Here is a 71,524-nt window from a genome sequence, read left to right on the forward strand (position 1 = left end):
AAAACGGTTCTTCTCAGCCAGTTTTGTTCTTGGAAGTCAGGCCAGCTGCCAGTGGTGTGAATGTATGCGTGAGCCTGCCTAATTCTAAATTTAAAAAAAAAAATATTTAAACATTTTTTAACAAAGTGAAACTTTATTTTTATATTTAAGCTAAATTGCCTTTAAATTCCTTCAAGCTTGGTTCATAGAGGTGTGAAAGTACAAAGTTGTTCATTAGCAATTTGCCTGTGCTGTTACGAGACAACAGGGCTTATAGGGAAGTGGGGGGAACATCTGCTTTCTTGCCACCACCCCCTCAGGCTTCACAGGTCAGTGTTTCATGTGTTTGTTGAATAATGTGAGTGTGGCTCGGTCTGTTCCATAATGCTTGAGAGCTCTTGCACGTTTAAGTCGGGCTGGGAAAGTGAATCTGAGTCGGTGCTTGTCACTTGGAGGGAAGGCAGATGTGTGGCTTGTAAAAGAACGGCCATTTTAGTGATAGCTTGGGACAGAGACTAACTTTGTTGGGGAAAAGGGCCATCTTCAAGAATCCCATCCATTATTTAATATATTAGTTAATATTGACCAGTTAACTAATATTCTTAATAACAGCTCATATTTCATCTCTCCACATATGGCAGTGGAAGGGGTGGGTGGTTAGTCCTCTGCCAGCAACGTGGGGAGGTGTTTCCTTAGTGCCCTGAGTCTGCAATGAACCGGTCATTTCTCCAGCTGGGAAGCAGCTGTCCCCACCCACCCCTATAAAGGTAGAGCACCTTTTTGTTACCAAGATATTGCTGTGTGTGAATGAAATGAATTACGTAAAAATAAAAAGAATGGGCTGGCTTTTTTAAAAGTTGCAATGGAGACTTGGATCATTCCTGTCAAGGGTTTTAGTGTGACTGTGCAATTTCTTTTCCTTGCTTATGTTGATTTAAAATAAAACTGCTTGAGCCAGAATGTTTTTTACTCTGTTTTTTTGGCCAAATAGCCTCCTGGAGTGGCTTGACAGATCAATAAAAGATGCTAGTCTCTGTTCCAGTGGTTTTCACTTTCCTTTCACACTTGTTTCCTACAAACATTGAAAAGGGTCCTCTTCCCACAGGATAGGGATGAACTTTCCAGCTCAGTTTCTCTCAAGACATCCATAGAGGTGGTCTTCCACAGATACACCCACCCTCCCCCCAAAGATAATTACAGCCTGGTCCCAAGTTCTGGTGGCTGCCCCAAGCCCCAGGGTCATGACTGCATTTTGGGCGCTCAGTAGCTGCCCCACATTTATGGGCATTGCAGTATCCTGTGGTCACATGACCTTGGTTTACAATGTTTTTTTGCCAAAACCCAGTATTCTGCAAGTTCCCATTTCAGTATGTCCACACTGACAGACTAAAAAGTTGACTTTTATTTCCATCCAAGCTCTTTCTCTTGCAAACGCCACTGATAAAAGACCAGTAAGCTGCTGAAGAATTTCACTTATTTGGAAAAGCCGTTTGTTTCTTCTTTTTTCGTTTCCTGGTTGCTGGGTTGGGATTTGTTTCTAATTTACTGCCAGCGTCTGAAAGCAGCACTGCAGCACTATGAGCAAAACCACAAAGAACAGAAAGCTATTTCCTACATATCAAAATGCAATCATGACATAAATATCTGAAACATATGTTAAGACTTAATTCAAAGTGTGCAAAACCATCAAGCAAAATAATAAAAACTCTGGAGATAAAAGTTAGGCGTAGAGTAGAAGTAATAACATGAAGGGAGTCTGTGGCCATGCAAATTGAACTTTTATCTAGTGCAGAGATAATGTGAAATTACACCAAGGACTCTCCCATGATTGGGAAGACAAGCAGATGGATTTTGGCTCCCTATTTCTAGAAGTAAAATCTGTTTCCAGCCTGTAACATTTGACAGTCTTGTATTATATGGAAATTACTGTTTCTTCCTAACAAGATGCACTTTTGACAGAATCACCTCTGCACCTGAAAAAAACTCAGTTTCTATGTATGCTGTGCCTATTGTCTGATTCAAGACTGATCCATTCAAGATTGGCACAAGGCTGTAGTTCGAGCCTGTAGTACAGTGGACTAAAGCACTGTTATTAACATCTGCTGCCTGCAATTACTGCAAGTTCAAATCTCACCAGGCTCAAGGTTGACTCAGCCTTCCATCCTTTCAAAGGTAGGTGAAATGAGGACCCAGATTGTGGGGGCAATGAGCTGACTTTGTATAAATATACAAAAGTATGAAGGCTATTGCTTAATGCATTGTAAGCCGCCCTGAGTCTCCGGAGAAGGGCGGCATATAAATTAAAGCAAAAGGGGGAAAAAAGGCTTATTGGGCCCCACAATGCAAGTTTGTAAACAGATAAATTGAAGCTTATCTCAATTGTGAAAAGTAGGATCCCGGTGCCAGGGTTGAGGGCAGGGAGCCACAAATTTCATAGGTTTGGCTTCCAGAATCATTTAAGACTTTCTGAAAGGTGGGAATCATGCCTTTTTGTTAATAACACAGAAATATAGAGCACAGAGAACATATATAGCCGTGATGGCGAACCTATGGCACTCGTGTCAGAGATGACACGCAGAGCCCTCTGTGTGGGCACGTGTGCCATTGCCAGCTGCTCTGGTTTCCAGCGCGCACATGGCCAGCTGGTCTTCGTGGGCGCCGGAAAACCACTCAAAAATGGCCAAAATCCAGGCTGTTTTCAGGCCGTTTTTTGGGCCAAAACAGGCATGCACACACCAGCCAGCTGGTGTTCAGATTTCCAGCACACACATGCACCCGGCCAGCTGGTCTTGCACGCACATACACACACATTCCAGTTTGGGCACTTGGTGCTGAAAAGGTTCACCATCACTGATAAAAAAAAATATTTATGCTATACAGCACACAGGTAATCCTTAATGTACAACCACAATTGAGCCCAACATTTCTGTTGCTAAGCAAGACAGTTGGTAAGTGAGTTGTGCCTGATTTTGCGACTTTTGCCACAGTTGTAAAACAAATGACAACAATTATTAAGTGAATCATGCAGTTGCTAAGTGAATCTGGCTCCCCCCGCATTGACTCTGCTTGTTGGAAGCCAGCTGAGTAGATTACAAATGGTGACCCCCCCCAGGACAGTGCAACTGTCATAAATACATGCCAGTTGCCAAGCACCCAAATTTTGATCACATGACCATGGGGATGCTGCAATAGAGTTGTTAAGTGTGAAAACTGATCCTAAATCGCTTTTTTTCCATGCTGTTGTTAACTTCTAATGGTCACTAAACCAATAGTTGTAAGTCAAGGACTACCTGTATAGGACACACACAGAGAACATTCTTTCACCTTGCTGCACACGCTTTGTGCTTCCTTTCCAACACTGCTACAAAGAATCCATTAGTCAGTGTTTCTTCTGGCGATGCTCGGAGAAAGCACTTGGCTTCAGGAAAAACAGGTAAGCCACGAGGGGTCCAGGATGGCAGGACTTCTACCAATCTCCAAGGAAGAAAAGCAGAGAAGTGCTTTCAGAAATCAGTGCTCCCCGGTTCTTTCTACACTGCTGCCTTACTATCTTGCAGTCAAACTCGAGCTGCAAACTTCCATCTTTCAAAATCGTCTAATCAGCAGCATCTAACACCCCGGCTGATCTCCAAAAGCTAAGCAGGGTCAGACTTTGTTATTACCAGGAAATACCAGGTAGCCTCTAGACTGGGAAATCAAACGTCCTAGAAAATGGCCATAGCAAACCACTGTTATGCTGCTGCCAAGGAATCGACATGGAATATCCCCGAAGTTGCCAAGAATTGTGTTTAACTAAGAAGCTTTAGTTCTTAAATCGCTATGAAACTAAAAAAACGTTCCTGTCCCCAATGGCTCCAACCGTAAAATAGAAGATAAAGAGATTGCTGCTTTCAAATATATTTGTCATGAACTGCCAACAAGATGAAAGCATTGGAGAGATCCAGTTATTTTGATTATGTTTGGGAGCCTGAGAGAACTGTAGATCTACACTCCAGGAAGGCATCAAGTATGAAGAGGATGAGCTATATTGATTTCCAAGAGACTTGTGGCTTTATACAATCCTTTCCATCAGCAATCCTTAAATAGCAAGGAAGACGTCTATGGAGATTCTCGGTCATCCAGGTCATGGTTGTCCCAAAGGAGCTTTTTTCAAGAGGCAACTGGACTTTCTGGTTTTCCTTTGAAGACGTTTCGTTTCTCATCCAAGAAGCAGAGCTAAAGAAGCTTCTTGGATGAGAAGCGAAACGTCTTCAAAGAAAAACAAGGAAGTCCACTTGCCTCTTGAAAAAGCACCTTTGGGACTAGGGAGGAAGAACCGTCCCACTTTGCAGCCCAAACTCTACCAGCTGCAGGAAGGCAGACCCTGATTTATCCACCTTCTTATACCTGAAGGTGCTTCCCTCCTGCTCCAACACATCCTGCACCACATCTTCATTCTCTTCTTTGTGCACCGAGCATGTGGAATAAACCAGCCGTTCAAGGGCAGGGAACTGCAATGCGTGTGCCAGCATTTTTCGCTGGAACCCAGCAAGTGCCTGTAGTCGCATAGGCGGGGAGGTGCTTTCCTCCTCTGCCAGGCGGTTGACCATACCTGCAACAGAAACAGACATCACACGCATCATTAGCTGTTGAAACCTGGCTGCCAGGGAGGCAGCACACTGGCATATATTGGGCTCTTAGTCTTGATACATACCTAAAGGCACCTGTCTTTACTTAGCTGGAGAGAGAGAAATTTGGCTCTGGAACCCTAGCATTCTATTTTTAAATTTTACTATGTATACAAACCCAAATCAGCTCTGTTCTATCACACTTAATCTGGAAAAATCACCATTATATCTGAGAGACAAATGACAAATGGCCCTCTTCCTAAAAACCATTTCCAACTGTTCTAATTAGCTGTCAACTTCCTATCTTGAATAAAAAGGCACAATGCATAGCTTTCAGGATACTCTTGACTGTTCCAATTCCAGGCTGCAGAGAAAATATACCTTGATGGTCTCTCATCCATTTTCCCAATAAACTTGTATTTAATGTTAAATCCAAGCTGGAAATCCACCTCCACCCTTTATTCACCTGAGCCGCTGCATGAAGGATCCAGGAGAATGTATCTCACTTTGCTGTACTTGGAGTCAGTGGGATCTGTTGCTAAGAAGTCTTGGTGTGCCAGCTGATGGCAGGTGACCCCTGCCCGTACCAACATAGTGCTCATGGTGGCCAGCCGCTTGGCATCGAGATCAAAGGCAAAGATCTGCCTGCATTTCAAGAGACAGAAAGGAAGTTTTGAGTGGCCATGGACACATCAGATACCTCCACGGTGAAAAACAATAACTTCGCCACAAGCAGCTCTTCCTCTCCAAGGTTTATCCAAAGCTTAGTCATCTGCAGGATCTATTTTCTCTAACTTGGCTTCTTGGAATTTTTGCTTTCTAATTGGAAGAATCAAATGAGATCTATCTCATCCTGAGATCTACAAAGACTGGAAGCTTATTACTTCAAAGTTCATCCCTCTGTCTGGAGGGTGTCCAGGGGTTATATTACAAAAGGTAATAGTAGTTTTGCAGCTAATAGTTACTTTTGTCATTAAACTGCTGAAAATACTCAACTGGGTTCACACAGAGTATTAATCCACAATATGCAACGACCGCATTCGTGCAACATACTAAGCCAATTAAAAACAAAATTCATATTACATTTTAGAATGATTTGCGTGAATCCAACTATAGTCACGTTCCTCTTGAATACAAAAGTAAACTTTCTAGAAATGTTGAGGCCATGGTAAAAAAAATTGAAGATGTTAAATTTAAACAACAGAAACTTTCTTAGCAAATCCAGACTTGACTTAATGCTCTTAATGTGTCATTTATAAACAAGTAAAATGTTATGTGTTATTTGGTACATTTTTAAAACCTCTAGCAAAATCCAGTGATTTTCTCAAGATGAGCACAAATGTATGAATATTACAAAACAAGCGTTTCATCAAGTACGAGGTAGGTAAAACAGATGATTTTTTTTGTTTAAGAATTTCTTGGGGGGAGACTGTTTTGCATAACTATGATTATTTACATGAATTAAACTGTGATCATAGTCTATACTAAGCAAACAACTGCAAATTGTGGAGCGACTTATTTAGTCAAGCACAGTTATCTCAGGGTTTCTCACCAAAATCCCAAAAAATAAATTGCAAATGGAAATTGCAAATTTGGGAGTAAACAAAAAATACTGTAATATTTATGACAGCGTGCCATACATTCTAAAAAAATCACTAGCATATTTAGGTAATAATTTAAATTTCAACATAACTGAAAATAGTTGAATATTATTCAGAGAATATAGAGAACTACTATTTTTCCAATAGTTGAAATTACTTTATCTTAAATGTAAACATCTAAATGATATATTTGGAGTAAATTAAACTTTGCCTTGGAAAATTCCCATTATTCCAAAAGAAAGCATGGAAGGAAAAAGGTTGCAGAACCGAGAGCTGCTGGAAGAAGAAAGCAGATCCTAAGCAGCTAAGAAATGTAGAAAAGAGCTTTGAAATTGTCCTTTCTCATACCAGTCAACCACAAGTGTTTCTTTTGTAAAAAAAAAAAGTCAACCTGCAACTGGGATGAAATTTAAGTAACTATAGCAAGGAGATCTGCAAAAGGAATATATTGTCAGGGGTGGGAGGTGGGGTGGGGGTGTTATTTGAAGCTGCAAAAATTCTTCACCTCTGCTTCCGGAAAGAGGAAATGAAGGAGACTGCCTGGAGGAAAAGAATTGTAAGGAAGATGGAGAGACAGATACATAATGTTAAGCAGTACCAGAGGGAGTAACCTTCAATTCACCAATCAGATTTGCGACATTGACCAGATGAGAGGTGAAAATTGGAGGGGGGGGGCTTGCTAATACCATGCAAACCTAGAGAACAGATGCTCCCAAAATCTATTCCAGATCTTTCTGGGAGCCTAATGCAAATGCTACTTTGGCTACATTATCCTTATCACCCAGATCTTTGTAGAAATTACTGTTGTGCTGTGAATTGCCACAGAGGATTCTGTAGCCTAAAACATTTCCATAAATAAATGGTATTGTCCTTCCATTTCCCTTACCCTTTGTTCTTCATGATGGCAGCCAGCTGGCTGGTTTTGTTGCCAGGAGCAGCACAGGCATCAATCACCTGGGACCCTGGAGTGGGGTTCAGGACAAAGGCGGGGAGGCAGCTGGCCTAGGGTTAAAATACACGCACCTGAGATAAATGCACACTAATCCACATATGGCAGGCCCATCATCCACTTTCCATATTCCCCAGCCTCAATAGCGGCTTCTCAAACATATTGTCAAGAAACATTTAATGCCCACAGCATTCATGCCTATAGATTCTTTTTTTAAAAAATCTCTGTCTCTCTTTTTGGCAAGTAAACAGCCAAAGTATTAAAGCTAAGGTGACATTTCTGTATTTCACCTGGAGAATTTATCACAAAAGGAAAAGTGGTAAGTTATCGCAAGACAGCAATAGCACTTAGACCTATATACCGCTCAACAGGGCTTTTACAGCCCTCTCTAAGCGGTTTACAGAGTCAGCCTATTGCCCCCAACAATCTGGGTCCTCATTTTATCCAATTCGGAAGGATGGAAGGCTGAGTCAACCTTGAGCCTGGTGAGATTCGAACTGCCAAGGTGAAATAGGAACCACTTCAAAACTGTAGTATAAAGCCTGAAACCAGCCAGAAGCTGCACTTGGAAAGAAGAGGGAGCCCATCAAAGAGTCTGACTGTGTTGGACAACGTCATCAGGGCAGGTCAGCTGCAGTGGTGAAATCCAAATTTTTTTACTACCGGTTCTGTGGGCATGGTTTGGTGGGCGTGGCAGGGGAAGGATACTGCAAAATCCCCATTCCCTCCCCACTCTGGGACCAGCCAGAGGTGGTATTTGCCGGTTCTCCGAACTGCTCAAAATTTCCGCTACCGGTTCTCCAGAACCTGTCAGAACCTGCTGGATTTCACCCCTGATCAGCTAAGCAGATCCACCAGCCCTTCCCTCTGGTCCAGGTGGAGAAGTCCTCGGGCCACTATCCCAGCCTACCCCAGCCTCACTCACCTTGTCCTGGAGAATGATGTGCCCAGCTTGATAGAGCTGATTCTCATGAAGGTCTGTCTGAGGAGGGAAGATCAGCAGGTCAGGAAGATGGAGGTCCAGCAGGAATTTCTTCCTGGATAAGATCGCTTCCTCCATGCTGAAAATGATAATAATAAAGATGGAAAGCTGTTGCTTCTTCCCCAAGCTAAAAAAAAACTCCAAACCTGACTCTGCACCAGATATGCAGAGCCAGAAAGCAGAGCTCTCTGAATGCAAGCAGCATGACACAAGTAAGCCTGTCCATCAATGAAGAAAGTGTCTATCAGGTATGTGTGGATGTCAGGGTTCCAAGTAACACCCCCAACTAAAGAAGACTCCGAGGCTTGCAGTTCCTCAAAGTTCCATTTTATTAGAGATGTCATATTGGCACATCTGGGAAAACCCGAATCTGAAAGCTTCCAGTTTTTCCCCACCCAAAGTAAAGTCCAAGTCCCTGCCCCAGCACCCACGTGTCCATCACATGGTCCAATCAAAGCACCGTCCCAACTGGAGATGCCTCCTAGCCACACCCCTCCAGGTGCAGGGCAAGCTGTCCTTGACTCTCTGAGAAAGGAATGTTATTATGACTATATATCCTCCCTGCTCCATACAATCCCCCCTCCCAGTTTCCCACAGCAGTAAATGTGGTAGGCCTGAAGGCCCAATATAAAAGAGGGCTTCCAGGCCTGACAGTGGAGAGATTTCAAGGGTGTTAAGGATATTGTTGTTGTGTTACCAACCAGCAGAGTGTAGAGCACAGAGAAACGTTGCCAGTTAAATCAGTCCAGTGATACAAAAATCTTCTTACCATACAAACAGTAGTTGGTTAGAATAACAAACTCACTCTGGTTCACAAACCACGATGGTAGCAGATCCATCCAACGATGATAGCACAATGGTAGCATATCATCAACTGAATACTTTACAGTACCTTTCTTAAATACGTTTACAACTAGTGATTATCTAATTACAGCATGACTGAGCATTGCAATGAATCAGCAATAAAACTTTAAAGTCACACAATACATATCCATATTAAAGTCACAGAACACATATATTGCCTGGACAACTTGTTAGGCTCAAACCACATCCTAACAAAGGGCCTCTTGCTCTGCAGCAGGTAAGCAGGATTAGAAATAAAAGAGCCAGCAAAAATTGTTTCAAGAAACGGCTTATGGGAGGGGGCAGAGAGACTTGGACAAACTGATGCAGAATTACAAGCACAAATGTGCCTGGTCTACTTTTGTACTATGAGGATGAAACTATCTCCCCCCACCCCAGACCCCAAATCTTTCTTCCTCTTTCAATCTGAGAGTAAGGGTGCCAACTGCAGCATCTTATGTTACCCTTACTGAGGTAAACTCAGCTTAACTATAGCTAGTGATCACAAGCTACTTTTAAAACAAACATAAGTCTCCTTGTCCCAAAGGTGCTTTTTCAAGAGACCACTGGACTTTCTTGTTTTTCTTTGAAGACGTTTCGCTACTCATTCAAGAAGCTTCTTCAGCTCTTGGATGTTTCGCTTCTGATCCGGCCCTTGAAGAAAAAGCACCTTTGGGACAACTATGACCTGATGACTGACAATCTGCATAGACAGTAAGTCTCCTTCAAGCCAGGTTTGCCTCAGTTACTACACAGGCATGTCTATGTTGTCTCCTTGCCAATGGTCTGACGGTGATGTGCTACTGCCTACTTTTGGGTTGTTTCTCAAAATCCCTCTAGTCGAGGGGTGTCAAACTGGATTTCTTCCGAGGGCCAGATCAGCATTGTAGTTCTCCTCTGCGGGCCGACTGGGGAGGTGGGGAGATGGGACAGACACCTCCTGCAGCACCTTGGCAGCCAAAATGGGGCCCGGGTGACACACGCCCTCCCCCACATCCCATTTTGGCCGACAGAGTGCTGCAGGAGGCCGTCCAGGCCAAAAAACAAGGCGTAGGGGAGCCACATGCAGCTCTCCACGCCAGAGGTGGGTTTCAGCAGGTTCTGACCAGTTCTGGAGAACCGGTAGTGGAAATTTTGAGTAGTTCGGAGAACCGGTACTAAAAATTCTGACTGGCCCCACCCCCATCTATTCTCTGCCTCCCAAGTCCCAGCTGATTGGGAAGAAATGGGGATTTTGCAGTATCCTTCCCCTGGAGTGGGGTGGGAATGGAGATTTTACAGAATCCTTCCCCTGGAGTGGGAAGGGAATGGAGATTTTACAGTATCCTTCCTATGCCATGCCCACCAAGCCATGCCACGCCCATCAAGCCACACCCACAGAACCGGTAGTAAAAAATTTAGAAACCCACCGCTGCTCCACGCCCCATTTTGGCTGCCAGAGGCACCACAGGACTGTCCTTTGCTATTTCCAGGCCGTCTCTGCGGTCCAGATCCGGCCCATGGGCCTTGAGTCTAACACACCTGCTCTAGCCTAAAGTTCTCGCATTTCCTGGTTGTGTGTCTCATCCATTCTAATCAGGCTGGACTCTACTTAGGTTTTTTTTTTTTAGGATAAACTGCAGATATGCCAGAATGAAAATGGATGCTTTCAGTCTCTTCCTTGTGGCTGCACAGGAGAGGAGGAACAGTGAGCAATTGTGGATTCCCAAAAAGTTTGCAACACTACAGTCTGGAGACAGAGAGCCTGCCTGTTCCTGAGATATACTAACCGGGTTGCTTTGCCCTGGTAAGGGTAGCCCTGGCGTTTGAAGTAATCAACGACATCATCCACACATGTCTTCAATAAATTCACTCGGACATAGCGTGGTATCTGAAGTGCTGGGGGAAAAAAAGAGACAGGGATCTTCTGAAATCAAGTTCCTGGGTTTTCCATAACATGTAACTGCTTTGTCTTTTGTATCCATTTTGATGTGGCAAGAACAACATCTCACAAAGCCAGAATAGAGATTGTAGCGGCATTGCCCTCGTTCACACATTATACCTAATTTGTTTCATCATGGCCTGAGTAAGCTCCAGTTCTCAGAGTTCAGTCAGCACAGTAACTCATAAATCGTATTTTATGAACCATAATGGCTGGTTCACACAACACATGAAGCCAAACCAAATACATTTCATGATGATTTAACATAATATGCAAATCCAACTTTGGCTGGCTGACTAGCTGTCAGTTAGTTGCAGACACATAGCATTAAAGTTGCAGACACATAGCATTAAAGCCTTCCCAACTGCTGCCAACAGACACATTTGGCCAAACACTTTAGACAGGCTTTCCAAAAGCTGCAAAGTTTTTATTCCTATTTTTTCAGTTGCAGCTGATGTAACACTGCCATCTATTTAAACTCGACCCTCTGACCTCTTCCAAAAACTTCAAGCATCTACCTTTGTCAGAGTCTCCAGCTGGTGGCAGAAGATCTTCATTGCGGCTCACTTTTTTCTGGACCTTCAAGCGGGCAAGCTCAGCCTGGAGACGGGCATGATGCTTCAATACCAGGGCCTTCCCACGTCCTCCACCATGGAGCCCCTTGCCAATGAGTAAGTCATATACCAACACCTAAGAAAGGAGAGGAGCAGGAGAAAACAGCTTGGATCTGAGCCTAAGAGTGAAACATCTGGCTCTACATCCAGCTGGACTGGATTGAGGAGATATCAGCTGTAGAGTATCCAGGAAAGCTTTTTAAGAAGCCGCATAGGCCACACCTGGATAGCATCAGCAAGGAAGTAAGAGCACATCTTCAGTAAGACATGTCAGTAAGACAGAATGAAAGAAGGCATTGAAAAGGCACATCTAATATAGTTTGAGTCATGGATATACCGTATTTTTTGGAGTATAAGACGCACCTACCTTTTTGGGTGAGGAAAAGAAGAAAAAGAAATCTCCCTCTGCTCTGAGCAATTTTGCTTCGTTGCAGCAAACAGCAAACAGCCTGCTTTACTTTCATTTTCTTGTGCTTGATTAGCACAAGGGGGAAAAAAATCTGCACCAGCAATTTACCTTTTTGCAGCAAGCAGCAGAGCCCTGCGCAAAACAGCTGAGAGCAAATCAGCTGAGAGTCGGAAGGCCGATGGAATCAACTTGTGCTAATTAGGCTGTGCTGAAGCTGAAAGCTGTTTTTTCTTGCTGTTTGCTTGCAAGGAGGTAACTGCTGCAAGGTAGAGGCCAAAGGGTGGGGTCCAGTGGGTGGGTGGGGGGCTACATTCGGTGTATAAGACGCACCTAAATTTTCACCCCCTTTTGGGGGGGGAAAGGTGCGTCTTATACTCCGAAAAATACGGTATTTACTTGTCATAGTTAAATGGTATTTTTTCTCCACAAGCTCAAGATGTATTATACGGGCATTTATCTTGAATATAATGATTGAATTATCTATATTCTCAAATTGCAAGCTGAGCTGAGAAAGAAAGATGCGTCCAATGACTTTCTATGGCTGAGGGAGGACCCGAAGTTGAGTGTCTTCAATCCTAATCCAACACTTTTTACTACTATACTGCACTGATTATTCTACCCATTGCAATGATCTCCTAGTAATATGAACAACACATTTACTAATGAATGTGGGTTATAGGAATCCCTACAAATTCCTGAAAAATGCTTGGGTGAAGAAAAAAAGAATACAGAATAGAATGCAGAATAATAAGAGTTGGAAGGGATCTTGAAGGTCTTTTTTTCTGACCCCCTGCTCAAACAGGAGACCCTATACCCTTGATGGCGAACCTATGGTATGCGTGCCCAAAGTGGCATGCCAAGCCATGTCGCCCGGCATGTGCGGCCTTGCCTGTTTGTCTTCCGGGTTTCTGGCACACAAGCACGCGCAATGATCAGCTGTCCTTCGCATGCGCGGCAGTGGTGAAAACCGGTGTGCACATTCGCGCCGGCCAGCTGATCATTGGGCGTGCATGCGCGCTAGAACTCGGAAGTTCAGCTTTTGCAGAGCATGGCCCTGCTGGGTGCGTGCGTGGCGTTTCCCTGCCCTATACCAGTGATGACGAACCTTTTCGGCACTGAGTGCCCAAACTGAAATGCACATGCATGTGTGTGTGCCGGAAACCTGAAGACCAGCTGGCCTGTGCACATGTGTGCACCAGCCAGCTGGTCTTCGGGTTTCCGGGGTCAGCTGGTCTTCACGCACACTGGAGCACCAGAAACCCGAAGACCAGCTGGCCGGCATGCGCATGCCTGTTTTTGGCCATTTTTCGGGCTGCTTTCAGGCTGTTTTCAGGCCATTTTTCCGGCGTTCCTGCAAAGACCAGTTGGAAACCAGAAGAACAGCTTGCGACGGCACGTGTGCCCACAGAGAGGGTTCTGTGTGCCACCTCTGGCACGTGTTCCATAGGTTCGCCATCACGGCCCTATACCATTCCAGACAAATGGTCTAATTTCTTTTTAAAAATGGATAGTGTACTTAAAACTTCTAAAGGCAAGAGAGAACAGCAAAAGAGAAAAAAATGAATAGCTGACATTACATGCTTTTTCTACATTCCACCCCATTCATATTGTGGGACCTTCCCTTCTCTCATTGTTCCACTCTCCATTTCCAAAGGCCTTATCAGGTACCAGAAAAGGGGCCTGCTGTTGCAGATTCCCCCAAATCTGTCCACATGAGCAGCCCGGGATTGAAGTCATCTACAAGCCACCGATTGTGCATTTCCAAGCATAATGATCCATGCAGTTACCAAATGCAAAACAACTCCAGGTAAGGAGTTGTAGATTGTATGAAAAATGGCTTCAACCTTCTCATCAGGAATGATCACACCTGTTCACCTTGGCCAGATGTGGCTGCAGCTTTTTTTCAGCACGGAACAAACCAGCAGCATCTATGATGGAATCCAGTATAGAAGAATAGCGACGTGTTTCTGAAACAAGGGCATAGAGTAGCCGGGTATTCTGCAAAAGGAAAGAATGTTGTTGATGGAATCAGAAACACTGATAACGATACTAAGCAAACAATGCCAACAAATCTGGAAGACCATATAGTGGAAAACATATTGGAAGAGGTCAGTAGATAAACTGACCAACAAAACCAAAAAAGGAGACTTAACAGTTTGTGGAAACTATCACACAGTATCCTTAGTTTCACATGCTAACAAAATAAACTGTAAAACTATGGAATGTTCTTAGCAAAATGGGAATCCCAAAACATTTGGAAAGCCACAGTTCGATGGAACATAGCAGAAAAGGCTGAGTCTTTTCCAGGTCAGCAAAGGAGTGAGATGAGGTTATATACTCTCTCCTTATTTATTCATTCTATATGCTAAAGCATATATAGAGGGAGCAAGTGTGGTTTTAAAATTGGAAGAAAAAATATCAATGACTTGCACTATGCTAATAATACTACTCTGATATCTGACAATGCAAATGGTCTGCAATCTCTTGTAAGGAAAGTCAGTGAAAGTGTAAAAAATTGGATTAACACTATTTATTTAATGTTTCACATTTCTGAACCACCCGTCTCCCTCAAAGATTAATATAAAGAAGATGAGGACAATTAAAAATAAAGAAGACAAAACTCATGTCAATAGGTACAGCAACCAGACCTAGGGTTGGCAATGGAGATACTGAAGTGATAGATAGTTCTGCTTTTTAGGATCAATCAATAGTAAAGGAACAAGCCAGTCAAGAAATGAAGCACAGACTAGCACTTGGTACAGCAGCCATGAAGACCTTAAAAAGATATTCAGGTGCTGTGATTTGTCAAAATCTAGAAAGATCAGAATGTGCAAGTGAAAGTTGGACTTTGAAAAAACAGGACAGAAAGAGTATTGACACTTTCGAATGTTGGTGCTGGACAAAATTCTGGATAATACCATGGATAGCCAGGAAAAACAAAATCAAAGCATCATTGAACAAATCAACCCAGAATTCTCACCTGAGGTACAATAACCAGGCTCAAATTATATTTTGGACACATTATGCTAAGCCTTTTCTGAGAAGCAGCAGCCTATTAGATACAAATTATGGACTCAATTATAGTACTGATGTGTACACAATTAGAAGACCCAGGAAGGCCAGATTGGATAATCTATCTGGCTCTTCAGAGTGCCTATTAACTGGCATATATTTCATCACATGAAATTATGGATGCAGATTTCTTTTAAAACAAGAGCTCAATTTGTGCAATGTTTTTAATCAAAAAGAAGCTACCGTACTTCAGCCTGCAAGTACTATGCGTAGTAAATATTTTATTCAGAGTATTGTGCAAATTTAGGAAAACGGATTAATTCCATAAACTATGGTTGAGTTAACTAGGGTATGGCAAATGTGTTGTTTGTCAAAACACAACAGGATCTGATCTTTTCTATACTAAGATTAAACAAGGCTGGAGTGGTTTACATCTGGGATGGGAGACTACCAAGGAATTCCAGGTTTGTAGATGATGCAGAGAAGTTGAAAATATCCTGGAAGAGTTCAGCGCAAACTACCATCTGTACTGTGCCAAGAAACTGCATAACATTACCAAGTGCCGAGTTCAATTCGAGGACATTGTTAATCTACGATAAGCATATTACTGTATATCCAACGCGTTTTGGTATCCTCTCTCCTCGTTTTGAGCATTTAAAAAAATTGTTTTTAAATTACACCCAAAATATTCATTGAACTCCTTTCAAAAAAAAAAAACTTCCTACAAAAAAAAATTCCTGACAGTTAGAACAATTAATCAGTGGAACAACTCGCCTCCAGAGGCTGTGAATGCTCCAACACTGGAAGTTTTTAAGAAGAGATTAGATAACCATTTGTCTGAAGTGGTGTAAGGTTTCCTGCCTAAGCAGGGGGTTGGACTAGAAGACCTCCAGGGTCCCTTCCAACTCTGTTATTCTATTCTAAAACACAGGCACACACGAAGGTAACTGGCGTCCCGCGGTGTCTGTAGCTAGCAATAAAAAAAGATAGCCTGTCCTCACACGTGGAGGTTCTATTCTCCCCTCCACCCCAATTATTTTTTTAACTCTTAAGTTGTGCAAAGACCGTCAACTTGCCGGGAAGTGACTGCCATAGACGAGAGTCTTAAGGGAACCTTCGCGACGCTCCAGTTTTGCCAGGATAGAAGCAGCGACACCATAGAGACCAAACGCCGCGCCGCTTCCCTGCCTGCGCTGCCGCATCGTGCTCGGGTTCTTTGGATCAGGACTCTGGCAGCCTCCGGCGCGCACGCGTTCAGCAAGGAAATGAACTGCGCGTGCGCAAAGCAAGGGGAGGTTTTCGTAGAGCTATACTACTGTAGTTTTTTACGTAGTACGTAAAAAAAAATAAGGGTAAGCTGCCAAGTTTGGAAACCCCCGATGTAAGGCTATCAGAACTGGTTACAAGAATCAAGCCCGTAGATGGCACTAAGGACTTAGCGCAGGGGTGGGCAACTGTGGCCCTTTTACAACCGGTGGACTTCAACTCCCAGAATCCCTGAGACAGCCAAGCTGTCTCAGGAATTCTGGGAGCTGAAGTCCACCGGTTGTAAAAGGGCCACAGTTGCCCACCCCTGACTTAGCGTGTTCTCTTTTCTATGCCTTGATTCCCATCTAGTGGCCATCGGATATTTGCAACTCAGACCTGGTCCCCCTCAGTGGGAATAATGCAGCCATAAACATCACTGAAGATGTTACCTAGTTTGGGGAATGAAACGTCTGTAAGAAAACAACCAAGATCAGAGAGAACCAAGGACCCCTCATTTCAACCGAGAAATACAAGTATTTATCGAAATATCAAGAGTGCTGGGCTGCAATACCTTGACTGAATTCACAACTTATAATGGGAGGATATGTTCAGACAATATTGTTACTCTGCCTTACCCCAGAGCCAGGATGATGGAGCAGGAGTGGGAGTCAGAGTGGAGGCTGTGGGGTGAGTGATCAGGTCCAAATCCACCTTCAGACAAGAAAATTGCCTGAAAAACTGACTAGTTCCTCCCTCTTGCATACAAAGTTGTGTGAGAAAATAGGCCAGGTTTAAATACAAATTACATATGTCATCTTTAATAGTGGTAGAGATATAAGTTGACTATACTATGGGGAGGGAGAGCTATAATCTATTATCTTTAACGTTCTGTTCTGATTTTTTGACATGCAGTGGCTATTCAGACAACACACTCAAACAGGTTAGTTAAATACATAGTGCCTTATTTTCACAATATACTAAGGTTGATTAGTGACCACCTTGATTAAGGGTTTGTCATGGTTTAATCTGTTGGTTTACAGTTCAAACCAGTAAATTGGTTGATTCAACAACCAAGGTAAACATGTTGCATCAAATAGCCCTTCTGTTTCCCATGGTTGGTATTTGGTTTTTTTTAAAAAAATCAGAACAGAGCAGAATAAAAATGGGGCAAAGAAGATACTTTAAACATCGAGCAGCATGAGCCGCTGCTGCTAGTAGCATCTTTTTCCCTAAAGAGGACTCACAGACTCAGCAGCTTTGTAAAATTTGAAATGAACACCTGAAGATTTCCTTGTTCCAGATAGATTGGTAATACTATGCCTCCATTTTGATCTGTTCTTTTCCCTCATATGTTCAAAATAAAGGGCATGAAATACATGAGTGTTGCCCCTGAAGACACCCTAGATCAGGGGTGTCAAACTCAAGGCCCGGGGGCCGGATCTGGCCCATAGGGCTGCCCTAGAAACAGTGAAGAACCAGGTGGCCCTCCCGAGCACTGTTTTCACTGGCAGAGGGTTGCAGGAGGCCATGGCAGCCAAAAACGGAGTTCGGGAGCCTGCTTTTGCTGGCAGAGCGCTCGGGCCATCGCAGGCACCACTTGACAGGAATGGCATTGAACTGGCCATGCCTACTCCAGCCATGCCCACCCAGGGCCCCCAAGGTCAAACACAATCTTGATGTGGCCCTCAATGAAATCGAGTTTGATACCCCTGCCCTAGATCAATGCAAATGGAGACAGCTTTACTGATAAACGGACCCTGCCATAGCACGGGAATAAAGCTAGGAAGAAGATTCAACATAAAGTTAAAAATGCAAAGAATATTAAGGCTGCAATATAGCTAAATCATTGTGACAAGCACATAATGCCATCAAATCAACAATTGATTTTGATTTAATGGCATATAAATAAAATTTATCTCTGCTGGATTAGCACACACAACCAGTTAAAATAATAAGTAAAACCAACCTGAAGGGGCATCTATGGAGGGAAGGGTCAGAAAAATTCAAGGTGGTGGCCATTATTGAAGCCCTGCTCTTTTTTGATGTTGGTTCTATATGATGCACATATACTAGGTATGTGTGGATCCATTGTGTGATGGTGACTACCAATTTGACTTTTTACGTCTTATATTTAATTTCATTTTAATAGATATTTGAAAACACAATAAAAAAGGAGCAGAAACAGAAATAGAAGAGCAACCAAAAAATGGAAAAGAGATATACCAACAGTATACATGAATTTAAAAATTCCAATTATATTAGATTAGCACTGAATATGAAGATGAATTTATTTATACCAAATCAATCAAATCTTTATTACTGTCACAGACTAGCATAATGACATATCAATTTAGCATTTTAAAGCCATTGTTAAAATCATTTAATAATTAACAAAGAACCATCAAGCTAATAATAATTGAACAAAATTAATAATTAGTAAGAGCTACATGACTCCCATTACTTGTCCCAGCTTCCGCCAACCTAGCAGTTCAAAAGCACGTAAAAAATGCAAGTGGAAAAATAGGGACCACCTTTGGTGGGAAGATAACAGCATTCTGTGTGCCTTTGCCATTTAGTCATGCCGGCCACATGACCACGGAGACGTCTTCGGACAGCGCTGGCTCTTCGGCTTTGAAACGGAGATGAGCACCACCCCCTAGAGTCGGGAACGACTAGCACATATGTGCAAGGGGAACCTTTACCTTTATCTTTAAGAGTTACATTCCATATCAAACTGTCATCTTGATTTTCTTGACCCATCCTATGGATGCTCCTGCATCATGTATTAGGATTGAAAAGTGTGCCAACTACCAAAGGAGTTTTGCCCATGATATAAGCTAAGTGCCCCTGTAAACACTTGGAATCAAAATTCCTCTTGCATATATTCCTGACACTGACTGAACATGCAAGTTGGCAGCACTATGCCCAGCCTACCAGTTTCTGTAGTATAGTCAGAAATGCCTCTGCTACTGTCAATCCAATAGCAAGGGTTCCCATTCCTTGGTTTGCCTCAAAGTCACAAAGACTGCTGAAAGCATACAAAGGAAAGGAAGAAGTCATTCAGTGTAATTGGGATTGGCCTCTTGGACAGAACATATGCATACAGTAGCCATCTCCAATCATATAAATGGGCCAACTCCCAAATGTTCAGCAATGACAAACTCAGGCTAATACACCATGTCAGGGAAGGCTGGTATAGAGCATCAAGAGCTCCTATATGATTAAAGTCTTATTTAAGGATATAAAAGCATTTCTATGAAGCCAAAAGGCAGGTCCTAGATATGCAGGATTTATAATATCAACCCTTTTTGTGAGGGAGAGGGGATCTTAATGAATGAACATATTGTAAATGTAAATCTAAAGAAAGTTAAAGTCTTTCATTAGTGTGGCTTTTCAGTGTCAACCTTCAGAAGTATGATGACTAAGAAAGGGCGTATGAATATCTACATATATTATGGTGAAGAGGACAAGGAAATCTGTTCTACAAGGTGAACATTCAAGGAAAAGACTTGTGTGTGGTTTTTTTATCTCCAATTTTCCAAGAATACATTGGTCAGTCAGCGATGTAGCTGGGAGTTGCCTCTACAAGTGCCAAGGATTAGCACATGACTGAAAAGGTGGCTGTTACTCCAGTTTGCTTTCTGGAGAGCTTTCCCTGAACAGAGGGCCATCAACTCTAGAAACTCTCTTTTTGAAAGAAGTAAAGGCAGAGACGCTTTTCTTCTCACTTTTGGTGGTGAAGTCCAAAATCTGCCATAGTAAAAAAAATATCCAACGGGAAGTTTTAATGTAATGTACAGTGTTTTGTCTAGAAATATTCTGATTACAGGAGAAGGGAGGTGGCAGAAAACTAAAAGGAGAAGAGCAGTTGAACTGTAAAAGGTAAGAATATTTTCTTTGACTACTTACTCTAATGGATTTAGAAAATATGGAAATTAAGAAAGATGTGATTTATGAATGGATGTTCCTCCTAGAATTCCACTGAAATTTCAGCAAAAACTTTCTACCGGTAATAGATTCCGACCACTGACCTGAACTATTATCAAAAGTTAGATATCCTTGGATATTGGTCTTCAGTTTGTACGACATAAAGAGGCAGTGAGACTTGCCTGCCCTAGGAATTATGATGCATATAACAAAGCATATGTTTTGGGTCATGTGCTCTGAGCATTCAAGAGTTAATATAAATAGAAATGGTGGGATACCTTGATAGAAAGATTATGAGCAGATCTGGTCTATGTGAGTGTTGGGTTTTGTTTTTTTGTCATATCAGAACCCCTTGGAAGGTACCTTCTTCAACTTCCACTCCTCATGGTACAACAAAAAAGCCATTCGCAATCTTTTTGGCACCAGTGACAGGTTTCATGGAAGACAATTTTTCCACGGGTTGAGAGGGATGGTTTTAGTTTTGCCCAGCACTTACAAATGTAATTCAAACAGCTTCCAAATATGTCTGTGGTTTGGTGCAAAGGACACATGCATGATTCACAGAACTGAATTTGGTCATCAACAAAATGTACAACATTTAAAACATTATCTCCTTCTAGTAATCTGTTATGCAAAAGAACCTAATTCCTCTCCAATATTCCCTTCTGGACATTTATTCTCCCAGATCATTTATATTTTTGGCTGCAATTTAAATGTCCTAAATAAATCATACATTTATCAACAATAAAAGCAAAACATATGGTAGTCCTCGACTTAAAACAGTTCATTTAGTTACAATGGCACCGAAAATAGTGACTTATGACCATTTTTCACACTTATGACCATTGCAACATCCCAATGGTCATGTCATTTACATTCAGATGCTTGACAACTGGCTCATATTTATGACGGTTGCAGTGTTCAAGTATCATTTTGCAACCTTCTGGCAAGCAAAGTCAATGGAGAACCCAGATTCACTTCACAATCATGTTACTAATTTAACAACTGCAGTGATTTGCTTAACAAAGGTGGCAAGAAAAGTCGTAAAATGGGACAAATTCACTTAACAACAGAAATGTTGGGCTCCGTTGTGGTCGTAAGTTGAGGACTACCTGTATTTTATCAAACCTATAGCAGAATTTCTCAGAATACTTAGGCATTACTCTTTGGCAACTAGCAGTAGCCGATGAGCCCCCAAAATAATTCTTTTGATGTTTCCAAAATAAAGTAGCAAAGGAGGGCAGAAGTTGTTTTGTTCCTCTTAATAGCTATGGAATAGCAGTTTATTTATTTATTTATTTATTGGTTCGATTTATATGCCACCCTTCTCTGGAGACTCAGGGCGGCTTACAATGCGTTAAGCAATAGCCTTCATACTTCTGTATATACCTGCTTAGGAGGGCTTTTGGGCCCCCCTAAGCAGTGTTCTTTTTTATACAAAATCAGCTTATTGCCCCCACAATCCGGGTCCTCATTTTACCTACCTCGGAAGGATAGAAGGCTGAGTCAACTTTGAGCCTGGTGAGATTTGAACTTGCAGTAATTGCAGGCAGCTGGCAGCTATAAGTGCTACTTAACAGTTACCTGAACATTACGCTTTCAGCTTTCTTCCTCCCAAAACCTTTGACATCCAGAAGTTCTCAAAATTCCTTAAACTTAGTTTATTATTACATTCCTCAGTGTATGTTCTAGAGTACTTTTTTCTTCCTGTGCCCTAAGATTGTATTAATCTCTTTATCCTTTCTTTGATTGCCTATTGCAGGAGATAAGAAGGAACAGCTACTCTTATCTTCTCCTCAGCTGCATCCTACATCTGGTGTCTGTTCCTTCTGGGCATTCATCTTCCAGGATTAAGCCAAAGAAAGAAGAAGTAAATCAGCCAAATGGCCCGGAAATTAAGCATTGAGCAACTTGAGGACCAGTTGATATGCCCCATTTGCTTAGATTTCTTCAAAGAGCCCTTGATGCTACAATGTGGACACTCTTACTGCAAGTCCTGTGTAGTATCTCTCTCAGGTGACCTGGAGAAGCAGATCCTTTGCCCAGTATGCCGAAAGGCTGTGGACTATAGCAGATCACCACCCAATGTCAACTTGGCTCGCATCATTGAGGCCATTCATACCCTAGGCAACTCACAAGATAACCAAAAGTCTTGCCCTGACCACCACAATCCCCTCAGCCTTTTCTGTGAGCAAGACCAGGAAGTGATTTGTGGCCTCTGTGGCACCATTGGCACCCATCAGCAGCATAAAGTCATGCCCATCTCCACTGTCTACAGCAGGATGAAGGCAGGTGCTTGGAATGTGTATGTATGTGTATGACTGCACGAATGAAGTGTGGGCTTAGGCCACAGGCAGAACCAAGATGATTGGCAATTTTGGGTGGGCAATTTGTGTGTTGATTAGTGGATTTGGTGAATCTTGGTGTGATCCAAACAAAGTAATTTCCACATACCAGTAATTAAGGAAAGTTCTTTGTAAAATTAATGGAGCACATGAATTCTAGTAAAAATTGGTGTAGCTATTATGAGGCAGAAATCTATACTTTTCTTAACAGAATTTTTGTAGCTCTCTCCTCACACCATTTATCCATGATGGCGAACCTATGGCATGTGTGCCACAGGTGGCATGCGGAGCCATATCAGTGGGCATGCAAGCATTGCCCTAGCTCAGCTCCGGCGTGCACATCTGATTTTCAGACCTTCCGGGCCCACCGTAAGTCGGCAAATGGGCCATTTCCGGCCTCCAGAAGCTTTCTTAGAGCCTGGGGAGGGTGAAAAACGGGCCTACCAGGCCCACCGTGCCATCGCTTGCCAAAAGCGGGGGTCATGTGGAGGGGGTCACGTGTGCATGCGCGGGGGGCAGGGCGCATTGAATTATGGGTATGGGCACACGTGCATACAACCCCCCCGTGCTCCCCCTGCTTTTGGCACGCAACGGCAAAAAGGTTAGCCATCACTGCCATATATCCTAAGTCCCTCTTTGTGTGGGTAATGTTTTCAAAGGGTGGGAATTATGTAAGCGTAAGGATCATGGACGATAGTACCCTGCGATCAAGGGCAACAATAGAAAACAATGGATAACACTGTTACAATGAGGGTGATTCACAGAAATCTAAAAACCAGGTGCAGCACTTCCAGTGCCCATGAGTGCCTGATACTGAGTGAGATAAGAGATAAAACTTCCTTTCTTTTAAATGTAAGCTATGAAAAAGGAGCCACTGATTAAATACTCCCTTGCAGAATTCATATTCTATAATAAGGCACTATAGTTTCATGGTAGAAAGATTAGTTGTGCATATTTGAATATTAAATATAGCCCAAATCCTGCATATCCAGTTTGAAGGATCTGATGACCCTAGACTGAGTGAGTCTCTGGGGATTTGATGATAGTCATTAATATAGACGATTCAAAATCTTAGTGGAAGGTTACTTCATGTGATCTCTTTTTCAAATCTGAATGTCTCCTAATAGCTACTGTAATTGAGCAGTCACATTTTTTTGGCCCTCCTTATAGAATAGAATAGAATAGAATAGAATAGAATAGAATAGAATAGAATAGAATAGAATAGAATAGAATAGAATAGAATAGAATAGAATAGAATAGAATTTTTTATTGGCCAAGTGTGATTGGGCACACAAGGAATTTGTCTTGGTGCATATGCTCTGTGTACATAAAAGAAAAGATACATTCGTCAAGAATCATAAGGTACAATACTTAATGATAGTCACAGGGTAAAAATAAGCAATCAGGAAACAATATCATAACAATAAATAAACAAATAAATAACAATAAGTAATTTTGAGCTTTAAGAAGCATTTGGCGGTCATCATTAAAATGGATAAATTTAGGGTTTTTTTCTCTTACATCCTTTCCCCACAAGTTTAGCTAATGCAATTTTGCTTTTTCAGGAGGAACTCTCCATGTTGATAACAGATGTGCAACAGCAGAAAAGAAGCCTTGATGAACATGTCAGCAAATTGATGAATAACAAAACTCGCATCACGGTGAGCTTAGACAGGAAGATCACATTATGCCAGTGACTTTCTTGGCTACCTTTCTTTTCATCCAACTTTTATGCATCACTGTGGGTAATATTATGAGGTTTATTTTCTTTGTACATTTGTAACTGATTCCCAGATCGGTCTGGACAACTATCTGGCCAAGTCCTTGCAGTTTTCTTGGCAAGGATTTTCAGTAGTGGCTTGCCATTCCTTTCTTCCTAGGGCTAAGAGAAAGTGAATGGTACAAAGTCACTCAGCTGGCTTTGTGCCCAAGGCAGGATTAGAACTCATGGCCTCCCAGTTTCTAATTTGATGCCTTAACCACCATGCCTAACTGGATCATAAATATTATTATTACAATAAATAAGCATACTGAAGGGAAGATATGGATCTTTAGAAATATTTTACAATTAATTTTAATTTTCTAGTGATTGTATGCTGTATATTCTTGAGTGTTTGGAGGGGTGGCTCAGTGGCTAAAATGCTGAGCTTGTTGATCAGAAGGTCGGCAATCCCTAGCACCATGTAAAGGAGTGAGCTCCCGTTACTTGTCCCAGTTTCTGCCAACCTAGCAGTTCGAAAGCACGTAAAAAATGCAAGTAGAAAAATAGGGACCACTTTGGTGGGAAGGTAACAGCGCTCCGTGCTGCTTCAGCGTTTAGTCATGCTGGCCACATGACTTTGCTCAGACAATCACCAGGAGTCAAGATTGATTCAAAGGTACCAAAAACCCCATCCCACACTGTTGCTTAACTGCTCATTTTAGATTTTTGACACAAAACACCCTGAATCCCCAAACAAATCAAGGTGAAATTACCCTTATGTATATCCAGCACTTTACTAAATTCTGAAAATTATCCTCCTATTGCTAACACGTCCGGGGGGACGACCCTAAATTATTCAATACATATTGTCTTTTTTCTTTAGTTCCTACACTCTGCTAAATCTCAGGGCTGAATGTTGAATTACACGAAAGAACAAAATATAATTGTTATTTTTTCTGAGGAAGGCCAAGTCAAGAGGGTATGCTTAATATACTATAATAATTTCAAACCAATTAAGTAATAGGAAAAGCCAAAACTTTCAGATGAAAAAGGAAAAATTTAGTTTAGTAAGTTGACCAGCATATTTGCCAACAGAATTCTAGATAGACTTAAAAGAAAATACCTCCCAGGAAATTAGCTCACAATAAAGTCACCCTTGGAATTTTTTTCAAAGCACCTGACATTTATTGTCAATATTGATTTTGTTGGATTAGTGGCAGTAGTTAGGTGCTTTTCAGATCCTAATCTGGCTCTAGAGGACATTAGGTCACATCTGAAAAATTCTAAATAAGTGCACAACCAACCACTATAGACATACAATAGAATGCCCAATCAGGTAGTCGCTTTACTTGTCACAAAAACTCCCTGGAAATAGCCATCTGACTTACAGCAGACAGTGGAGAGGATCCCAGAAGCAATTCTATAGAATAAAATAGCTAAGTTGCTACATATTACATTTCATCCAACAGGTAATATTCGGAAATGATTAAGCGCCCTCACATAATTCCAAGAAATTCTGATAAGTAATCTGTATTGAAGTAAAGAAGTCAATATTTAGAAACACTATATTTAGAAACAATACTCAAATGTTTTTGCATGTTTCTTGTTCCCACCTCTATGAAAGTGACTACCGTATTTAATAATGGTTTCTGTCTCTTTTTTTTGCTTATAGTCAGATGCACTATTGTGTTGCCTTTCACTGATGAATGAGAATTCTTCTAATACAGGTAGTCCTTAACGGACCCCCTCCAAAGTTGGAACAACCTAGTTCCAAAGTTTCAATGGCTGCCTCCCCCCATCACATGACCAAGTGCTCAGCAAGCAGCCCACATTTATGGCCATTTTTTTAAAATTTGATTTATATGCCGCCCTTCTCTGGAGACTCAGGGCGGCTTACAATGCGTTAAGCAATAGCCTTCATACTTTTGTATATATTTATACAAAGTCAACTTATTGCCCCCACAATCTGGGTCGTTTTACCTACCTTTGAAAGGATGGAAGGCTGAGTCAACCTTGAGCCTGGTGAGATTTGAACTTGCAGTAATTACAGGCAGTTGATGTTAATAACAGTGCTTTAGTCTGCTGCGCTACCAGGGCTCTTTGCAGCATCTTGCAGTCACATGACATTTTACAATGTTTTTTCTCCCAAACCTTACTAGCTTTTGGCAAAAACAGCCCATAGCAAACAATGGGTTCAATTTATTACCATAGCATTCACTTTGTGACTGCAACACTCATTTTACAATTGCAGCATTTGATCACTGCAAAAAAGTTCGTAAAATTGGTTCAACCACATGGGTGACCCACTTTACGAATATAATGGGCAGGCTCCATTATAGTTGGAAATTGAGGACTACCTGTACATGCAATCTATCTCTCTCATTCATTTCTGTCACCAGTTACTCATCATTAATTCAGTTTGGCAGGCAACTCCAGATTCATAGACTGGAAACACATTACACCAAACTGTGACTAATTTAATAATAGTTCGTTTAATAAATCACTGTTTGCATAATTCACCAACCCATAAATCATGTGTTAAAAATAATAGTTGCGTTTCCAAAATATGCTAGGTCAAAAAATTAACCAGCCACATTATGGTTTATACTGCAACATTTGGACTCAATAACAGAGTATTCAGAAATAAGAAAACACTAGATTGTGTTCACATCAAGACTTTTCTGGCCAAAAGATTAGCTCATTAGTCCTTGTGTCCCTTTTTAATGCAAACTCTGTAGCATAAGCTAAGCAGTTTAGGCTGCGTGGAAAAAGGAGCACAAATTGTTTCTGTAAGGCAGTGTTTCCCAAACTTGGGAACTTCAAGATGTATGGACTTCAACTCCCAAAATCCCACAGCCAGCCATGCTGGATGGGGAATTCTGGGAGTTAAAGTCCACACTTCTTAAAGTTCCCAAGTTTGGGAAACACTGCTGTAAGGCAGTGGTTCTCAACCTTCCTAATGCCATGACCCTTTAATACAGTTCCTCACGTTGTGGTGACCCCCAACCATAAAATTATTCCTAAGACCATTGAAAATATGTGTTTTCCGATGGTCTTACGTGACCCTTGTGAAAGGGTCATTCAACCCCCAAAGGGGTCCCGACCCACAGGTTGAGAACCACTGCTGTAAGGAATTACAAATCCAAACTAGTCCCATAATCCAATTAATAATTGTTGAGGGGAGGAGGAATATTGGACAGGTATGTAACAGGTATGTAAAAGAGGGAAATAAAACTGTACCAAATTCTTTAGCGTGCAAATTTAACTTATCTCAGGATCAACATATCTCAAGCTAGTTTGACATGAACGACTGACATAAAGATTTTGTCATATTTCTGCCCATTAGAGTTATCATAACTGATAGCTGCAAACAATTGACTCCTGAGCTAAGACTGCAAGGCAGAAGTGGGTGACAGCATTAGATATTACATTGAGATGGTCATCAGATTTCTCACATTTTAGTATTATAATAATGCCCACTCCAACCCCACATGGGCCCAACTCAAACTAAGTCTTGCACTGTTCTGGTGATACTTGTGATATTTTGTCCCATACAGAATGAATCTGATGTCTTCAAGTGGGTAGTCAGAAAGCAGTTCCAGGATCTGCATAGATATATCGATGAAGAGAAGGCCAAATTCCTGGGGCAGATAGAAAGGAAAACAACCCGTATCATTGCCTCTATTGAGGTTCAGGTGAGGCAGAGAGCAGACATCCTTCAGAAGCTAAAGGAGCTGGAGAACTCCCTGGAGAAATTCAACAATGAAGACCAGCTGGATTTCATACAGGTATGGTTGTTTATCTGCTTGCTGTAAATAATCAGGGACATGCTAAGATATGCTGCCAGCAGCAGAAAATCAAAATTGCTAAAGACTCCTACTCAGAAGTAAGAAGCAGACCGAAAGAGACATACTGGAATCTGAGGAACCTAGAGAGGTTTAGCATTAGCATTTAGACCTATTAAGAATCCAAAATTGTCTCGCAATTTGTTGGAGCGTAAAGGCCTAGACATATGGAAGAATAGTGTCGCCTATTAGGAGACTAAATCTTTGGATGATTGAACTACAGTACAGGTAGTTCTCAATTTACAAGAGTTCATTTAATGACCGTTTGAAGTTACAACAGCACTGTAAATTAACTTATCACCATTTTTCATACTTACGATTGCAACATCCCCGTGGTCACACGATCAAAATTCAGACACTGGGCAACTGCCTCATATTTATGACAGTTGTAGTATCCCAGGGTCATGTGATCACCTTTTGCAACCTTCTGACAAGCGAAGTCAATGGGAAAGCCAGATTCATTTAACAACCGTGTTACTAACTTAACAACGGTAGTGATTCATTTAACAAATGTGACAAGAAATGTGATAAAATGGGGGCAAAACCCACTTAACAAATTTCTCACTTAGCAACATAAATTTTGGGGTCAATTGTGGTTGTAAATCGAGGACTACCTATGAAGGGCCAAGAGCCCTAGTAGCAGAGCAGAGTAGGCAGGCGTACATCACACAGGTCACACAGATTAAGGATAGGATTTCTCATTTTCCTCAGATGGAAGAATTTGGAGGGTTTACTTTTTTATACTTTATATGAAACCTATTTTAAATTTTCATATATTTCCTTCTTTAAAATGGCAGAGAACTCTACTGTTCGCTTTTGCAATTATGGTTAGAGCAATCAATTATAGCTGATATTAAAAAAGGCCATCCACCCTTGATCTAAGAGTAGGAATAATTCGAGATAGTAATTAAAGTTTTAGGTGCTTCTTTACAGCCTAGATTTTGAAGAGTACATGCAAATAAGGACCTGTAGTTCTGTTGCAGTTAAGGAATGTATACAGTAAGTATGCAAGAATTCCAAGGTTTACAGGAGTAAATATGGATTCCAACTGCTCAGAGAACTCAATAGTCCCATTCATTTTCTCCCATCTTCCTCCCCTCCACACAGTCTTCAGTATACATTTAAATAGTACAAGTGCACTAAATCTGTCTACATCTATCTCTTTACAGAAATATGGATCTCTTCCCTCCAGGTATGTAAAATAAGAGTGTATAAAAGAGAAACAAAACACTGTCATTCTAAGATGAGTTGTAAAGAAAATGCCTTTACAGAAAAAGTGTCAAAGGAAGAGTTGAGTAAATGCATTTGTTAGCTTGTTCAAAATTCTTATTAAGAAGCATGGTAACAGAATCCATGCTTTTTTAAAAGCAAAGTATGTGTACAATATTCCACATTCTCAGCAAAGACTGAGACATGTGTCAGCAATTCCAATGTGCTGAAGCGCATTTACTCAAAAGTAAGCTCTGCCATGTTCACCAAAATTTAATGAGACAGATATGCAGTGGATTGCAGACTTCTGCAAAGTTGATGGCTCTGAAATTATGAGAATTTGAAGAAGCCTTAATATTATTAATTTCCAGCCCCAAACTCCTTAATTCCAGAGCATATGGCTTTCAGACAGAGTGATTTTATGAAGTAATCTTTAGGCTTCAAGACTGGAGAGATATTTCCCAGATCTAAACGGGATTCTTGAGATATGTGCTTTCTGTCTTCAAAATTATTCAATATATTCTGCCACAACGTTGTCATACATATACACCTTCCTGCGGAAGGATAAAGTAATTGCTTTTATGTTCTGAGTTCTTGCTCAGAATTTTCAGTCCCATCAATTAAGATAGGAATTGAATATTTTAAAAGAAGATTTATGAAGTATTCGAGATTGGGAAAAATATTAATGGAAATTAATACATATCCAGGTCTGAGCTTCCCTATCAGCACCCAGCTGAAGGCATGTACAGTGCGGTTTGTTTCAAACCTGACTTCCACCAAGAGGATGTAAAGATGATGGTATGGAAGCGTCTGCTCCGTAAAGTCCTTCCAGGTATGGCTGCTGTTGGAGGAGATGAAGAAGAGAGGCTGTTTCATGACCACTTCCACATACAGCACTTAAAAAATTTGTGAATCTGTCTCTTCATCATGCATTACTGCTTTTCAGATATCAGAATTAAGAGAAATGGGGTTGAGACTGTAAAGCTAACAAATGGCAATGGGTTTTTTGAGAGTGCTGTCTAGGTTTCCTGAGTTCTGCAATCACTTGTCTATTATGAAAAATTGAGGCCCATTCATAATTCTATTGAGGCCTATTCTATTCTGTCCATATAAAGGAGGCCTGATCTTTCTGAATATTACCCAGGGTTCCTCAAAGAACTTTGATTTTTACCCCTTTCTCATAGCTCCAGAAACACTGAAGCTGGACCCAGTGAGTGCTCACCCTATGCTCGAGCTGTCCAAGGAGAATACCATGGTGAAATATGGCCAGTTCTTCCAACGGCGAGATAGCAATCCTGAGCGCTTTGACTACAGCAACTGTATCCTGGCTAATAAGGGCTTCTCCTGGGGAAAGCATTACTGGGAGATTATTGTGGGCTCCAAGAGTCACTGGCGCCTGGGCATCGTCAAGGGAACAATCAACCGCAAAGGCAAACTGAGTAAGAGTCCAGAAAATGGGGTGTGGCTCATTGGCTTAAAAGAGGGCAAAGTATATGAGGCCTTCAATACCAGCAGACTGGTTTTGCCAATTTCAGCCCGACCCCAACGAATTGGGGTCTATCTGCACTATGAGAAGGGAGAACTAACCTTCTACAACGCTGACAGTCCAGATGAGCTGATACCAATCTATACTTTCCAAGCAGAATTCCAAGGCAAGCTATATCCCATTTTGGACATGTGTTGGCATGAGCGGGGTATCCATAACAATTTACCCATTATAGTACCTACTCCCAAAATGCTGCAGACTGAGGATGACTGCACCAATACTGATGAGCCCACCAAGTTATAATAGGAAGTTTCCATTTGCTACTATTGTGTCAAGTTATCGTCTTTATGGGAGCAATAAATGCAAACCAAACTGAATAGAACTCATTCAATGTAAAGAATTTCTAGAGACTTGCTTCAGGACTTTGTTTTGTTTTTTAGTGCACCTGACTATTTTTTTTTTTTTAAATTTGATTTATATGCCGCCCTTCTCCGGAGACTCAGGGCGGCTTACAATGCGTTAAGCAATAGCCTTCATACTTTTGTATATTTATACAAAGTCAGCTTATTGCCCCCACAAACTGGATCCTCATTTAACCTACCTTAGAAAGGATGGAAGGCTGAGTCAACCTTGAGCCTGGTAAGGTTCGAACCTGCAGTAATTGCAGGCAGCTGTGTTAATGACAGGGTGCTCTAAACCACTGTACTACCAAGGCTCTATTTGAGGGCATCCTGGCTTTAAGGGGCGAAATCAAGACTACATATAATTTTTTTTCAATTTATTACAGTTATAGAGACCAGAGACTCTGGTCTGGATTACCTATAAAGCAACAGAGCGAACTCCATGCCAAAATGTAGAATCTCAATTACATCTATACTTTCCGCTGTTTAAGGGTAGTTAAGTCCAAAAGGAGAAGAGTTTAGTCCAAAATTACAAGAACTCAGTTGAAATGAACACTATATTTCCATTATTTTCAGTGGGCTTTTGCAGAATAACTTCCTTGTGATGCATTGTTTGTGGCCTATGGAGGAGTTCCACTGTCATTCTAGGAAATGATGCTCAGAATCTATTGCTTGGAACAAACATCTCACTTTGCCTCTAGGCTGCTTCTGGGAAGCCTGCCAGGCAATTGATTTCAAAGGGCCACTTTTTTCCTTCTTTCTGCTTTTCAATCTTTTTTTCCTCCATTGTTACCCATTTTAGCAAGTTTTATAAATCCGAAAGGCTAGATACGCTGGATTTTCTAGACAGTACTAGCTCTTACTGTTATTTAAATTAAAATGCCCAAATTAATATTTCTATTCTAGAGTTTCAAGTAAGACCATAATGAATGCAGTAAGTAAATATTTCACCAAGATTGTAAAAAAACTATAAGCCAATACTTAACACTATCACTATGCAAATATAACTAAAAGGTTGAGGTATTCATTAATTTCTATCTGTACATATTAATGCATTAAATTTGTTTGCTGTGAAGATTTTTTTTCAATTTTAGCACCTGCTTATTATGTCTCATCTCTTCTCTTTGCTATTAATGGTTTCTATTTGCTTTTAGTGGTTTAAAAGCCAATACTGTTTTTTAATCTTTTATACTGAATAAAGTGATTTTACAATCTTTTTACTGTAGAAATATACTTTCATGTTTTGCAATACAAAATTAGATGTTATAGAATTACATTACAAGTTGTTTTAAGGCCCTCTTCTGGGTTTTCTATATTGTGAATATACATACATTCCCATCATGCTGCTCCCTTTCAAGGTAAGAATGTGCAAAACAGGTATAAGATTATAAACAAAGTAAAAGTAGCAGGTAACAAAAAGGGTAAGTTTACCTAAATCTACTTTATTCCAACCAATTTTTCCCTTATGCACATTTATTTGAAAATTTCACAATTTTCCCTAAATTCATCTCTGGATGTTTCATTACATTTATTATAATGACATGCAACGATCACCAAAAATTCCTACTTTCAGACATACCCACAGCAACATTTGTGTGTGTGCCTTTGAGTTAGTTGGATATTCCTGGTGACTGCTTGGACCAGTCTCTACAATTTTGGCAAGGTTTCAAAAGTGGTTTTGCCATTGCCTCCTTCTTAAGGCTGAGAGTGTGTAACTGATCCAAGGTCACCTTGCTGACTGTAGGAACTTAGCACCCACCCCTCTCCTAGAACAATGAAATATTTTAGGAAATATTAAAAAGGCAGAATATTATATTTCCCTGGATGAGAAATGGAGAAACATGTTTTTAGGCAGGAAACAGACTCACTCTTAATAGCCCCCACACTCCTCAATAGCCCACAGCAGATATCAGCACTTAAGAGATAAAGAGATAGCTAGATCTATTCATAGGCAAATGCCCTCATCCAAGATCCAACAAAGATAGGATTAGCCCTCTACCTATCTCACCACATGGCACCTGGGAAGATTACATCACCCAGCAAGGCTCAACCAAACTTGGACTCAAAACACAGCTTACAGAGTTGCCCGTGCATGGCCCCATGGGAGTCTGACAACCAATCAGAATACAAGCTCAAATTCAAAGCCCAACAGAGGGTATAAAACCAAGGCACTCTCAGATCTCTGCCCTTTTCTGTTCAGGAACTCAAGCCATGTGATCCTGTTCATGAATAAACCTTTTTTCCAAGCAACTTCCATGAATCCAGTGTCTTTTTCCCCCACTTGGAACTGAACCAAAAAGGGTATTTCTTCCAACATGACTTTGTGCTTTAAGCGGAACTAGAAATCATAGTCTCCTGGTTTCTAGCCTGGGATTTTAACTTACATACTATACCACACTTGACTCTCCAAAATAATCTAAATATCAATTCATGCTTTCTGTCATATCGGTTCATAGAGTATACAATCCATAACAGAGTTACAAAGGATCGACCAGCTCTATCCAGTCTCAAAGTGCTGTTTTTCAGACAAAACAGTTCTCTAACTGACCTGGCCCACTTTATTTTGTGCTATAAAGTAGAAAAAGAGAAAGAAGCCATATTGATTATGAAAGAGAAAGAAAGGCTCAAAATCCATTTGAAACAACATATTAACCTCACTGAAGCTGAGAATACAAAACACAACCTTTGGAGTTTGAAAAACGTCTTCCAAGGTTATTTTCACAAGCACAAGAAAGCAAAGACATGGAAGATGGAATATGTGCCATGTGCTAATGTGGAAGTAAACGTGTAAAATGTCAAGAGACAGAGGTGACACTGGCTGCATTAAAGAGCCATGGTGGCGAAGTGGTTAGAATGCAGTACTGCAGGGCTAACTCACTGTTCACTTTAGAAGTTTGATTCAGACCGGCTCCAGGTTGACTCAGCCTTCCATCCTTCCAAAGTCGGTAAAATGAGGCCTCAAATTGTTGGGGGCAATAGGCTGACTCTGAAAACCACTTAGAGAAGGCTGTAAAGTGATATATAATTCTAAGTGTTATTCTATTCACAACCCAGTTAATACAGTGGTGCCATAAACGAAACACGCTAAACAACTAAGTTTGTGTTTTGCACGTTGCACTTTGGGTGTGTAACTAACCTAGTTAAGAGTGTTTTGCATGCACAATCATTAAACTACATATCCAAGATCAAAAAAAGATTAGAGTATTATGACAATCACGTCCCCTTTTATTTTTATTTTATCCTGCTCTTCCCTGAAGTTTACAAAGATGATATAAGCCCTCAGCTCTTCACTCTTCACATAGTTTCATCTTGCAGTTTTCTAGAATAGAATAACAGAGTTGGAAGGGACCTTGGAGGTCTTCTAGTCCAACCCCCTGCTCAGGCAGGAAACCTTACACCATTTGAGACAAATGGTTATCCAATCTCTTCTTAAAAACTTCCAGTGTTGGAGCATTCACAACTTCTGGAGGCGAGTTGTTCCACTAATTAATTGTTCTGTCAGGAAAATTCTCTTTAGTTCTAAGTTGCTTCTCTCCTTGATTAGTTTCCACCCATTGCTTCTTGTCCTGCCCTCAGGTGCTTTGGAGAATAGCTTGACTCCTTCTTTGTGGCAGCCCCTTTTCTGCTCGTATTTCAACGCATTAAACTCTCCAGACGTCCCTCTGACCGGACTATGAGATAAACAGGACCTTTACATACAAGAAGGAGCCGGGTCTGACAGTTAATTGTTGCAAAGTATCCTGCAGTTTGCAGGATACAACAGCTACTACCCACAATTACAGGCAAGCCCTCAAAGTAAAAAGCAAGCGGCCACGCAGCTGCGCTTGTAAGACAGCGCCGGTGGGTGGCCCGAGACCTCGACTGTTCCGATTGATCGAGGGCTGCAAAGTATTCGGAGGGGACGCCTTCCCATTTGCTCTGGCGGTTAAGGCGGGAAAGGGGTTGGGGGGGGGGCAGGCCTCAGGGAGACCCATTGCTCCAACTGCTTGCTTTGGAAAGGCATGGAAATGAGGCGAAGCGGCGAGCGACGCTGGCAGGATAATGGGAGCAGCCTGCGAGGAGGAGAAGACGGCACCGGGGTGGGAAATTTCGGGGTGAGGCGAAGGAAAGAGGCTTCTTGGTGTCTTCCTCCGGCACCTTTCTTCAATATACTGGCGCCACCCTCGCGGCTCGCGCGTTTCGATGAAGTCGCGAAGGAAGAAGGGCGGCTTATGCTGACCACTCAGTTCTGCTTTGACGGGGATGGAGGCCCATTAAAAGTGATTTGGAAAATGGATCCCGATAGCTTTCGATGTTGCTTCGTGTCAGGCTACTATACCTATATAGTAGGGGTCTCCAACCATGGCAACTTTAAGCCTGCAGGACTTCAACTCCCAGAATTCCCCAGCCAGCAGAGCTGGCTGGGGAATTCTGGGAATTGAAGTCCTCCAGGCTTAAAGTTGCCATGGTTGGAGACCCCTGCTATATACAACTCACTAGCTGGCCTTGAAGTGGTTGTTTTGTTTTGTTTTATGGCCCAAATCTGGTAGATTTATCTCAAGTCACATCATTTTGGGGGGAACTCCTGGGATTGAATCCTGGGACATTCTGATGTTTTGCTGGTCCTTCTTTGCTCTTAAATTATTTTATCTGACTTATCTCACACCAAATATCTATGGGCATGTAAAATTGGTTTCTTGGACTGTTTCAGAATGCATGGTTTTTTTCACATATTAAAATGCCTAGAGTTCCCCAATACTGTAGTACTAATTCATAACCAAAATTTACAAACCATGGCTGGGGAATTCTGGGAGTTAAAGTCCCCCAGGCTTAAAGTTGCCAAGGTTGGAGACCCCTGCTATATACAACTTGCTAGCTGGCTTTGAAGCGGGTTTTTGTTGTTGTTTTTATGGCCCAAAACTGGTAGATTTATCTCAGGTCACATCATTTTGGGGGAACTCCTAGGATTGAATCTTGGGACCTTCTGATGTTTTGCTGGTCCTTCTTTGCTCTTAAATTATTTTATCTGATTTATCTCACACCAAATATCTATGGGCACGTAAAATTGGTTTCTGGGAGTGTTTCAGAATGCATGGTTTTTTTCACATATTAAAATGCCTAGAGTTCCCCAATACTGTAGTACTAATTCATAACCAAAATTTACAAACCATGGCTGGGGAATTCTGGGAGTTAAAGTCCCCCAGGCTTAAAGTTGCCAAGGTTGGAGACCCCTGCTATATACAACTTGCTAGCTGGCTTTGAAGCGGGTTTTTGTTGTTGTTTTTATGGCCCAAAACTGGTAGATTTATCTCAGGTCACATCATTTTGGGGGAACTCCTAGGATTGAATCTTGGGACCTTCTGATGTTTTGCTGGTCCTTCTTTGCTCTTAAATTATTTTATCTGATTTATCTCACACCAAATATCTATGGGCACGTAAAATTGGTTTCTGGGAGTGTTTCAGAATGCATGGGGTTTTTTTTACATATTAAAATGCCTAGAGTTCCCCAATACTGTAGTACTAATTCATAACCAAAATTTACAAACCATACTTAGTGGACTCTCTTGCCTCCTAAGCAAAAACTGAACGAATGACATTAAAGCTAATATATGAGTTGGCCAATGTTTTTCCTTCCTTCGCCCAAATTCAAGTGAATGTGCTTTATATCAAAATATGTAAACTCTTTCAACTTTCTGGTTATGCTTCTTGATAATTTAAATAAGTAGTTTTACTGTAATTTACTATTTAAGCCAAGTGCAAAATATACAGTGTAGCAATGATAAAATTTTACATGATTGGCTCAAAAAGTAAAATAGGTTTAATTACCATGAATAAGAGATTAAATTAATAGGAATTTAAAGCATTCTAAAAGCAGTCTGTTGCATCAATCAAAAGGGTTATAAACCTCAATTCTCAATTCAAGAAAGTAGGGATTATATAGTAATAAATACACTAAACAATCGGTATTTACAGTGTATTCTGATATTTTAAGTACCTTCAAACAGCTTATCCAAAGGTAAAACATTTAGCAAATATTTTATTAAGTTCACTTTATTAGTAAGTTCATTAAAGGCTAACAATCATGCAAAGCTCTTTCAGGATGGATTTGGTTTTGCAAAAGAGATTAATATTATGCTTGGCATATTCTTATGTTCATTGTTCCAAGTCTTACCAGTGGTTGGGTCACCGTATGCAGAATATTACTGGTGACAGAGGAGTGTTGAAAGAAATAATCCGAGATGGCTCTGGTGAGACAGTCCCTCCTGATTCATCAGTATTAGGTAAAGTAGTTGCATTGATTTGTTGTGGTTTTAGGGTCTATCGAATATTGATATTATATGGTATCTATTTTTCCTTATTTAATTAAGAGCTAGAGAAGGAAAAATTAAAAGATCAGATTAATTAGCAAATGGATCTTGTTTCTAAATTAATATTTGTACCATTTGTTCTGAAAAATTAGGCAAATGATCTTCATTAATTATATTCTTATGCTTCTAAGAGGTTCTGATGGCTGCACTGTGCTTTATTCAAATAGTAAAAAAAATTTGCCAGAATACTCACATAGCACCTGTGTAACAGTATAGGTAAGCTAATAATATTAAAGTATATGTGCCTTTGTAGAGAACATTATAGGGGGGTTAATTTATCAAATGTGTTTGAGAAGGTGTTTAGCAGCCGTCAGACTGAAATAGTATGAGAAGTGATAACAAGCCAAATTGAGGTGTGACTTGCATGCAGTCCAGATTTTTAATTGCTCAGCAAGAATGTGTGAAGAAAAGTTTATTGAATTAATGTAAGTGTATAATAAAGCTAATACTATTCATTATGGACTATTTTGAATGTGATAACAATATATAAGGTAAGTAAATCATACAGGAACAATAAAAGAATGCTTAGTAAATGATTTCATGTTGAGTAGAAAGTAGGCAAAGATATGTTCTTAGTTATTTACAGATTTGTAGTTATATAAGGAGTGCTTGTGATAATGGTGTGTTATCAGCTGGGACCAAGAATGATCTACAGCAAACATTAGATTGCATGATGCAATGAAGAGTATGGATCTGAAAAATAATGCTTCAAAGATTACTGTTTGAGAGCCAGTTTGGTAGGGTCGTTAAAGTGCTAGCCTAGAAATCAGGAGACTATTGGTTCTAGTCCTGCCTTAGTCATGAAAGCCAGATGAGTTTATTTATTTATTTTATTTATATATTTATGTAATTTATATGCCGCCCTTCTCCCGTAGGACTCAGGGCGGCTTACAAAACAAAACAAAGACTTACATAAACAATTTAAAATCAGTTTAAAGTTAAAATCAATTAAAAATTATTGAAATTATTTGAAATCACCCCTACGGATTCAGCCCATCTGGTGAAAAAGCCATGTCTTCAATTCGCGGCGGAAGGAGAGGAGGTCCGGGGCTGTCCTGAGGCCGGTGGGCAACCCATTCCAGAGGGTCGGCGCTCCCACAGAGAATGCTCTCCCCCTGGGGGCCACCAGCTGACATTGTCTGGCTGACGGCATCCTGAGGAGGCCCGCTCTGTGTGAGCGCACCGGACAGTGGGAGGAAGGCAGGAGATGATCCTGCAGATACCCCAGGCCTAAGCCGTGTAGGGCTTTATAGGTGAGCACCAGCACCTTGAAATGAAGGTGGCATTTGAAATGAAGGTGGCATTTGAAATGAAGCTGCACTGGCGGCAGCCAGTGCAGCTCGCACAGGAGAGGTGTCACATGGGAGTACCGAGAAGCCCCCGTAACAACCCGCACGGCCGCATTCTGGACTAACTGTAGTCTCCAGGTGCATCCCAAGGGCAGCCCCATGTGGAGGGCGTTGCAGTAGTCCAACCGAGACGTAACAAGGGCATGAGTGACCGTGGCAAGGGTATCCCGATCTAGGAAAGGGCGCAACTGGCGCACAAGGCGTACCTGTGCAAAGCCCCCCCTGGTCACGGCCGTCAAATGATCATCTAGGGATAGCCGTGAATCCAGGAGGACCCCCAAATTGCGGACCCTTTCTGAGGGAGTAAGGATCTCCCCTCCCATCACTAGTGACAGGGCCACTAGATCAAGAGATGCTGGTATCCACAGCCACTCGGTCTTGGATGGGTTGAGTCTGAGTCTGTTTCTTCCCCTCCAGGCCCGCACCGCTTCCAGGCAGCGGGACATCACAGAAAGGGCATCCCCAGGGAGATCCGGGGTGGAGATGTAAAGCTGAGTGTCATCAGCATATTGATGGTACCTCACCCCGAAACCACAAATGATCTCACCCAGCGGCTTCATGTAGATTTAAAGAGCAGAGGAGAGAGAACCGACCCCTGAGGCACCCCACACGTGAGGGGCCTCGGCATGGATCTCTCTCTCCCCGTCCACACAAACTGCGAGCGGCCTGAGAGGTAGGAGGAGAACCACCATAAAATGGTGCCTCCCACCCCCAACCCCCCCGAGTCACTGCAGTAAGATACCATGGTCGATGGTATCGAAAGCCGCTGAGAGGTCAAGAAGGACCAGGATGGAGGAACAACCCCCATCCCTGGCCCGCCAGAGATAATTTACTAGGGCGACCAATGCCGTTTCTGTGCTGTAACTGTGCCTGAAACCCGATTGGTACGGCTCTAGGTACTCAGTTTCCTCCAGGAACTGCGGGAGCTGCTGTGCCACCACAGACTCAACAACCTTCGCTATAAAGCGAAGGTTGGAGACTGGACAATAGTTATTAAGGGAGTCTGGATCCAGGGTGGGCTTCTTGAGGAGGGGACGAACCACCGCCTCTTTGAGTGTGGCGGGGAAGACTCCTTCCCTCAAAGAAGCGTTGACAACTGCCAATCCCACTCTAAACAGGGCGGCTGGGCGATTTTCTGCAGATGCAATGAGAGCGGCAAAATATTGGTGCTTTGCCGCTTCCATTGCCACAAGATAAGACCTAATATGGGTTTTTAACTGTGTTCGGTCAGATTCGGATCGGGAGGATCTCCAACTGCCCTCCAGGCGTCTTCTCCGACGCTTCATTTCCCTGAGCTCCGCAGTGAACCAGGGAGCCACCCGGGATTTGCGTCGGGTCAGAGGCCGCAAAGGCGCAATTCGATCCAAGGCCCCCACCGCGGCCTGTTCCCAGGCTGCGACCAGGGCCTCAGACGAATCATGGGATAAAGAAAAGGCCCAAGCTCCGTCAGGAACCCTTCTGGGTCCATCAGGTGCCTGGGGTGGAACAATCTCACTGGTTCCGCTTCCCAGCGGCGGGGGATGACGGAGAGAAAGTCCAGCCTGAGGAGGGAATGATCGGACCATGATAGGGGATAGGTTGACAAGTTTCCCCTACCACAATCATTTATCTACTGTTCAGAGAGAAAAACCAGGTCGAGTGTGTATCCTCCCTTATGAGTTGGGCCCTGTACAACCTGAGTTAGGTCCCTGGCTGTCATGGAGGCCATGAACTCCCGGACTGACTCAGATGTCTCCCTGGCCGATGGAAAATTGAAATCTTCCACAACCAGAAGGTTGGGGAGTTCAAACGCCAATTCGGCCAGGTCATCTAGCAGTGCGGGCAGGGCTGAGGCTACTTGGGATACTTGGTTACTTGGGACAGTCACTCTCTCTTAGCCTAATCCACCTCATAGGGTTGTTGTGAGGAAAATAGAAGGAGGAAGTAGTATTACATATATTTGCTCCTTTGAGTTACTTATAAAGTTAAAAAGGAAGGGTAAACAATTAAAATACTATACAGTAATTGTACTTGACAAGGAAATAAGTATTCCATTTCATATAGTCTATGACCCAAAACTATAATAAATCTATGATAAAAAAAACTATAATAAAATATGAATTAGTATCCCTTGGTAAAATGTTTAATAAAGGAGGAAAAATGGATGAAGAATTTAACAAACAAATGCTTATAGGACGGTACTGATTAATGAATAGTCCATTAGGAGGAATGTGTGTGTGGAATAAAGTAAAAATGACAGTATATACATGTTTCTGCCTATATGCATATATGGAAATAAGTATGTGAAGAAACAAAAGATGACTGCAATGGGAATGGATACTTATTAAAGTGTGTGTTGAAAAAACTGCAGATGTGAGGTTAAGAATAAATGGGTACTGAATGGATGTGAATGAAATACAAAATAGAGTAACAGGTACTTTGAAGTGGTTTGGTCATATAAAGAGAATCAGAGGTTGAAATCACAAAACAAATATAAAGAAAGGGGAAGATCAAGAAAGTTGTGGTTGGATGGAGTTGGTGAGATTAACAAAAAAAGGTGTCAAGTTTGAAGAACAAGACATAGTATATGAAGTGTGTGTGGATATGGTAGAAACAAGATGGTTTGCAAGAATATAAAGTTTTGGAAAAGTATAATGTGTGTTAGTATAAAAGGCGTTTTTTCTCTTTTTTATGTCTTTAGGTTCTTTGCCTGTTTTAATATTTCTGCATTTTGTATAACATCATATTCTGTGTTCCAAAAGGGAAAAAAAAAGTGTAACCGATAATGTGTTCCTTGATTAAGGAATTTAAAACAATGCCAAGCTCAACAAACTTCACATAGCAAAACTATTCCTAAGGACATTTATGCCGATGAAATTAATATGTTCAATGTTTCTCAATGACATTTATTCTGATTCTGATATTTTTCAGTGAAATTTTCAGGGTATTTAGAACACACGGACAGACCCTTTGATACAAATTGGTTCAAGAAAAACCCCAAACTCATGAAACTTGGTGAAGGTGAGTGAAAGATACACGACTTAGTGGATATAAATATAATTTGAGTTTAATCAGTAAATGCTTATATAGATATCTGATCTAATGCATTATAACTCTTTATCCTCAGTGTGATCTCCATTGTCACATCTTGAATGATTTCCTGTTCCTCTGAACAAACCAGTTTGCCACATGCTCTTTTGCCATTTCTGTATTTTCTGCGTGATTCTTCTTTCTTCTGCAATCAGTTCAAAACAAACAGTAATACAGTACGGAAATTCTGGAAATAAGGATTTTCTGTTTTGCTTTCCTAGATATTACTCTGAGGGGCTTGGAAGTTGGATTACTCACAATGAGAAAAGGAGAGTTGGCAAGATTTCTCTTCAAGCCAAATTATGCCTTTGGAACTTTGGGTTGCCCTCCTTTGATTCCCCCCAATTCCACAGTCTTGTTTGAAGTTGAGCTTTTGGACTTTTTGGACTCGGCAGAATCAGATAGGTTCTTTGACCTGCCTCCTGTGAGTTATCAAATTTATATCTAATAGTCTGTATTAGTACCATTCAATTACATCTTCTGAAATTAGAGGTTTTGAACTATAATTTGTACAGCAGTGGTCCTTGTGAAACTATTTTTTACAAGTAAGCTGCTCAGCGTCACCTCAAACCATGAGATGGACAGCATATAAATTAAATTAAATAGAAATGTTACCACTGAGGAGCTATTGAAGTTGGAGATTGCTCTCTGCAATCTCCAACTATAGGAAAAGTGAAAGCATTAGAATTGGGCATAGCAGTTGAAGGGCCAAAATAATTAAAGACAAGGCAGCTTTCCGTGCATCTGACCTATTAATAAAAATCAACTACCTTGTTGGTCTTACATTCAATCTAAGAATGGATGGATCTTGGCAGTTTTCTTTTCATGCATACTTAGTGCTTTCTTGTTTGATCCTAAGTTCTTTCCATGTTGTTCATGAAGAAAAATGTTGATTTTGATAACACGAAGAAAAATGAGCCAAACAAAATTATCCCCTATTTCTAGCTAGGAAACAAAAATCCCAATCAGTCTTTCATACATAGTGTCAAATCTTGTATTTTTTCTTTTCCATTTAGCTGTATGGAATGTAGCTGGAGGGAAACAGATTAATGGGAAATAAATACTAAATCACAGACAATCCTTGATGTATGTTAGCTTTGCTATTGCTATTGAGTGATCAAACTTTTGCGTTTATGGAACTGCCCCAAATGGACCTTTACAATTACTCCTTGGGTTACAAATACTCATTCAGTGACCATTCAAATTACAACAGCACAGAACAAGGGAGACTCGTGACCAGACCTTGAAATTGCAACCGTCATGGCGTTGCATGATGGCAATTCAAGCACTTGGCATCCAACTTGTTATTACAACAGTTGCAGTGTTGTACAGTCACATTATCACTATTTGTAACCTTCCTTGCTGGCTTCACGTGAAGTCAAGGAGGAAGCCAGCAGGAAGTTGCAAGTTTCTCTGGCTTTTTTCCCCCAAGGAGCTCCCAGATGGTATGAGGATATCATACTCTGTAGTACCCATCCCCACACTGGCCTGTTTGCCTGGAATGCAGTTTCAGTGCCTGTTCCTATGCCGCAGTCACATGAGGTCCTCACTTAAGAACCAACATGGTCCTTGTTTAATGATGACAGTGGAGATTGCCAAGATGGTTGTCACTAAGCAATGTAGTCATGAAGTCTATGACTGCATGCTTAGTAAGGAAGGGAAGCAAGCGATTTCTGTAGGCCATCTCCTTTGCCTTTCCCTCCACTCCTTCATAGCACATCGATTGGAGAAGAGATTTCAAGAGAGTAAGCTGTATGCTCTTATATACATCAAGAGCAATGCAGATGCGCCAGCAGCAGAAAAGGGTCAGGCAAAGGAAAGATGGCTACATCCTCACCCCCCTTGCAGAGTGGAGAGATTGGAGAGGAAGAGATTTCAAGAGAGTACTTTAACCTGCGTAGCAAGCCTGTGGCTCTCAGCCCTGAACTGGCATGATCGCATTGTTTTCAATGTGTACAAGACACTAAGCAGGCACCTGACCATTCCAAAAGAGGGGGGACTGTAGGGTGCTTAGATCTGGCCTGCGGGGCCACCCTGGAAACAACAAAGGACTGGCCCACATTGCCTCTGCCAGCAAAAACAGAGCTTGCAAGCGGCCCCTCCGAGCGTTGTTTTTGTTGGCAGAGGGCTGCAGGAGGCCATTGCGGCCGAAAACAAGTGACATTGAGCTGACACAAGTGATGTCGAGCTGGCCCCGGCCAGACCCACCCAGTCCCCTGAGGTCAAACACAATCCTGATGTGGCCCTCAATGAAATCGAATTTGATAACCCTTGTTCTAAGGCGAATGTTACTAATTAATCTACGTTTTTATATCGTGTTTATAGGATATAAAATCGCATATGCTTATTTATACATTTTCTTCTATCCCCTACTGTAGTTTTTTGCTTTTTCTTCCCTTAAAATAGTTGTGCTTTCCAGCCTTATTTAGTCATCACTCATGACTAAATTTACACTCTGACTTATAAATGTCAAACAATAAAAAAGGCAAATTAATGCAAGTCAAATCAGTTAGCAATGATGCCTTAACAAAAAAGGATATTTTTTTGTATTTTCCTAAATGTTGAAAGAATGGGCCAAATATACCTTGCTTGGTAGAGAGCATTCCATAGTCTGGACAAGACCCTCTCTTATGTCCACAATATCACTGAGATTCTGGTAATGAAAAATAATTAAAAAGGTCTCTAAAAATTGGGCAGATTTGTAGTAGGAGAGGCAGTCTTAAGTCATTTAGGGCTTTAAAGAACTAACTTGTGTAGGTTTTCAGCATAACCATTTTTGCTTAAACTTATAACTATTAGGACTAGTTTCTCTAACTAGATTATTATTTCTCTGCAAAGGAGCAACAGGATAGATTTCCACTGGAGAAAATTATAAAGGTAGCAGAAACAGAACGTGAATTTGGCAATTACCTCTTCCGTCAGACACGTTTCATGGATGCCAAGGAGAGGTACAAACGGGTAAGTAGCATTCATGGAATAGGGAATGAATCACAAACTACATCTAGAAATTTAAAATTGTATCCAGCACAACAATCTTCCTATCCACACCGAAATGTGAATAATTTTAAGCCTATGCAGTCGTAGGCTGCATCAGTAGAGGGATAGCATCAAGATCACAAGAAGTGATGGCACCACTCTATGCAGCACAAGTGAGGCCACATTTGGAATACTGCGTTCTGGTTGCCATGATACAAAAAAGATACCGAGACTCTAGGAAGAGTGCAGAGAGTAGCAACAAAGATGATAAAGGGTCTAGAGCAGGGCTGTCAAACTCACGGCCCATGGACCGGATGTGTCACACGCTGGCCATGCCCACGCCTGTTTTAGCAAAGGGGGAAAAAGTCACAATGCGTCACTTGACGCTGCCATGACAACGCGAGTTTGACATACCTGGTCTAGAGGCTAAACAGTATGATGAAACAGTTAAGGGAACTAGGCATGTTTACTCTAACTAAGAGAAGGCTCAGGGGTAACACGATAGTTGTCTTACAGTATTTGAGGGGCAGTCCCAGGAGGAAGGGGTCAACTTATCCAAAGCACCTGAGGGCAGGATTTGAATCAATGGGTGGAAGCTCATTAAAGAGAGATCCAATCTGGAACTAAGGAGAACTTTCCTGACAGTAAGAACAATTACCATATTTTTCAGAGTATAAGATGTACCTTTTCCCCCCCTAAAAGAGGGTGGAAATGTTGGTGTGTCTTATACACCGAATACAACCATTTTTGGCCTCCTGAAGTCCCACCCCACTCATTCCATTTTTCTGAAAAATAGGCCTGTTTTTCGCCCGTTTTTTTTCAAAAATGGAGTTTTTTTCCCCTCCCCCAGCCCCCAGGAGTACTCTGCAGGCCTCCCAAACCCTATGCGTGCCTCATTTTTCGCTAAAACGGGCAAAAAACAGCCCATTTTTCGCCTGTTTTTGCAAAAAACTGGGCACACAGAGGGTTTGGGAGGCCTGCAGAGTGCTTCTGAGGGCCAGGGAGGGCAAAAACATTTTTTTTCTTACTTTACCTCTTTGAAATCTTGGTGCGTCTTATACACTGGTGCATCTTATAGTCCAAAAAATATGGTAAATAGTGAAACAGCTTGCCTCCCAAAGTTATGGGTACTCCTTTGCTGAAGGTCTTCAAGAAAAGCAATTTTAGAACAATAAGCAGGGGAGGGGGGGTTTGAGCTAGAAGACCTGCAAGGTTGCTTCTAGCTCAGTGATTCTATATACGCTCTAGAAAATGCTGTTTTCTGGAAGTTCTAATAAAAAAAACATATCAGACTTTATATATAATAATAATAATAATAATAATAATAATAATAATAATAATAATAATAATAATAATAATAATAATTTTATTTCTATACCGCCCTTCTCCCGAAGGACTCAGGGCGGTGTACAGCCTATTTAAAAACACAGACAAAACAATGATAAAATTTAAAATAATTAAATAAGTGGCTCAAATATATGTTATCTTGCAGTTAATATGGTTCTGTCATGGTCTTTTAGAAATACAAAACTCTGTGAAAAATCACATTAATTGGAGTCATTATTTCTTAAATATTGGTAACATTGTCTAGAATCTAAAAAAAATGGTTTTTGTTTGACTACTTGTGAATGTTCCAAAGTCTTTTTCTGGAAGTTAGTAAGATTGGGGGACAGCTAGACAGAAGAAACAAGAACATTATCATTTAAAAAAGCCTGTGTAATATAGTTAAGATGGTTGAAAAGAACTCTAGTTCTAGTGTAGAAGCCCACTGGGTGATTGGACCATTCATTCTTTCTGTGCCCAACCAACCTGATGGAGTGGTTGTGAGAAAAAAATAGTGGGATCCTCTTGGGCTCCTTAATAGAAGGTAAGATAAAATCCTTAATAAATAATACATAAACATTTATTTGAATTGTGTCTCAAGTCAGCATCCATGCTACCCAACACATATGGCAGTCAGTACATTTGTCTAACGAGCATTTCCAGCAATTCTCTATCACAGATCTTTTCTCTGATGTAAGTTTATTGTTTATTGTTTTATTTCTACTCAACCAGGCCTCTTCAGTACTCAATCGCATATGCGCCAAGGAGACTGAAAAAGACAAAGTTGATGCTGCCAGGCTTCTGGTCTTCCTGAATTTATCTTTTGTTTGCTTGAAGTTGGAACGTCCAGATCGAGCCCTAGCCTATGGCGAAAAAGCCTTAGAGTTAGATAAAAAGAATGCTAAAGCCCTCTTCAGATGTGGCCAGGTATGGAGGGTGGTTTTTTCCCCCATTTTGCATATCTTGCAAATGCGCAGAAGCATTTTGATGATGTCGGAGCCTCCCACCAGTTTTACTACCGGTTCTATAGAACCAGTGCGAACCGGGGGCAACCCACCACTGGATACTTAGGCAGTGTCAGTGAATGCTATCAATATATGAAGAGATTTAAAGTAAATAATTTTAACAGTAAAACAGTTTTATGGAGAATCTACTTTATTCTTTACAGATTACATTCTAGTATGTGATGTCTAATTACTTCTACTTTGCTTTTCTTAAACAGAAACATCTTTGCTTTTCTGTTTCTAATATAGTTAACATCTTTGACAGGAAACAAAAAAAAAGTAGTTAGGCAATGATTTAAATTACATATCATTATAATCCAAGTTTATTAAAATAATTCTTACTTAAATACAGTTTCTGGGAATGCACAACCAGTTAAATCATGAACCATGATTTATAAACCACAATAGATAGATTTACACAATGTTAAACCCATCTTTTAAAAATGGGTACTAATATGGAGACCATGGATGCTAAGTGAGTGCAGATCTGTGCTTTGCTTGTAAATGTATCCTATTTGACATAGGTAAACAAATGGTTCGAAGAAAGTTTTATAGGCTAGAGGGGGTGGAAGGAAATAATCTCACCAATTTGACTTTGACAGATCGTTGCATTGTGTCTGGCTATGTACTATTTTATGATAAGTTCCCCTTCCCCACACTGCCTAGCTGTCATTCTTCTTGTGTCTGCAACATGCTCTCAAAACTGATGTGAATAATAGTCCTAAAGTGTCCATTGTATGAACTTATCATTGCGTGCAAGACTTCTTGCTTACAATCAATAAGGCAGAATTGCAAATAATTCCAGCTTGCTATGTGAACCTGGCAAAAAAGGAAAATCCTTCACCTTGTTTTACTCTTCAAGAGAAGTGATCAAACTGCAATTGCAACTTATGTGCATTCTGTATTCTTAATTTCCAGGCATGCCTTTACTTGACGGAGTATGAGAGAGCCCGAGAGTTTCTGGTCAAAGCTCAGAAAGAACAGCCCTTCAACCAAGATATTAACAATGAGTTGAAAAAGCTGGCCAGGTGATAGAGCACTTACTTGACTGCTATATTAGCTGAATTGGATACTCATTCACTTACCAGTTAGATTCATGGTAATGGTTCAAATTTATTCCCTGTAGCTATTCAATCCTCAATATACTGCTAATGATTAAACTATTTTGGACTGAATAAGTGAGCATACCAAATAGGGAGAAATAGCACTAGTTTGCTACAAAGTACAATTTACAACCGTAAGTGAACCCATAGTTACAGTCATAAGTTGTGGCAGTAGTTAAACAATTCACCATGCCCAATTTTATGGCCTTTTTGTAATGGTTGTGAAGCAAACCCTTTTTTACCAATGAACATTTTTGCTGGAAACCAGCAAAAAAAAATGCTGAAAATTATAGTCACAAGCCGGGCCCTGCAAATGACCATAAATGTGAGCTAGTTACTGAGCACCTAAAATGTGATCACATGACTGCAGAGGGATTGTGTGGCCATCAGAACTTTGAATCAAGATCGTAAGTTATTCTGGGGAGGACATCATAATTTCAAATGGTCATTAAGTGACCAGTTGTTAAATGAGGACTACTTGTAGATTAAATCTTTTGAGATGGTGAAGCCTGTTTAAACATTGATCAAATGCCAATAAAAAATCTGTTTCAGTTGTCCAGCACTTGGAAACACTATTAGGATGTGGGAAAGTTTCCACATCCCTCTGAAGCGCCCTATTTGTTTCTTTAGATGATTTCCCTCTCTTTCTTTGCTAAGTGCAGGTTCACTTGTTTTTGTTTTTTTTCTGCTTAACATACAACTGGAAAAATGCCTTTATTTGGACAGACTAAAATCCATTTTCCCCCTAATCCTAGACAGGACACTTTAATGCTAACTATTTTTCTAGCCTTTCAACAGAATGCTAGAAGAAGAATTTCACTGGTTCTTTCAGCTAAAGATATTTGCAAACCTACTCACAAGAGAACAGGCATGGTTTTGGTTGGCTTTTGACACAACTGGCTTCTTTGTTTAGCAAATATTTTGCTTCTGCTTTACAAATGTTGAGTGTCTTCTGGATTTCATGCTTTTAAACCATCATTTATCAAGCGATCATTTTATTGGCCATTAGAAATGGGTTTATTACAAATTAAATGATGCACAACATATTCAGCTGTTAAATTATTAAAATTAACTTTAATTGATATAAACAAGAAAGCTAATATAAATGATAACAATAACATACTAAATTTCATTAAATGATGTTCATTATATTCAGCTGGAAAGCTCTGTTGTGACTCCTGATCAGTATTGCATTATAGTCAGTCTGATTTTAAGGTTCATTAAACTAAGTGCAAAACCTGACAAGTTGCAGTTCTTGATGTTATTAGCCACGCTCACAGAGTTCTCTAGTTCCAGAGTAAACAGTTGTATGTTTAGACTTGTTTTAAAATGTCTGCTTTTTAAAAACAAATTGATGGCACTCCAGTGCTGAAACCATTTGCTTTAACTTGCAGCTGTTACAGAGATTACATGGAGAAAGAGAAGGAGATGTGCTGTAAGATGTTTGCTCCACTGAATTCTCATTCATCAAAAGCAAACTTGGAAGGTAATAAGATTGCTTGGAGAGTTGGAGATATTGGTCTTCATGTGATTTGCGCTGTATCTTGAAGACTTACTCTCTTATGCATACACACACCTGTTTATGCATGACAATTGCATAGATCAGACAGTGTCTTGCTCCTTGACAAGAGCATGACCTTCATTTACTCTGCAGTTATTCAGCTATTAGGCATAAATGTTGCTTTGCTATCAAATCCCTATCCCACCACCTGCCATTCTATTTAAATGGCTGAAGTGTTAATCACCCCTACATAAGAGTCCAACGATACTTTAATTTTTTATAGTTTCCTCAAATATCTGGGATAATTGGCAGCTGTACATTCTTGCTGGGTAGTAATATTAGCCATGGCCATTTCCATAGTTTTCTATAACTAAATCCCACTATAGACTAAGCTTGTAGACTAGGTTAGGCATACTGGTCAGTCACTGACCTTAGTATGAAAATTTTGATAACTGTTTTTTAACTGTTTGTGACAGTTTACGCAATAATTCTAACACCTAAGTTCTCTATTTAAATTTGATAGTGAGTTTTGGAGAGAGGGCAAGATAGTGCTAATCTTTTTTATGTAGAGGTTTGTTGTCTAAGTAAAATAATGTTTTGCATTTGAGCTTGACTCCTAGTAATTTTGTGGAAACCAGCTCATCCATATCCTGGAGATCCTTTTTGATTGTGCAATTGCTGAGTGGGAATGAAAGAGATGAATTGATCAAATGATTCTCAGAATGGATGCAGGTTTTCTTCCATGGTATTTTCTTTTTAATCAGTTAAATGTAAAGAAGGCTTTAAATTTGAACCATTCAAATGAAATGACAAGGTTTCAATATTGAAATTCAACTTCATTTAAAAGTCCCAGCACATAACATTTTGAAGGAAATGAAAATTGAGGTCATACATTTCAGCTTTTTTTTCCTATGGAAATGGCAAATGCTACATGAGTAGTTTTGTATCAAGTATGCAACAATGCATTTGGTTTGCATTTCTTAGATATTTGGAGAACCGTCATCCAGCTAAAGAACTGTGAACAAACTAGTGCTAAGTAGACTAAGGGTAAATTGAACTGGATCTCAAAGACAAAATAAAACAGTATTTGAGGGAAGACTGCAACCCAGGGATGAAATGCTCCTGGTTTGGACCAGCTCGGGCGAGTAGGTAGCAATGGCGGCGGGCAGTTTGGAGAACTGGTAGCAAAAATCCCTGCCCCTGCCCCCCATGCCCAGCTGAGCCGCGCGATCATCAGAGCCTTTTTTTTTCTTTAAAATGGCTCTGAGGAACCAAGCTCTGACCAGCCAAGCTCTGACGATCCCAGCTGAGTTGCCTGCTAATCAGGCAACTCAGCTTGGATTGTCAGACCCATTTAAAAGAAAAAAAAGTTTCTTTTTTTCTCCCCCCCCCCTCCGCCTCCACCTTGCTTACCTTAGCTGCTGGTCGCAATGCAATCCATTGCATCAGCAAGCAACTGAATCTCCCTGCCTGCAATCAAGCTCATCGGTGAGAAGCTCTATCTGCAACTTAAAGACTTGTGGACTTCAACTCCCAGCAAAGCTGGCTGAGGAATTCTGGGAGTTGAAGTCCACAAGTCTTAAAGTTGCCAAGGTTGGAGACCCTTGTTCTATTGGGTAAGTTTTTTCCCCCTTTGGGAGCTTTAAAAAAATAGTTAATTGGGGTTTTTTTTAGTTGTTCTTTTTTTAGACCTAGCCATTTAAAGTTTAGGAAGTTTTAAATTTAGCTGCTTTTATATAAATATAAAAATAAATTAAAATAAAATAATATTTGTGCAACTTTCTGAGATTTAGTGTGTTTCTGTAGTGTTTCACTCTACATAAACACACAAAATCTCACAAAGCTGTATGTGGAATTTTGTGTGTGTAAAGTGTGAAAGTTGTTTTTTTGGGCTTTTTGTGGCTGGGTGAGGTTCCTGCTTGTTGCAGGGGCCATTTTGGGTCTAGCACAGCTGCTTTTACATTGTGGGTGAGTCAGTTGTGTTGTGTTGTGTGTGTGTAAAGTGTGAAAGTTGTTTTTTTGGGCTTTTTGTGGCTGGGTGAGGTTCCTGCTTGTTGCAGGGGCCATTTTGGGTCTAGCACAGCTGCTTTTACATTGTGGGTGAGCCAGTTGTGTTGTGTTGTGTTTTGTAGGTTAAAAAAGGGCAAAGAAGTGACATTGACTTGGCCACGTCCACCCAGTCACCTTACCACCAAGCCACGCCCACTAATTAAGCCATGCCCACAGAACCGGTAGCAAAAATTTTTAGATTTCACCCCTGCTGCAACCCTATAGTCCTTTAAGTTTAAAAAGCAGTTTATTCAGGAACATGGAATAAAGACCACTTATTCCGTAGGACAACACCCAACCTACTCTCTTGCCCATTTTTCCTTCTCACAAAATTAAAGGTACACATTTGCCTATTTAATAAGTAAAGGTTGAAAATGAAGCATGAAAACTGAGAGACAAGCCAAAACATCTTCTGAACCTCTCCATTATGTTACCCCTGATGTTTGCCACCTGGATGAGCACAAAAAAGTGTGCAAACTTTTTTCCCCTCTTACTCTCCTGGGTATCATGTGAAAGAAATTTGGACTGACAATTATGCCTATAGAGGTGTAATATGAACAGTCATTGCTGTCTGCTTACTCTTCTTTTTCTTGTAGTGTAATATGAGACTGGCCATAAAAGGTGCAACCATCACTTCATCTTTCCAGTTGTTATTGAGTTCTATCTATAGGCAACTCAGAAAAGTCTGAACTTTTTCTTGCTGGGTTGAGAGAGCAAACAAAAGACATTGAAACAGCTTGTGGAAGTAATTGCAATCTTCACATTCTGCCTTGATGCCTTTCTTTTTTGCAGCAAGGATTGGGCCCCTGAAGGTTGGCCCTCATCTGTCCTCTCCCTCTAAAATATTCTGCTACTCTATGTACCTCATGTATTAATGGGTGAGATTTCAAGTAAGGGGAGATGCAGGGGGAAGAAAAAGAATAACGATTTGCTTATTCAACTTCCCCAGGAGTTGCAAAAAAAATAATAACTGCATGTTATAATAATAACTGCATAATAACATGTTTGCATATTTCTTTGCTCCTTTTCAGTGGATGGAAGGAAAGCGTTGATTTAGGCTTATTTGCCACCATGATATATTTAGGAGGAAGAGGAGTGATTTCCTTCATAATTTTATCTGTCTAGTACTGGAAAGATAGTAAGAAATGACAAAGGCATTTGTTTATAAATGCAGATATAGGGATCAGTAAGAGGGCAGAAGTAGGAATAGCCTTCCATGTAACTTGCATGCTCGTTTCCAGACTGTTTTAACCTTGCACCCTTTCCCTGATTGGGTACAGTATAATAGAGTATTAACTATACTATTCATTGTTTGATTGTCTCATCTAGTTCCTTTCCTTTCCTTCAAAATAAAAATATAATTAGACCTTCAATGCAGTGATTTAAAGGCATGGGGTCTTGATAACTTATTAATTTATAAAATTTATAAAACACGATCGTTATAAAATATAATTTTTACAGTTTGACAACAAAATTAATTCACTGAGATTAAGTCATTATATGTTGGTAATTTCAGAATCTGGCTGTGCAGAAGAAAACTGAACTTAAGACAGAAGGAAAACCATTTCATTTTATTTATGATGTGCATCTTTTTTTTCAATATATGGAAGAACTATACTTCATTTGAAATATTCAAAACAATGTGAACTACATGGTTTTATATGCAAATAAGCACCATGTTTGTATAAGGGATACTCTTATTAGTGACATTATGTTGAAAAGAAGACCCATTATAAAAGGAACTCTGTCTCCATTGAAACATATTGATAAGTGATTACTTGGAGAGAAATTTATTTTTCCTATAATTTCCTGTCTTATAGGATTAGGTTCCTTAGGAGGATGTAAATTTGAAAGAATTATGTTTTATGATTGTTTGAGAATGCTCTTAAAGAGTGATATTCATGAGTTAGAAAAATAAATATGTCTTGAGAAAAAGTTCCAGCATGTTTGGTGTCTATTCATTACCCAAATTCTTTTGATACAAAGCATAGCAATACAAAGACTCTTATTTTTGCCTTACAAAAAGAGTTTAAGGGTTTTTGCCTAGGGCTTGAAGTGGTATGTCAATAATTGATTATTAACAGTTGCTATTCTATAGGATGGATAGAGGGATATTATTTATTATTGTTTTTGTGAAGCTGCCTAGAATGGGGCATGTTAGAAATATAATACATAAAATTTAATAGTATATAACATCACAGATTTTTCTAGATATTCAAGCTTGGTGACTGACATGAACTCGTACATTAGCCTTGGTGGCACGGTGGTTAGAATGCAATATTGCAAGCTAATTCTGCTGAGTGCCAACTGCCAGCAATTCGGCAGTTTGAATTTCACCAGCTGAAGGTTGATTCAGCCTACCATCCTTCCAAGGTCAATAAAATGAGGACCCAGATTGTTGGGGGTAATATGCCGACTCTGAAAACTGCTTAAGAGAGGACTGTAAAGCACTATGGAACAGTATATAAGTCTAAGTGCTATTGCTATTAAAGCTGTTGCTTTATTTATTTATTTATTTATTTATTTATTTATTTATTTATTTATTATTGCGATTTATATACCGCCATTCTCCCGAAGGACTCAGGGCGGCTTACAACAACAATCAATAATACAAATCACAAAATAACAAGATAAGTTAAAAACCCCTTAAAAACCATATTTAAAATTATTACAGTTTGTGCAACCCCTAGCAGATCAAGTTATTTGATGGAAGAGCCACGTCTTCAGTTCGTGGCGAAAGGAGAGGAGGTCCGGGGCTATCCTGAGCTCGGTGGGCAAATCATTCCAGAAGGTCGGCACTCTGACAGAGAATGCTCTCCCCCTGGGGACCGCCAGTCTATATTGTTTGGCCGATGGCACCCTGAGGAGGCCTGCTCTGTGGGAGCGCACGGGACGGTGGGAGGAAGACAGAAGATGGTCCTGTAAGTACCCCAGGCCTAAGCCATGTAGGGCTTTATAGGTAAGCACCAGCACCTTGAAACGGACCCAGAGAGCAACCGGCAGCCAGTGCAGCTCGCGCAGGAGAGGTGTTGCACGGGAGTAGCGAGGAACTCCCATAACTACCCGCGCGGCCGCATTCTGGACCAGCTGGAGCCTCCAGATGCATCCCAAGGGCAGCCCCATGTAGAGGGCGTTGCAGTAATCCAACCGAGAAGTAACAAGGGCATGGGTGACCGTGGCGAGGGCATCTCGGTCTAGGAAAGGGCGCAACTGGTGCATAAGACATACTTGTGCGAAGGCCCCCCTGGTTACGGCCGTCAGATGGTCATCCATGGACAGCCGAGAATCCAGGAGGACACCCAGATTGCAAACCCTAGCGGAGGCGGTAAGGGTCTCCCCTCCTATCACTAAAGATGGTACCTCTAGATCCCGAGATGCCGACATCCACAGCCACTCAGTCTTGGATGGGTTGAGTCTGAGTCTGTTCCTACCCATTCAAGCCCGCACCAGGCAACGGGACATCACGGAAAGGGCATCCCTAGGGTCATCCGGGGTGGAGATATAAAGCTGGGTCTCATCCGCATATTGGTGATACCTCACCCCAAAACCACGAATGATCTCACCCAGCGGTTTCATATAGATATTAAAGAGCAGGGGGGAGAGAACCGATCCCTGAGGCACCCCACAAGTGAGGGGCCTCTGGGAGGATCTCTGACCCCCCCACCGATACAAACTGCAAGCGGCCCGAGAGATAGGAGGAGAGGAGAACCACTGCAGAACAGTGTGTCCTATCCCCAACCTCCCGAGTCGCTGCAGTAGGATACTATGGTCGATGGTATCGAAAGCCGCTGAGAGGTCAAGAAGGACCAGGATGGAGGAACAACCCCCATCATGGGCCCGCCAGAGATCATTCACTAGGGCAACCAATGCTGTTTCCATGCTGTGACTGCGCCTGAAACCAGATTGGTAAGGATCCAGATAGTCAGTTTCCTCCAGGAATTGAGGGAATTGCTGTGCCACCCCAGACTCGACAACCTTCGCTAAAAAGCGGAGGTTGGAGACTGGACGGTAGTTATTAAGGGAGTCAGGGTCCAGGTTGGGCTTCTTGAGGAGGGGGCAAACCACCACCTCTTTGAGTGCAGCGGGGAAGACCCCCTCCCTCAACGAAGCGTTGACAACAGCCTGGATCCAGTCTCCGGTCACCTCCCTGGCTGCCGAAACAAGCCAGGAGGGACACGGGTCCAATAAACACGTGGAGGTCCCCAGCCAACCCATAATCCTGTCCACTTCATCCAACGAAACAGGCTCAAATTCAACCCAGATGTCCCCGCCAAGACAAGCCCCAGTCTCCTCAGTGGATTCTGCCCAGTCAGAGTCCAGCCCGGTCCGGATCTGAGCGATTTTATCTTGCAGAAACTGTGCAAAATCCTCAGCTCGGCCCTGCAAGGGGTCCTCCCTCACTCCAAGATTGAGGAGGGAGCAGGTTACCCTAAACAGGGCGGCTGGGTGGTTTTCTGCAGGTGCAATGAGAGCGGCGAAGTACTGCCGTTTTGCTGCTTCCGTTGCCACAAGATAAGACCTAATATGGGTTCTTAGCTGTGTCCGGTCAGATTCCGATCGGGAGGATCTCCAACCACCCTCCAGGCATCTTTTCCGACGCTTCATTTCCCTGAGTTCCGCAGTAAACCATGGAGCCGCCCAGGATCTGCGTCAGATCAGGCTGCATAGGCGCGATTCGATCCAGGGCCCCTACTGCAGCCTGTTCTCAGGTCGCAGAATTCATGGAGAATTCGTGGGTTAAGGAGAATTCGGAGAATTTGTGGGTTAAGGAGGCAGGAAATGGCCCAAGCTCCATCAAGAACCTTTCGAGATCCATCAGGCGCCTGGGGCGGAACCATCTCATAGGCTCCACAACCCAGCGGCAGGGTCTAGCAGTAGGAAAGTCCAGCCTAAGGAGGGAATGATCGGTCCATGACAGGGGGTCGATGGATAAGGCCCCCTCCCCCCAATCATTTATCCACTGCCCAGAGAGAAAAATCAGGTCGAGTGTGTGTCCTCCTATATGAGTTGGGGCCTGTATAATCTGAGTCAGGTCCATGGCCGTCATGGAGGACCGCCTACTACCACCAATAGCCTCCCACCGGCCGGTACGCTCCCATAGAGAGGGGCTCCTCCGGGTGCCGTCAGCCAAACAATGCCGACTGGCGGCCCCCAGGGGGAGAGCCTTCTCTGTGGGGGCACCTACTATCTGGAACGAGCTCCCCCCAGAGATACGGAGGATCCCGGATCTGCACACCTTCCGCCGCGCCTTAAAGACTTTACTATTTCACCAGGCCGGCCTGGCCTAATTTTCCCCCTCTTTTATAAAAGATTTTTTAAAATTTTAAATATCTTTTGTATTTTATATATTCAATTTTAAATTGGTTTTAAAAGTTTGGGGTTTTAAATTTGTCGGGGCCAAAATTATTTAATTTGATTTTATTCTATTTTTAAATTTTGTATTGTATGTGTTTTTATTGTTTGGCTGTGCACCGCCCTGAGTCCTTCGGGAGTAGGGCGGTATAGAAATCTAATAAAATAAATAAATAAATAAATAACTCCCGCACTAACTCAGATGTCTCCCCGACTGAAGGCAGGTTGAAGTCTCCGACAACCAATATACAATAGTAATATTCTACTGTGCATTTTAAATCATTTTAAAATGTATTTTAAATCATTTTAAATCATTTTAAAATGTATTTAAAAAGAACAGTGGATGGGCATTAAATATACTTTGCTTTGAGCAAAATTGTGGGCATATTATTGTAGTAAAAGCAGTGTGAAAATTAAGGGCAGCAGGTGGCAGCAAATCCCTTCCTAATTTGGCTTTACAATTATAATTTATCTTTGCTCTAATATCTCTTCTCAAATGTATTTACTTCCACACAAACTGGTTAAAATGCTACAAAATACCGAATATATTGTGTGAATTTGTACCTGTGAATATATCATTTAAACATGCTTGACTTAATTTGATTATTTAATGGATTATTTTGAAAAGCTACTTTCTATTTATAAAATACAGAACGCTAGACTGCATCAAAATCAGTAAGCTGAAAGAGGACTGAAATCCTCTCTGTACTTTAGAGGGGATTGGTAGAAGAATGAAGGAAGAAGAACATTCATGATGGAAATATTCTTGGGGCTATTAAAATTTCTGCCCATTTTATATATTTAGTTCAGAATGTCTGAGGACTAAAACTTTAAATTTATCACCCTAAAATACTGCAGTATGATAGTGTAGTATTGTGTCACCCTAATCATGCAGTTTCTCAGCTCCCTATTTGTTGGACATATCTAGAAAATTTCAGGAAGTGTAATGAGTAGTTGTCTTTTCTCCAAGTAACCAAAAGTTTGAGTACCTTACATACATTTTTTCCTGCCTTGAGCACTATCATCTCCCTAAAATGTCTCTAAAATTATGTTCATCTATTTTTGCTTTGCTGTTTTTATGCTTGGAATTTCCACTGAGAGTTTCTGGGACACTTTCTTCCCACCTATTGTACTTAATTTATTTATTATATAGCTGCCCATCTCATGTATGTGGCTGTGAATTCTTCATAGTAATTAAAAACAATAAGAGAAAAAATATAAACTCAACAAATATTCAACCATATTTAAAACTTCAATCTATCCAGCTCAAAGCATATTTCTTACTTCGAAGTTTTTAAATTTTTTATTTTTATTTATTAATTAAATTTATATACCGCCCTACTCCCGAAGGACTCAGGGCGGTGAACAGCATAAAATACACATAGTACAAACGTTAAAAAACCATTTAAAAATACATTAAATACTTTGGCCCAAAACAAATTTAAAACACCCCAATTTATAAAACAAATTTAAAAGCAATTAAAGGGAGGTTAGGCCAGACCAGCCTGCTGGAATAAAAATGTTTTGAGGACATGGCGGAAAGTGCGCAAATCCAGGATTCTCCGTATCTCCGGGGAGGAGCTCGTTCCAGATGGCAGGTGCCCCCACAGAGAAGGCTCTCCCCCTGGGGGCCGTCAGTCAACATTGTTTGACCGACGGCACCCTGAGAAGACCCTCTCCATGGGAGCGTACTGGTCGGTGAGAGGCTACTGGTGGCAGAAGGCGGTCTCGTAAGTACCCCGGTCCTAAGCCATGGAGCGCTCTAAAGGTGGTAACCAAAACCTTGAAGCACACCCAGAAGACCACCGAGAGCCAGTGCAGCTTGCGCAGGAGGGGAGTCACATGGGAGCGCCACGTCGCTCCCGTAACCACCCGCGCGGCTGCATTCTGGACCAGCTGGAGCCTCCGGGTGCTCCTCAAGGGGAGCCCCATGTAGAGAGCATTGCAGTAGTCCAGGCGGGAAGTGACGAGGGCATAAGTCACCATACATAACGAGTCCCGATCCAGAAAGGGACGCAGCTGGTGGATCAGGCGTACCTGATAAAAAGTTCTCCCGGCCACAGCCATCAAATGCTCTTCTAAAGACAGCCGTGAGTCCAGGAGGATACCCAATTTGCGAGCCCTCTCCGTGGGGGCCAACGATTCGCCCCCAATAGTCAGTGATGGTCATATTTTGAAGACTAAAATCATACTTTAGTCTTCACCCCAATCAACATGAGCTTCAATTCTGTTTTATTTCTGCGTGGAAGTTGCTTCATTAAAATTACATTTCTAACTTCTACAGAACAGATACCACATTTTTCTCTGGGTGAATTTATAGGGTTGTTGGAAGAATATGTCATTTATATGAAGTTTTTTGAATGTCTGAGGCTAAGTTTGGGAAATGTAGATAGCTTAGAGGGGTGTGATGGCTCAGCGGTTAAAGAAACTGGAAAGCTGACGGCTCAGTGTTTGGACCCAAGCACTGTGTGACAAGAGTGAGCTCCCATTACTTGCCCCAGCTCCTGCCAACCTAGCAATTCAAAAGCATGCAAATGCGAGTAGATAAATAGGTACCACTTTGGTGGTAAGGTAACAGCATTCTGTGCACCTCAGCATATAGTCATGCTGGCCACATGACCACAGACAACACTGGCTCCTTCAATTCCCTCAGAAACGGAGATGAGCACTGCCCTCTAGAATCAGACATGACTAGATAGGGGAGTCCTTTTTTTTAAGGAAAGATTAAAAAAAATACTTCATTCGGTTCATTCAGCTATGGAATTGGCCACCAGAAAAGACATCCTGAAGAAACTAATAGACACTATCATAGAACAGCTTCATTATATTTTGTGAGCTGGAGAACTGGTGATATTTATTGATATTTATTTTCTATCCTGTCTTTATTTTCACAAATTACTTAAGATGGCGAACATATCCAATGCACCTTTCTTCTATTTTCCGCACAACAATAATCCTAAAAAATTGAGAGAAAGCAAATATCTCATCTCCAAAAGGGGGGAAAGTATTACCCAAGAAACCACAAATGTGTTCCCTTGATCTCTGTACAGGGCAAAGTCCTTAAACAGAATATAAAGGCAACGGTTTTGTGAGCCCTTGGAAAAGCATCCTATTACAGGAGTTAGTGTGGGTTTGTTGCAAACAAATCATGCCAGACTTAACTTAGCTCCTTTGATAGGGTTATTAGGTTTGGGGAGATCAAGGGAATGCTGCAGACATAATATATCTCAACAAAGCTTTGACAGAATATCTCCTATTCTTAACAGAAAGGTAAATATAGATTAAAAGATACTATTGTTAGAGGGACTCACAATTGGCAGTAGGACTACTCAAAGCATTCATTAATGTCTCAACTTCAGCTTGGAGGAAAATATTGAGAGCAGTGAGTTGAAATGAAAAGGATGAAATTTCACAGCAAGGTAAAGTTCTGCATCTGGGAATAAAAACAGGTGAAAACATAGAATGGGGGACATGTAAAAGAGATCTGAGTGGTTGACCACAAGGTAAACATCTGCTAGCAGTGTGGTGTAGATTTTAGGAGCAAGTGGTTTTTTCCCCCCTCAATATATGTGCTACTCTCCCTGAATCCAACTACAGTATATTTGATGTGTATCCTATTACTAGGTGAGCAGGAAAGGTGGGGGGAAGGGGGAAGGGGGAAGAAGGAACAAGAAAGGAAATGTCTATCACAATTCAAGGCTGGTACTAATAAACAAGTCTTTATTTCCTTCAAAAGAAACTAACACAACGAAGTAAGAAAAAGTACAGGACCAGAACAAAGGGAACGCTCATGAGATTCAGCAAAGATATCATGACCTCTATACTGTATTAAAAAATAGATTGTGATGTGAAAAGGCAGAGATTCTCCCACAAAGCAGCTTTTGGAAACTTCAACCTCCCTTTCATCTACTTGGCCAACTGAGAAGGGTGATCTCCCTTTATCTCCTCTCTACTTTTCTTTATGGAATGAATTGTGTGTATATGAATAGGCATGTGTGTATACATATGCTGCTGCCTTCTTTGTGTAATCGTGACAGTCTTTTGACTTTGTATCTAAAATTCTATATATTTTCCTCACACTTAACAAACACATAAAATCCCAATCATAGAAAATAATTGCTCCATTCTGTTTTTTTTCCAGTCTCCACTTGGAATATTGTCAGCAATTTGGGGTGCTATTCTTCAGAAAGGACATTGACAAATAAGAGTGAGTTTAGCATGCAGAGGAGACCAACAAAGATGATAAAGGATCTGGAGATTAACTCATGGGATGAATGGTTGAGGTAGTTAAGTCTGTCTAGCCTGTCAAAGACAAAGATTGGGTGGAATACGATAACCCTCCCAAGCTCCATTTTTGCTTGCAGAGGCATTGCGGGCCAGTCCTTTGCTGTTTCCAGGGCAGCCTCACGAGCCAGATGTAAGCACCCCACGGGCCGGATCTGGTTCCTGGGCCTTGAGTTTGACACCCTTGCCTTAGCTAGCAAAAGGTACCATGTGTCCCTGAAAATAAGACCCTGTCTTATATTTTTTTGAACCCTGAAATAAGCGCCTGTCCTTATTGCCACGTGCTCAAAAGCCCAATTGGGCTTATTATCAGGGGATGTCTTATTTGGGGGGAAACAGGGTACCTATGTTGTGATTGTAATTTGCTTTCTGCCCTGACCTTTCATTGAGTTGGTAATGGGGATCAGTGAAGGTGGTTTGGGTCTGATCCTCCCCAATGGCTAAATTCTTATGAGAGCATGATTCCCCATCGCAATGTATCTCCTGAGTAGAAATCAAGGAGGTGGCCTTTGGCCTTTGGAAGCCAACTCTTCCAGCTGTTTCAATCTTTCCCCCTTTACTGCTTCTGAACAGAAAGACTCGGGTTCATTTTTTCTGCAAAGCTGCTGCTTTGGTGTTTTAGGCAGCCCAAAATTAAGGCAAGTGAGGAAGGAGGAGGATGACCTTCTCTGGAATTCTGCTTTGTGCTGGGGTTCCAACTGAAGTACTGTGAAGATGCTGGCTGGCACCTTTTAGCCTTCCTGAGTTTTTCTTTTCTGGAAGGGGGTATGTGAGGAAGAAGGGAAGATGTGAGGCTGGTTCAAATGTTCTTCTATGCCTGCTTTTGAGTTTGTGTTGGCAAAGCCAGAGGAATGAATGCTGATTTAACTGGCAGTTGTTGTTCTGTGGCCAGGCATTATGAAAAGGGTTTCTGTCTCTTCTAGGTTAATGCTGAATGTTTTTCTTCTTAATATACTGTTCAGTTCATTATTAGCTGAAAGAAACTCTTTTTTAAACTTTTTTTTTTTAAAAAAAGAACTTCCTTTTTTTCCTTCTCCCCGTTCTCCAAAAATATATAAAAGTCCCTTCATAATTCTGGGAGCCGGGAAGTCCTGTGGACAGGAAGTGAGAAACCTGATGGTTGGTGTGATTTATACAGACATTCTTTTCTTCCCCAGTGAGCTGGAACAGAGGGCCAATGTGTCAGTTTGCGGCTGGCTGGCTGCAAACTCCATCTATTGTTGCTCCTTTTGTCCAGTCTAGCAAGTAAGCAAGCCACTTTGGTTTCAAATTGATGGAGGAGGTGTTCTTTGAGCAAGGAATTCAGACAAGAGTCCTGAAGTCAGCTTCATAGTATGGCCACCTTATTCTAGTCTCATGTTCTGGAACTTTCCCCTGTTTTTGCACCCAAAGAGATCTCTTGACCCGCAAAACAGTGGTGGGTGGCTGTTTTACTATTGCTGTCTTGTCTTTCTTTGGCACAGCTTTTCTCCCTTACACCTTCTGCTGATCAAACACATCTTCAAGAAGTTCTTGTTCTTTACAGGAATTACTCACCCCAGTCTTTCTGTCCCTGTCGGAGCCCTTTTTTCCCTCTGCCTCAGCAATAATTAGGAGGAAACAAATGTCCTGAAATTCATTCTTGTTAACCTTATTGAAAGAAATTATGAATCTCGATGGGGGAAAAAATGATAGAGCACATTATTTGCCTATAGGGAATCCAGGATTCAGCTCTCCACTTGGAATAAACTGGGCCAATGTGACTGACAAGACCTCTTTCAAAATCCTTGGAGAATCACTGAGGTTGGAAAAATCTTCAATAAACATTCATAAGCTCAAGTCCAGTAGGAAGTGGGGCAACCATACATGTGTGAATTAGTGTCCAGCAGAGTCCTTACTTGACTTATCCACTTACTTGACTAGTTTTTTCAGAAACATTTTCTTAAAGGAGGCAGCTAAGAAGCCATAAAAGCCTTCTTCCAGGCTTATCCTGAATTCTGATCTCATCTTTCTTTTTTTATTTCTACAAAACTGTGTCACCAATGGCACTGTTTTGTCCCTAAAATACTGCACTAATTCCCATCTAGCCGAGTTTGTAAGATGACCGGTCATGAGTTGAAGCCCAACAAGGAAAAAAGAGACTTAGATTCATACCTCTGCAATTAGAAATCCCCCCCTCATCATTTTTCTAACTAATCATCATTACAAGAACCTCCTACTTAGCTCCTGCCCTGACTTCTAAGACTTCAGAGTGCTAGTCATATACTCTCAAAGTTAAGGAAGAAAGAGCCTAAAGACCAAGTTTTAATTTCCAAAGTCATATCTCAAAGCCAGTCTTCTGAACATATGGAATATGCATAACTCAGGCATGTTAAGTTCCGAAAGACTGCCCAGAAAAAACTCTGCAATAATGGCAGCTCTGTGATTGCATCTTCTCGAGAGGAATGTAAACACAGCAATCCTCCCACAGAGAGTATCTGAAAAAGAACTGAAAGTCAATATCACATTCCCTTCTACCATGTAACCTCTGTTCTAAAATTAAAGAATGATCCATAGATCAGACTTGTGACTCTGCATTAGTAGTGGCAGCTACAGTAACTGTTACTGATGATACTTACAGCCTGCAGACAAGCAAAAGTGTAGAAGATTCCACTCATCCTTTAGAAAGAAGCTAGTATATGGTTAGAAAAGAAATATGAAGATAAGAGGATAGATAAATGATTTAGATAATAGAAAGTTAAACGAGGGAGAGGATAAAAAAGAAATAGAAACCCAGATGACACCAGAGTAAATGAAAAGGGGGAATGGGAGCGGGGAAAAGAAAGAAGATAATAAGAATAAATGTACAATTATGATGATAATACTGATAGAATAAATCTGAAAAGAAATTGAAAGAAAGTATATACTATTAGAATACAGGAGTTGTTCGGAACAAGGAGAATATTCCACATCAAAAAAGATAGAAAGGAGAGAGGAGTAAGAGGGTAGGAAGAGGAGAGGGAGAGGAATGGAAGGAAGGGAAAAGGAGAGGAAGGAAGGGTAGGGGACAGGAGTAGGAGAGAAGGTGAGTAGGGGGAAAAGAAGAGAGGAGTGGGGGAAAGGAGGGGGAAGTAGGATGAGGTAGGAGAGGAGGAAGGAGAAAGTAGGAGAGGAGGGAGGGAAGGGAAAGAGGAGAAGAAGGTTTGTTGCAAAATGAGGGAAGAAAGGGTAGAAGAGCAGCTCCGAATGTAATTAAAATGCCTATTTTAATGCTTTCTTTAAGGAAAACATATATATGTATGATTAATTATGTATAAGAAAATATACATTTTATATTATGTGTATAAGAAATAAAACTGAAAAACATTTCAAAAAAAAAAAGAAGAAAGGAACTAGTTGGATAAGTGAGCCTAAAATATTTCCAAGCTAGTTTAGTTCAATACTTTTGCACGTGTTTGCAAAAAAAAACCTTTCTCGGGAAACGGCAGTATATTTTATGATTCACATTCTTGGCAATTGATCAGTTCCACAGCTTGCCACTCTTGGTTTTGCTCTGAGCTGTCGTATATAAAAATTGGGTTTTATTTTAATGTCACTGGTCTGAGGTGCTATGAAAGTGATGCTTCTGATGGGATGCCCTTTGTGGTGAATTAAGGATCTTGAGGATGGAGTTGTCATCCTTTGCCCTCAGTTAGTGTTTTGCAGCTTTGGTGCCTTTAAGATGTGTAGACTTCAACTTCCAGCATGTCGTAGGTTACAGAGATCCTTCGTGTTTTTCTCCTTAAGATAGAGAACCTTTGTAAAAGTGTATAATAGCAAAGAATATTCTTTCAGGCTCTTATCAAAAGTCAAACTTTATGAGATACTTTGTAAATATAGAAAGATTGGGAAATAATTGATCATCTTCTATGTCTTGCAGTGTGGGTCATTTTCTTGGTTGCCTGTACTTTTCCTTGCTTATAATCTGTACTGTATGATGTTTCTTGACTGAAAGGCCATATTTTCATGACTTCTCTCTTCAATGGATTTTTGTTTGTATGTATGATCCCCTGAGCCATCTTTATGTTATGTAGACATCTTTACTCTTTAATGGGGTTGCAGTTCCCCATGCAACACTGATGTGCAACCTGTGGGCTTTCTTGGACTCACAGCACCTATTCAAAGAGTAGGTGGCAACTGTGGCCAAGAAAGTTTTTGTGCAGGGTTCAGCTTGTGTGCCAGTTCCTTCCATTCCTGAATTGGAAAAATCTTCAGATAGTCATTCATACATTGGTCATTCCTTAATTTGGATTATTCTAATGCAATCTACATAGGCTTCCTTTGAAGATCATTCAGAATCTACAGTTGGTCTACTCTAGAACATAGCAGAGAAGTGGACAGTGATGGGTGTATTGTGGTATGTGCACATGCCCTGCTGTTTCATGAGCTGCACCTGTTGCCATTTGACTTCTAGGTGCAAATTAAGATGCCAGTTACCACCTATGAAGCCCTGAATGGCCTAAAGCTGGCTACTTGAGGGACTACCAGACTCCATATGGTTCCACTTATCCAGTCAGGTCAGCTAGAGTGGGCATGCTCTAGGTCAGAGGTCTTCAAACTTGGCAGCTTTAAGACTTGCTATTCTCCAGCAGCTATGCTGGCTGGAGAATTCTGGGAGTTGAAGTCCACAAGTCTTAAAGCTGCCAAGTTTGAAGACCTCTTGCCTACTAATAGCAGTAGCACTTAGATTTATATAATGCTTCATAGTGCTTTACAGCCCTACAACAAGCGGTTTAGAGTATCAGCATATTGCCCTCAACAATTTGGGGTCCTTATTTTACTGACCTTGGAAGAATGGAAGGCTGAGTCAACCTTGAGCCGATGAGAATCGAACTGCTGGCACTCAGCAGAATTAGCCTGCAATACTGCATTCTAACCACTACACCACCATGGCTCTTAGATGATACTAAGTAGGGTTGTCTTACAGATCTCGGAAGCGTGACTTCTCTGCAATGATTCTCACACTGTGGAATGACACCCCCAGAGAAATTCATATCATCCCACCCTTCTAATCTTTCATAAGACCTGATTGTTCTTCCAGACCCTGGACTACAATGGGAGGGAAGCCGTTTTGGTTGCTTATTGGATGCTCTGCATTTGGTTCCACAATTAGCCATTATCTTCGTCCTCTTGATATATTTTGTTTTCTTTTAATTTGTTATCTGCAAGCCGCCCACAGTCACTATGGCGACAGGCAGCCCTGAAGGTGAAATAGTAAACAAATAAATGAAGCCCATCTTTGTCTTTCCCATAACCTAGGGACACATGCGCAGACCCAGTCCTCCCAAAAGCAAAAGCTACATTGTTATGACCTTCCCTATGCTTGACGCCTGTTCTGGCAGCCCACCAGAGCTTGGAACTTTGAACCTGAACGAGAGTAAACAAATCACACTGAAGACGGTCAGGCTGTTCTCCGTCTCATGGACATTTTCCAGAGGTGTAAGCTGGATTAGTGTTTTGCAGAAAAATCAAGAGGCTTGTGGCACCTTAAAAGACTTAAGACATTTACTTTGGCAGAACTCTGTGGTCCAGGAAAGCATGGCCCATAATAAATCTCGTGGCTGTGCTAACTCCATTCCACGCGTTTGACTTCTTCTCCAGGAGCTTGTTGTCTTCATAGCTTGCTCTGCTCAAACTTTGGCAGAGGGGAGGTAAACATGGCAGGAAGCCAGATTCTTGCAAACCTAGGTCATATTATCTACAAGCAATTACACCCACCTTCTTGCTCAGTTGCAATTATGTTCCACATTGGGGAAGGAGGAGGCGAACTTTTCTTGTCAGCTAAAGATCAAACACAGTACATCCAAATACTAATCTCTGATTTAGAATAGAATAGAATAGAATAGAATAGAATAGAATAGAATAGAATAGAATAGAATAGAATAGAATAGAATAGAATAGAATAGAATTTTTTATTGGTCAAGTGTGATTGGACACACAAGGAATTTGTCTTGGTGCATATGCTCTCAGTGTACATAAAAGAAAAGATACATTCATCAAGAATCATAAGGTACAACACTTAATGATAGTCATAGGGTACAAATAAGCAATCAGGAAACAATATCAATATAAATTGTCAGGATACAAGCAACGAAGTTACAGTCATACACTCATAAGTGGAAGGAGATGGGTGATGGGAACGATGAGAAGATTAATAGAATTTGTCTTGGTGCATGAGCCAAGAATCATAAGGTACAGCACTTAATGATAGTCATAGGGAAACAGTCAATATAAATCTTAGGGTTTATATTGAATTTAAGGGGTTCAACTCATGCATATTTTGCACAGAATATAATTGGAGGTGTCATATATATATGTCTTCCGTTTTCACAAAATCTATTTTTTAATGAGGCTTTCTTTTCTTATTTTTTTTTTTTTTCGGATGGCACTGCCTGAATCCCCAAAATTGTCAAGTTTCCTTTAAAAACATATTCTTTTTCCTTACAAGGTAGAGAGCAGGATTACCAACTAAACAGGCAATAATATTTTGGTTTAGCATATTAAAAAAAATCACTATGAATTCACTTGTGGCCCACATTGATGAATTAATTTGGGGGTGGTCATGGCGATGGCTGAAGAGGGGAAATTCTCTGCATTTTTGGGATGTTAAATAAAACAGAAAACGATCTCTCTGAAAATTGTTTCCTACCACCTATAAAATGAGACTTTGTGTCTGCTGAGATAGCAAAAGTCGCTCTCATAGTTTAAGTCTCTCCAAGTTAATGGTTCATGCTTGAAAGGGATGGGAAACTCAAAGATCCCAACTCCAGTGAAGCTTCCCACTCTCCACTGACCACACCTTGAAAGGGCCAATGCCCCCAATTAACCTAAAGACCCTTATTTCACTTAATAATTTTTCATATTTCAAAAATGCAATTCTTGAGGCAATGTGCAGTTTTTTAAACACACAAAAATGTAGACTGCAATGCCCCAAACAGTACAATCACCTTAAACGAGCATGATTTAAATAAAAACTAAAATGAAAGAGAAAAACCATGTTACTCTTTTTTATTCTGCTTCCTATTAGTAAATGGCATAGTAGGAATATACAATTAAAATCCCCATTTAGAACCGGGAATGGGACAAATTGCCACAGCCAACTTGCTGCGGCCAACTCGCCATTGCCAATTCGTCACGGGATAACTCGCTGTGGCACAATTTAACAATTCTATTTATTTAAAATAAAAATTATTTTAATTTTTGCCATTCACATTTCATTCTGTCCCTCCTTTTGCATTCTTTCTTGAATGATTCTGTTCTACCATTTCTTTGATATTAGTGTAACTCTTCTCCTGTGGCAAGAAGGCCTTGGCGAGTTGTCCTGCAGCAACTTGGCTGTGATAAGTTGGCTACAGCGAGTTGGCCATGGTGAATTGGTCATGATGAGTTTGCCATGGCCAGTTGGCCGCATCGAATTGTCATAGACCCTTTAGAACAGTGTTTCTCAACCTTGGAAGCTTGAAGATGGGTGGACTTCAACTCCCAGAATCCCCCAGCCAGCAGCGCTGGCTGCGGGATTCTGGGAGTTGAAGTCCACCCATCTTCAAGCTTCCAAGGTTGAGAAACACTGCTTTAGAACCATGGGGGGATTAGCTCACTGCAGTAACCCTGAACAGCAGAAAAAGGAAACAGAGCATCTAGACCCGTGATGGCGAACCTATGCCCGCATGCCACAGATGGCACGCAGTGCCCTTTCTGTGGGCACGCGAGCCATCACCACAGTTCAGCCCTGCCACGTGCATGCGTGCTTCCTGCCGACCAGCTGGTCGTCGGGTGTCTGTTGCGCATGCACACGGGGGGGCATGTGCGGGGGGGCATATGCACAGGGTGCAGGGCGCACATGTAGGCGTGGGGTGCATGCATGCAGAGTGCGTGCGGGGGGGGGAGGATGCATGTGCAGGTGGTGTGTACGTTGCATTTTGGGGATGTGGGCGCATGCGTGTTTTGGGCACTCAGTCCAGAAAAGGTTTGCCGTCATGGATCTATACAATATCTCCCAATAAAATGGATATCCACACAACTTTATCAAAAAGTGCCTGACCACTCAACCAATGTAGCACAACCAATACAAGCCCTAAAAATAATAACACTGCCATACATCAGAATATCTCAGAAACCACCAACAGACTACTAACAACCATATGGAACCAGCATAGCAGACAAGCCAACTAAAGCTCTTCAAAGCATCCTAAGTAAACCAAAAGACCCAACAACCCCAGAAGGAAAAACAGGAGGCCTCTACAATAAATAGTGTAATGACTGTAATAGGGAAAACAGACAGAAGACTAGCAAAATGCATTCATCAACACCGAATAGAAATCAGAAGACATGATGAAAACTCTTGAATTTCACAACACATAGACAGACTTAACCATAGTTTCAACTGAGAAACTGACCATCCTAGACCTAAGCCAAGTCCAAAAATGCTAGGGAATTGTTAGAACTCTGGCACTCTGACAAATTCGCCATCAATAGACACTGAGACATAAGCAAGATCTACATGCTATACAAAAGAAACAATCAACAAGCCAAAAAAGAAACAAAAAGACCAAAACCTCCCTAGTTGAGGATAGATTAACTCCAAGATTAACGTCAGACCAACAATCAAGTAAGCAATAACCCAATCCATGAACTGCCAAGCAAGCCAACAGTAGATAGCCCAACCAAAGAATCTCTAAGACCACCCCCATACCAATACCGACAGAGCAACCCACTAGAATATAAACTGAAAGCAAACCTTGCATTGATGATATTACCTAGTTTGGGTAATGAAACATCTGCAAAGAAACCAGCTCAAAGAGTACCAAAACCCTTCAAGTTGATGTCTATCTATAGAGGTTGACATCTTAATAGCAGGCAGGAGTTCTTGTCAATCCCAGAAATGATATGTAGGGTTGTTCTTGGGGCTGACAGTAGTCTGAGTAATTATTTTATTGTTGTTTGCCTATAGACAGAAACATGCTGGACTAAAGCACCTGTCTACATAAACTATACATATATTCTGTGAACTGCTAGGGTTAGGGTTAGCCAACCTCTTCCAGCCTACCAAACTTTCCAAGCTCCCCTGGCTCTTTGCCTTCTGGGAAGCAGCCTCTCCTTTCTGGAACTCCAGACTACATTCCAACACAGTTCCATTCAGAAGACCACACCAATTGCTGAACATCGGTAGCATAGTCTGTAGATCATTCTCCTTTCCATCGTCCTGACTTATGTCCGAGCAGAAGGAACCTCAGACAAAATCTGCGTCCTAATGTATATTTCCTGTGTGTGTGGTTTTGGGAGGAGACCACAGTTAGCTTGTACATTCTTATACTTAGATTGTTGGCTTATTGCTTCCTCATTTGGGGTCTCCTTCCTACAGTGCAGACCATTTGCCAGAGAATTTGTGCCTTGTTCTTAGCCAGCATTGAGTCAATGCTTTCTAAACTTTAATCTTTATACGTAGCAAGAAGAGCTTGCTTTCAAAAGTGCATGAGTGTCTGTAGGCTTGAGTGTGGTATAATGGCCAGTGCTGAAAATGGAATGAGTTAATAGAGAGAAATTAACTCTCACGATATTTGCTTGCTTTCAGAGAAGGTAAATAGCCATCCTAGATTCTAAACCAGTGATGGCGAACCTATGGCTCATGTGCCAGAGGTGGCACGCAGCGCCCTCTCTATGGGCACACGAGCCGTTGCCCCAGCTCAGCTCTGCCGCACATCTATGTGTGCCTCCTGCCAGCCAGCTGGTCTTCGGGTCTCTGCCATGCATGCATGGAGGCGGGGCACGCGCGCATGTATGGGAGGTGGGGTGCATGCAGGGCCACGTGTGCATGCAGGGACCGCATACACATGCATGCATGCGGAGGGGGCATGTATTGCTTTTTGGAGGTTTGCGCACATGCATTCACACACACACACACACTCGGTCCGGAAAAGGTTCGCCATCACTGTTCTAAACTGTGTCCACTCTGAAAATAATGTAACAATCCAGGGACTATTCAGATGGGATTTGGGATACAAGGAATTGAGATCAATTGGATGGCTGAGTATTAGACAAACTGATAAGTATAGATAAATATAGGGCCTAGCTATCTCCGAGACCGCCTGCT

At 41.3% G+C, this 71,524-nt stretch overlaps 3 protein-coding genes and 1 long non-coding RNA gene across 4 annotated transcripts; 2 read left to right on the forward strand and 2 right to left on the reverse strand.

Annotated features, from left to right (window-relative positions):
* Positions 1-1,363: 1,363 nt before the first annotated feature.
* On the reverse strand, positions 1,364-16,190 carry NSUN5 (NOP2/Sun RNA methyltransferase 5). Its single transcript, XM_034421062.3, has 10 exons — positions 15,994-16,190; positions 13,781-13,903; positions 11,401-11,572; positions 10,731-10,839; positions 8,062-8,197; positions 7,074-7,189; positions 5,053-5,231; positions 4,366-4,570; positions 3,304-3,453; positions 1,364-1,554 (listed from the first exon to the last, which is right to left on the reverse strand). The coding sequence occupies exons 1-10, from the start codon at positions 16,117-16,119 to the stop codon at positions 1,449-1,451; spliced, it is 1,422 nt and encodes a 473-aa protein (XP_034276953.1). The 5' UTR covers positions 16,120-16,190; the 3' UTR covers positions 1,364-1,448.
* A 2,526-nt stretch (positions 16,191-18,716) lies between these two features.
* TRIM50 (tripartite motif containing 50) lies at positions 18,717-32,296 on the forward strand. Its single transcript, XM_034421354.3, has 7 exons — positions 18,717-20,047; positions 21,855-22,380; positions 24,003-24,098; positions 27,697-27,927; positions 29,154-29,176; positions 29,901-30,025; positions 30,378-32,296. The coding sequence occupies exons 2-7, from the start codon at positions 21,976-21,978 to the stop codon at positions 30,980-30,982; spliced, it is 1,485 nt and encodes a 494-aa protein (XP_034277245.1). The 5' UTR covers positions 18,717-20,047; positions 21,855-21,975; the 3' UTR covers positions 30,983-32,296.
* A 2,612-nt stretch (positions 32,297-34,908) lies between these two features.
* Positions 34,909-53,739, forward strand: FKBP6 (FKBP prolyl isomerase family member 6 (inactive)). Its single transcript, XM_034421058.3, has 9 exons — positions 34,909-35,174; positions 37,226-37,340; positions 41,687-41,776; positions 42,067-42,269; positions 44,684-44,803; positions 46,877-47,071; positions 48,067-48,176; positions 49,646-49,737; positions 53,318-53,739. The coding sequence occupies exons 1-9, from the start codon at positions 35,082-35,084 to the stop codon at positions 53,341-53,343; spliced, it is 1,044 nt and encodes a 347-aa protein (XP_034276949.1). The 5' UTR covers positions 34,909-35,081; the 3' UTR covers positions 53,344-53,739.
* LOC148116975 (uncharacterized) lies at positions 41,807-44,953 on the reverse strand. The gene is made up of 3 exons (XR_015731614.1): positions 44,756-44,953; positions 42,616-42,876; positions 41,807-41,990 (listed from the first exon to the last, which is right to left on the reverse strand). It is a non-coding gene; the product is annotated as an uncharacterized LOC148116975 (long non-coding RNA).
* Positions 53,740-71,524: the final 17,785 nt, after the last annotated feature.

Source organism: Pantherophis guttatus, chromosome 1 (assembly GCF_059756535.1).
Source record: "Pantherophis guttatus breed Tessera chromosome 1, ASM5975653v1, whole genome shotgun sequence".
In the NCBI taxonomy this organism is placed as follows: domain Eukaryota; kingdom Metazoa; phylum Chordata; class Lepidosauria; order Squamata; family Colubridae; genus Pantherophis; species Pantherophis guttatus.

Bases quoted from the DNA above. Each gene is read 5' to 3' on its own strand.
- TRIM50 (XM_034421354.3), top strand. From the start codon at position 21,976: ATGGCCCGGAAATTAAGCATTGAGCAACTTGAGGACCAGTTGATATGC. The intron at 27,928-29,153 runs GTATGGTTGTTT...ATCTCTTTACAG, and splicing joins ACCAGCTGGATTTCATACAG to AAATATGGATCTCTTCCCTC. The intron at 29,177-29,900 runs GTATGTAAAATA...ATACATATCCAG, and splicing joins TATGGATCTCTTCCCTCCAG to GTCTGAGCTTCCCTATCAGC.
- NSUN5 (XM_034421062.3), bottom strand. From the start codon at position 16,119: ATGCGGCAGCGCAGGCAGGGAAGCGGCGCGGCGTTTGGTCTCTATGGT. The intron at 5,232-7,073 runs GTAAGGGAAATG...CTTGAAATGCAG, and splicing joins GCCATCATGAAGAACAAAGG to GCAGATCTTTGCCTTTGATC. The intron at 4,571-5,052 runs GTGAATAAAGGG...TTTCTGTTGCAG, and splicing joins TCCTTCATGCAGCGGCTCAG to GTATGGTCAACCGCCTGGCA.
- FKBP6 (XM_034421058.3), top strand. From the start codon at position 35,082: ATGGAAATGAGGCGAAGCGGCGAGCGACGCTGGCAGGATAATGGGAGC. The intron at 35,175-37,225 runs GTGAGGCGAAGG...CATTGTTCCAAG, and splicing joins CCGGGGTGGGAAATTTCGGG to TCTTACCAGTGGTTGGGTCA. The intron at 47,072-48,066 runs GTATGGAGGGTG...CTTAATTTCCAG, and splicing joins CCCTCTTCAGATGTGGCCAG to GCATGCCTTTACTTGACGGA.